We start from the raw sequence: 63,444 nt of genomic DNA, 5'->3' as shown, positions 1-63,444 counted from the left end.
AAAAAGGAATGATTTCACAGCAATTATAAGGTTGTGAGTAATAATCACCATTTTAAGTAACTGTGTATAGATCAGAATGCAGTACTCTGAATATCATTGTTGTGATGTTCCAACAATATTGATATGTGTTCCACTTCTGTAATGTTCCAACAATATTGATATGTGTTCCACTTCTGTAATGTTACAACAATATCGATATGTGTTACACTACCGTGATGTTCCGACAATATCGATATGTGTCACACTACGGTAATGTTACAACAATATTGATATGTGTTACACTACGGTAATGTTCCAACAATATTGATATGTGTCACACTAATGTTCCAACAATATAGATATGTGTTACACTACTGTAATGTTCCAACAATATTGATATGTGTCACACTAATGTTCCAACAATATAGATATGTGTTACACTACTGTAATGTTCCAACAATATTGATATGTGTTACACTAATGTTCCAACAATATTGATATGTGTTCCACTTCTGTAATGTTCCAACAATATTGATATGTGTTCCACTTCTGTAATGTTACAACAATATCGATATGTGTTACACTACCGTGATGTTCCGACAATATCGATATGTGTCACGCTACGGTAATGTTACAACAATATTGATATGTGTTACACTACGGTAATGTTCCAACAATATTGATATGTGTCAAACTAATGTTCCAACAATATAGATATGTGTTACACTACTGTAATGTTCCAACAATATTGATATGTGTCACACTAATGTTCCAACAATATAGATATGTGTTACACTACGGTAATGTTCCAACAATATTGATATGTGTCACACTAATGTTCCAACAATATTGATATGTGTTACACTACTGTGATGTTACAACAATATTGATATGTGTCACACTAATGTTCCAACAATATAGATATGTGTTACACTACTGTAATGTTCCAGCAATATTGATATGTGTCACACTACGGTAATGTTCCAACAATATTGATATGTGTTACACTACTGTAATGTTCCAGCAATATTGATATGTGTCAAACTAATGTTCCAAAAATATCGTTATGTGTTACACTACTGTAATGTTCCAACAATATTGATATGTGTCAAACTAATGTTCCAAAAATATCGTTATGTGTTACACTACTGTAATGTTCCAACAATATTGATATGTGTCACACTAATGTTCCAAAAATATCGTTATGTGTTACACTATTATTCTTAAGCATTAAACATTCGAAAAGCCTAAATTTTGAATCCAATTGTCAGTTTGCTGTTGAATATCTTAAGTATTGACACAGTCTCCTTTTTATCATGACGATCTATTGATTAAGCGTGAGTAAATGTATTTTTTGTGGTGTTGTTGTTGTTGCTGTTGTTGTTGTTGTTGTTGTTGTTGTTGTTGTTGTTGTTGTTTTGTTGTTGTTGTTTTGGATTAAGTCCTATGATGAATAACCCATCCCATTAATAAGAATCTTTGCTCAATGTGTATCACCTGTTCTGCATATTAATCCATTATTGAGCAGTATTGTATCCTATTAACTCATCCGTTTTTTGTACAATGCTACACTAATTTTAAAACTCAATAAGTCAGATGAACTTTGACACTAATTATAACTTTTCGAAAATGACACTTGTTGTACGTAATGGTTTGACAACTGGTGATATGACCTGGTTTTTACATCAAAGAATTATTCCACTAATATAACCAAATATTTCTGTCACATGAAAATTCGAACGACCAAAAATTGAGAATCTAACTTTAAAATCGATGAAACGCGGGCAACAAGTAGGAAATGCGAATTGTACCCGGTGACCCTATTGCATGATCGCAAGATGCAAGTGAACTTTTGAATTTTTAATATTTATTCTTTTTTCCTTTTTTCTTAACATTTTTTTATTGCCCCTGTTGGCCCTTCCTCACTTTTGGCCCTTCAGTTGAGCGTTCACATGATTGTGGAAAACCATGAGTTCTTTCCCCAAGTCCTGGTATATCGCTCAGCATGGAATGGACATGGTATGTGCAGTGGCTGGGTTTCCCCTTGTCAGTATAATGTGATCGGGCGGTGTGGCATGATACCGTGAACAAAGTACGACATTTCATTGGGGGGGGGGGGAGGGCACTATCAAACAGCCCTTTAATGAACCCGATATCCATGCACGCAGTTTAAAAAACAAAGTGACGACGAACCTTTCAAGTGAACTGATCAAAAGCAACACGTCAGCTTTCATATCGCAAAGAAAATAAAACTCTCAAAATCGTACTTCGCAATGCCAGGATCGTAACTATGAAGACAGGTTTGCAACATGGAGACAGATACCATGTCGTTTATCATGCGGCTTAGTAGCATTAACGCTTTAACAAATATCATTGTTAAAGGCTGACGTAAAAAACAAAATTAGCAGTGGTCTTAACTTCATGTGAAAGAATTTATACAAGGCCCGTGGTCAATATATAACTTAAATATTAAAACAAATCCAATAACTCAGATTTCGGACAAAGATTGTCTTCAACCTCGATTTAAAAGAACATGTTTCAATAAGATATATAAAAAGTGGACAAGCTGTGGACCTGCGCAAACAAGTCACTCAGTCCAAAAGGACAGAACAATACATATATATCCTCAGCATGTACCAGCGTGGCCTATTATACAGCTCCAGCATGATTATCAATATGTTTTAAAATAGGTCGTTAGATAATTAGTATAATTTATCACTGTCTGAGTATACGGCTGACTTCGGCTTGTGGATTGGTATGTCAATGTTTGAATTTGTTATTGATCAAAGTGTTGGCCACATTAACACGGAAAACACACAAGAAATTATTTACATTTTACTGTTAAAATGAAGTAGATATTGGACATGATTACGGGGCTATAGATTATCTAAAGGTAGAAATAAAACAGAAATATTAATGACATGCTTTCCAACGTTGGGTGGTCTGACAGCGCAGTTGTGGCTCAATCGCCCTGCACTCAGAATGTGAGCCCGGTTTCCTGTCAGCCATACCACGTGTTCCATTCATACGAACAAGACGGATTACATAAGTTTATATACCGTATTTCGCAATTATTTTGAATTTGAAAAGATTCTATTCATATGTTTGAATTATCAGGTTGATTTACTTATCTAACGGTATTGTTGCTAGTCTCATGATGGGATGAAAATTGTTGATCGTAATTATACACATATTAGAGAACAGTTTGGAATCTCTGTCTTAACCAGTTTGTATACCACAAGAAATTATAAGACATTTTAACAAAAGCTTTCTTTGAAATGTTCAATTACTTGATAACTGCACCCCCACCCCCCCTTCTAAATTTCAACCTACATTTCGACACAATCTGATTCTTCAAACACGTCCATGATGTTTCAACTCTTGTAACCTAACGCCACTGACGAGTTCAAGAAACTTATATTATACAGTTTAATTAAATATCTGGCTCTACTTCATCTAAATATAAGTGTCAATTTGCTACAGTAGGTAGGTTGGTTGGTGTCAGGTTTTCCGTCTCCTTGACTTGTCCTATTTTTAGGCGTTGTCTCACCTACGAACATCAGTGTTCTGAGGACGTAAGGGGGCAAAATGCATTCCCACTATTGGGTGGAGCCTTCTGTCAGGATGTCCGAAAAATTGGGTATTTTTAGAAGACGTTCTTCTGGCCGTAATGACGTCATATCCTGACAGTGGTGTATATTGGTCATTAGACACATGATACCAGTTGACTCTAACTTGTCTGGGCTTGCTACAGTTCATTTACTAGTGTGCCTATTGCACAATCCTTCAAAATCTAGATGTACTTCTACTATTAATAGTTGCTGATAATTTCCAATATTGTTCTCCCTGTCATCACGTATGCCTATGTAAACGTTGGTACTAACACGTACAGACCCCATGAACAAGGAAATTTTCCCAAGTATGCCTGTTCCAGCTAACAAACCATTGTATTTGGCCTTTGACCTTGATCGTATTTCTCACGGTATGTACGAAACAATTGAATGCCGACATTTTTGCCAAGACCCGATTGCGTCACGATAATCTCTTTCCGAGAATAATTTTTTTGTCAATCTATATTTTTTTTCGGATCTGACTCTCTATCTAAAGGTTATAATATATATCGCTTATGATAAAGACATATCCCTGGTTTCAGTAAACTCTATGTCAATCTAGGAAGGAGTTAAAATTGACACCATCGTCCGGTTTTGGGCTTCACTAACCTTCCCAAGCGTGATCCAGTTATGATTTTACTTTTACTCGTTGTTAAAATAACGATTTGTCTGTATGTTATTCTGTATAAATTTACCAGAAGCCTTTTTGAGGTAAATATCATTCCGCGCAATACCATTGTAATGTCAGTAATATGGGTATATAAACGACAACGATTCACCGTCCCGATGATAAACATTGCCAGTACTTTAATTTAAATCATATTATGCAAAAGACAGCAACATCTAGCAGTAGTAGCTGTATCTATTCGAGTAACGTTGCAATACTACCGTTTAGAACGATAATAAATGGTATAAAAGAACAACTCATTTCTTTAGTAGTGTTGAAGACTGTTATACCGTCTTTGATTTTTTCACTAGTATTGTAATACCTCTCCATAACACAATGTACTATCATGCTGAAATAAAGCCAGTTATAAAAAAAAACTACCGTATGAAATAAGACTCCCATTGTGTTTATACCAGTCAATGCCGTCTGGCGAAATTGGATCTACCGGAAAAAGCCGAAGCGCGGACAGCCATTAAAACGCAATCGTCGACAATCGTGTCGATAGGTGAAAATCGATTCAAGGTACTACCGACGTGATATCTTTGTCAAAATATCAGTACCTGCAAAATATGGTTACCAAATTGTCTAAGTGAAAATAAACCCTTCAGATATTACTATTTGCTTGGTTTACCGCAAGTGACATTTTTAAGCAGAACCTTCTAGTTGTAGATGCCGAGTACCTCACTGAACAACATACAGGAGGTGCGTCGGAGTCCTTTGGATGAAGTATCTCGCCCAAGGACAAAATCACAGCACAGCAACTTTCTAAGAAATACAAACCGCTATGTGTAGGCTTTTACGTTCTGGAAATTAATTTTCATTTGGGAGACAGACGATAGACGATATACCACTTCATAAATTTACCCTACACATTTGAACCGGTGTGCTGGAACCCAACTACCTCATAAAAAGTTCGTTATAAATAGCACTACACATGTTTGAATAAATGTTATCTTTTGATAATTACATCAAATTATATGGACAAGTTAACACTATTGTTATGATATAATAGCCATCCGTTATTCAAATTCTGAAATCTGAAACGATGAAATTCAAGTTTATCAGTGGAAGTTGCCTTTACGACAGAATATTATTCATATTGGTGATTTGGAAATTAAAACCAAAACAGAATGGCTACTTACTGTACACACACACGTCACAACAGCAAGCGTCAATAACATATATATATATGCCCGGAAGTAGATGCGTAGAAACCGGAAGATGAACCAGAAATAATATTTCCTCGAACATGCGTCATGAGATTACGACATCAACAAGACAATGTAAACATTACACGCGCAAAATAGCGGTTTTGACATTCTATTCAAGAAACATGCATACAAATGATATTAAATAGGGAAAAATATCAACAAGAAATATCATTTACGAAACACCAACATTTGGACATATACTACCAACAATGCCCCAGGTTTATCATCTGCAACAACTACATGATAGCTATGCAATTAAGATATATGTCAAGACCTTAACCTAGAAACCTACTACCCTAACATAGTACCCCACAACCTTTACAGTAGTCTAAGGCCCCATCATAGTCATTTGAGACTAATTTATCTACATCCGGACCCTGCCTTAGTGACCTATGACACTTGATATCTTAGGGTCCTAACTTAATCATGTAAACCTCTAACTTAGTAACTTCGGATGCCGTTGTTTACATGTAATAGGTTTGGGTCCTAGCTAAAACGTTAAGTCCCAAACAGAGGAATAAAAATTGTATGATCTAAATCGGTCAACATTCATATTTAAAATAATAAATTCCGTGGTATTTTTCAAGGATAGCACAACCTTAAACTTGGCAGGGTTTCGTCAAAATCATATTGAAAACTTATTTAATTGTAATCAATCATGGCAAACTAGAAACGCGTCTTCAAGTTCTCCGGAATGTGATAATCAGATAACGGCTTTTGAACCATAAGACCTTATATTGTTACACAGTGACCATAGGGTATAATTCTTTGATAATGAGTTACGCCAAGAGTTTTGTACGAAAGACACATAAATGAGTAGCACCTTTCAATGTAAGTTTAGAATGGAAACAGTAGAGTTATAAACAGCATCATACAGCTGTGTCGTCCTTTTAGGGCTCTTCAGTGAGAAGTGAAGCTAATTTCTTTTTACACCCCTGAGACGACCGAGGAAATTCCAAAATGATCGAAAGAAACGCAAAAATCTTGAAAGTAAAATGTAAAAACGAATTATATGAATACTATAAGATAGCTTTGCATGCTTTTATATATGAATAAAGAATAGGTAATAAAACAAGAAGATGATTTTTCTGAAAGAGACATAGATTTCCTTACACCTACACGACTTACGGTTGATTAAGATAAACGATAATGCTTACATCTGTCACAGAATCCTCCGCTTGATTTCACCCATAAAGCCCTGCATACGACATCGGCCATATGTTGTCGATAGCTCGTTTATGGACCTCAATTCTAGTTTTATTAAATACCCAATTGCCCAGGAAATGTTGATTGATTGTACAAAAGACGATTGGTAAATTAATATGTCAATACCAAGCTAGTTCCTCATGCTACATTTCCGATTTGCATTAAATTTTATGGTAGGTTATTCCAGAGTGGTCATGTGTATAATTGCTATAGGAATCTGAATCATTGATAAAGATCACCATGGCGACCTAGTGAAGTGGAGATATTACACTGACATAACTATTTAATCATATCAAATTCTACTCTGTCTTTAAGTGTGGATTACACGTTAAGTGTTGGTTCAGACCCTCGACTACCTAACTTCTCAAGTCTTTGACTTTCAGGAGATGAACCATATAAACGAGATCTTCTGGATGTAATGGACTGACCACACCAGTGCCGGAAATCCAACAGTAAGTCACTTAAGTTATTTTCAATGTTTGTCTGTTTAATAATACTGTCAGGAATTGTCTATCTTCAGTGAAATTTGACAGAAAACTTTATGATACCTTCATTTAAATAGGATATTGTGGAAACCATTGTAAACATTCGTGGATGCCATTGATAATTTCCCAAATTAACACAATTTCAAGAAAAAATATGTCAAGTTTTATAATTTTACCACAATCAACAATTTTCTGTCAAATGTCACTTAAACTTAACGGATATTTGTTGTTATTATCATCACAGAAATCATCGAAAACATTTTAATGTATTAAATAGATATAACCACGTATTCCATCTCGAGTGTTAGTACCATTGGCATTGTCTTCAATATTGCTATCGACACTCGACTGTTGTTGTGTTCATGTTGATTTCGTTTTATTCGGGCTATTCCTCAGTTCTGTTACTTTTCCGTGTCTACTTTAGCTAATATAATTCATCATTGACAAAAATGAATTATATTAGCTAGTCAATTTTGCCTTTTTTTCAGTCGTTCTCTAGATTTCAACACTCTAGTATTACTAACAAGTCCTTGGAGGACGAAGCAGATGTATGATGCAGTTTAATTGTCTGACTATCTTGAATCTAATTTTATCGAAAGGTTATGTCTACTTGTGTTTCTTTGTATAATGCCTTGTTCTTTTTTCCCAGTTCAGTTTTTTTAATGATAGCATGACGTTTTACATACATGGTACTTAAATTTGTTTACCGTTTTTATCACTTAAGAGAAAGAAATCTAACCAATGAGTCCCTTTAACACATTTTAATTTAAATACTTAATTTTTATCATTTATACCGTGTAATCTATAGTGGAATGATAACAGTCTTCTAATTGTATAGTATTGATTTTTATATTACTTCCGTGAGTAAGTTTACTCATGATAATACTCTCTGAAAACAATATTCTTATGAAACCAACGTACCGATAATCATCTTCTATTGAAGGTACAGACAGATGTCACAGCTGTAGGGTTTGTAAACACGGGCATCACGAGATATGAATACAAATAATGTGATATGAATCTCTAGATGGGTTATTTGATAGACACAAAATTCTCATCGGCCTTCAATATCTTTATCAAAAACAATCTCTACAGTATCAAGTCTAAATTTGTATTCAAAGGTGCTATTCACATTGTACAATCTCTACAGTATAAAGTCTAAATTTGTATTCAAAGGTACTATTCACGTTGTACAATCTCTACAGTATAAAGTCTTAATTTGTATTCAAAGGTACTATTCACATTGTACAATCTCTACAGTATAAAGTCTTAATTTGTATTCAAAGGTGCTGTTCACTTTGTACAATCTCTACAGTGTCAAGTCTTAATTTGTATTCAAAGGTACTATTCACGTTGTACAATCTCTACAGTATAAAGTCTTAATTTGTATTCAAAGGTTCTATTCACGTTGTACAATCTCTACAGTATAAAGTCTTAATTTGTATTCAAAGGTTCTATTCACTTTGTACAATCTCCGTAGATACTTGTATATCTAGTAAATCTTAGATATGAAGGATTTCCATGTAATCCGTAAATATTTATTTATATAGCTAGTATATGTAAGCAACATTAGTGAATAGATTAATCACCTTATTTTCTTTGATTTGTACATTGTTGTTCATTTGCATAATTCATACACCAAGAACATCTATAATGTTATCTTATAGCAATGATAACATAGCTGTTTTTGTGTAATATATATATATATATAGGACGTGTTGATCAACTGTAGTTCTATATGATATACTGATTTTTGATATTCTTCACATTGGGGAGTTTTTATTAACTTTCTTTAGCTTAGATATGTTGATTTTCTCTGAATTGAGAACAAATGTTTATCAACAGTACTTCTATGTCTCTGAATTTCTAATATCAGTAATATTAAGTATATATCGAGAGTGTTTCTATGTATATGATTTTCTTTTATCGACCTTATTTCTATGTGTCGGATTTTCAGTTATTCTTAACATTGAGGACAAGTGTTCAGCAACGCTATATTTGCAATTTATTTACTTTTAAGCATTGATAACGAGAACAGATTCTTTATTTGTTTGTACATCTTTTACGTTCATCACTTCATTTCTATGTATGTAACTTTTGTATCACGTTTATGATAAAGGTTAATGTTTCTCAACATTATTCCCATACGTCATACCTATTTAGATATCTCAAAGGACTAATGTATAATGAAACTTTGTATAAACACACAGATGAAGGGCACCTTATTTCTTTACTAATTTAATGATATTTACAGTATATGTATAACCAAACAACGTATTAAACCTTACCATACAGTGTTCCTTCTAGGACGCGTAAGTGGTGGTAATGGTCAAAATTATTCCTATCGTGAATTTTCCATTATTCCTTTTTTATATAGTAACATGCTTGATTCCCCTATCTATTGTTCTGTACAAGTCTCACTTGACGTATATTTCAAAGCTTCTCCCCAATGTCACGGTTTCCATAATGGATGTATGGGAAAGTTAATTGATGACCATCGTAATCGCTTTGGCAAATATTCTATTTGCTCACAGCTCGTTAGTATTATTTGATTGCTTCGAGGTTACAAATCTGGTTCTCATTTGAGAATAAATTTGCTTTGGCACACCTAAATTTGTATATTGAATGGTCTCGATGAAGCAGAAAGCACTAACCTTTTAGGAAACACAGTAGTATTTTCTTTAAACCTTTTTACATGGGTCACGTTTGAATCAATCATTTATTTATGTAGTTCAGCCTCGCTATATCGATTTTCCGTCTAATCATCATTTTTTATATATATTTCGGTATTATCCTATTTGCAAATACTGCATCATGATCACATTTTGACGTGTTCGAAATGTTTAACACTCGACGAATACCGAGTGCATTTGTGGTTGCTGGTAACGTTTTTGTAGAAATCTTTTGACAAAAATGTAACGCTTAAGTGCATATAGTCAAGGCTTATATGTGGCATCGTAATATTACAACAAAATTACTGCGCAGTATTCACAAGCAAATCAAACAATTCTTTGTTCGTTATGTTCAAAAAAGAAAATCTATCTCGCTTAACTAGGCGGTAGGGTAGAAGAGCACATGACTTGAGGTATTCTGAATAACGAAAATCTCAAGCGATAAAGAAAATATTGATGCTTATGTTTTATTCAAAAGTAAGTTCTTTACGTTCTCTTTATTTGCTCAGTAAATAACTTCATCATTTATACTGCCACCATGCTTCAATCAGTAAAAACAGTGTGTTGTAGCCATGCGAGGGCAGTTGCTAGCAGTAGCACACTCACATACCATTAATTTGGGACACACATATTTGTGGCTATGAATTTCCTATTCAAACAACAGAAACTAGGACATTTTCACACATTCACAGGGTTTCTGAGAGAAAAAGAAAATATAATGACATACAAACATCAAACAAAGAATGATGGCTATTTCAAGAAATATAAACCTTCATTATTTGGAAAATGTATGAACCAAGGGAATGTGTGACAATCTTAGCATTTTTCTTAATGTATAACCAAGCTTCGTAGAACTACTGGCGTATGTTTTCTGGAAATTGTCTGATGATAGAATGATAGCGGTATACCTTCGGTGTGTTAATGTTTACACTGAACATGTCGTTATGCAGGAAGAAAAATCTACTTTCTGAGTACTGAAGATTTGCTAGCTGTACACGGATACCTGGACTTTGAGGTATGAGTATAAAATTATAACAAAAGTTGAAATTTATTTAAGGTATATTCTGAGCTCCTAGCTTTTGGGTTTAGGCACTTTTATGGCCGCCATAACGATCTCATTTAGAAATATTCTTATTCTTTGTATACCGTGAAGCAGGGCGTACTTGGTACTCGTTAGTTTGCCTTCTGGTTCTGTTGTTGTATACCTAGTTCTCATTTGAGAACATCACATTACTTACTTGGATTGACCAAAGTTTACATGTGTCGTCGATGAAGCAGAAGACACTTACTCTTCTGGAACACCTGGACCTATTCTCCTTGTACGTTTTCAGGAGTCTCTGTGTAAATCTTTCTTTATTTTGCCCTAGTTTTATGGAATTTGAGTTTGAATTATGATTATGTTGCAATGTTGGTGTTTTCATGATTTTTTTCCTTGAAGAGTACAACAAGGACGAAACAGCCGCATGAATTCATTACCTGGCGATACTGTATCTATTTCTAAATAAGTATTGGAGATGTCTGTCACTTGTTAAAATCTGGAATGCCGCTTTAACTGAGACTAATTATCCATTTAATACTTACGGCGAATACAATATTGCTTTGATGATTCGTGACTACGGTTGTATACTAATATGGCGATTTAGTAAATTACTCATTTGATGATCCATGTTTCTGAATGATAAGCGTTTCCTACTTTATCGATGACATCTTCAGCTTGATTTTGGTCAGTCAAAATTATGAGACATTCGCATAATAAAAACCAGAGAATAGAGAAAATGTTTTTTTCACAAGAAAACAAATTATTTTCACGTTGTCTATATAAATTTGCATTTCAAAATACCAGGTTTTGTGTGTTTTTTTGTGTCAGTGTCCCGAAAGTCGTTATTTTATTCTGTAGTCATTACATCTAATATTCTATCGTTCACGGATATGTTAGAATAGAACAGAAATAAATACATACATCAACACCATCAGCTATGAATCTTCCTTTTTAACGTGTTTAAGATCCGGTTATACGGTATACAGGCTAAACAACCAGGATGATACGTCAACTCAGCGGCCATAATCATTTTGCTCTTTGGGTAGAAAAAGGAAATTTTTTATCTATTATCAGCTCGAAACTTCAAAATGATTTATGTATTTTTTTACTTGATTTTTCAAAACTGTGAGAAAGATATATTGATAGAGTAGTTGGTTACCAGTACCAATTGAACGGTGGGTGTCGTGATGGCCGAGTGGTTAAGGCATCACACCGTCTTTCTCAACAGCCCTCCACCTCCCGGTCGAGGCTCACATGGGACAATCGCAAGGTACTGTCCACAGGTCGGAGGTTTCTCTCCGGGAACTCTGCTCCACTCCACCACCAAACCCTGACACGTGACCTGGCACGTTCTTTAATGTCCCCGGTTGCCAGTACGACATAAAGCAATAATAAACTAAACGGTTGCTATATACGTAAACAATATATGTAACACCACTCTTCTGGCGATCGGGTCAATCAAACTATCGGGAAATTGGAAATTAAAGCCAGGCGTTCAGGAAGTGTTAGCGTCTTCTGCTTCATCGACGACACTCGCCATGCAAGTCTTGGTCAAAATTCAAGCAAGTGATGTATATCATGTTCTCAAATGAGAACAAGATAAAATGTCTACTTCATATAATGCGTTACCTAATTGATTTTTGAAAAATGTTATTTTAATTCCCAACGTCAGATAGAAATTCTTCACTTACTTCCTTAAATAGTTGGATATTGATTAAGGCGACAGACTTAGATTTAAAAAAAAAAAACACCGAGTTATTTATCATATCTAAATGTAAGTTGAATAATTTAGAATGTCAAATGATGAATGAAACTATTTAATTGAGAAAGGAAAGATTAAGTAACACTTAACATCGAAAATATTCTCTACTATAATGTTGTTATTCACATGTGTGTCCTTTGTACAATTTGTATATAGTAGGAGTGTATTGACTAGAGTCGCAGGAATTAACAGTTAAATTTCTGATTTCAAATGACGTACACAAACACGTGAACTTAATCAATAATGAGAGAAATACTGACTTAGATAAACTTATGCTTCATTCATAACGATCTCATATCCGGGTACTCATGCTAAATCAAGACCCAATGACGTCATAAGGATGTCGCTCCGTATTGTCCTGAGTAGAAATTAAATCACCTTTTATCATCTCTCAATCTAAAGGCTAACCCTTTGGTATATACATTCAGCATTAATATTGCATGGCTGACATCATTTCAATACAGATTTTAAAATTATGTTAACACATCCGGTTATTTATGAAATATCTGTTTCAGTTTTTATTCAAATAGAAAGAGTAACGCCTCAGATCACATGCTTGTTAGGTTTACGAAGAACTGATAATTATCGTACGTACAAAAACAACACTGAGTCGTGAGCTTTGTAACGTCACTAGTGTCATGATTCCATCTTCCTTACATCCTTAAAGATCATTTCTTTTGTCTTTGCTAATATTTCTCATGTGTTGCGTTAATCGAAAAGTTCCTATACGACATTCACAAACATATTCTTCAATGCATCTAAGGTCTCGGAGTCTCCTCGGTCATTTCTGTAATAGTATTGGGTTGGAGTAGATAGATACATTTCTGTAAAAGTATTGAGTAACAGAAGAGAAAAACAAACGCTGTACAAGTATAGGTCCAGAGTAGAGAAATGTAGATATTGTACGAGTAAAGGGGCGTAACAGAGAGATACAGATATTGTACGAGTAAAGGGGCGTAACAGAGACATACAGATAGTGTACGGGTATAGGGCTGTAGTAGAGATATACAGATATTGTACGGGTATAGGGCTGTAGTAGAGAGATACAGATATTGTACGAGTATAGGGCTGTAGTAGATATATACAGATATTGTACGGGTATAGGGCTGTAGTAGAGAGATACAGATATTGTACAAGTATAGGGCTATAGTAGAGAGATACAGATATTGTACGAGTATAGGGCTGTAGTAGAGAGAAACAGATATTGTACTAGTATAGGGCCGTAGTAGAGAGATACAGATATTGTACGAGTATAGGGCCGTAGTAGAGAGATACAGATATTGTACGAGTATAGGGCCGTAGTAGAGAGATACAGATATTGTACGAGTATATGGCCGTAGTAGAGAGGTACAGATATTGTACGAGTATATGGCCGTAGTAGAGAGGTACAGATATTGTACTAGTATAGGGCCGTAGTAGAGAGATACAGATATTGTACGAGTATATGGCCGTAGTAGAGAGATAAAGATATTGTACGAGTATAGTGCCGTAGTAGAGACATACAGATATTGTACGAGTATATGGCCGTAGTAGAGAGGTACAGATATTGTACTAGTATAGGGCCGTAGTAGAGAGATACAGATATTGTACAAGTATAGGGCTATAGTAGAGAGATACAGATATTGTACGAGTATAGTGCCGTAGTAGAGACATACAGATATTGTACGAGTATAGGGCCGTAGTAGAGAGATACAGTTGTACGAGTATAGTGCCGTAGTAGAGACATACAGATATTGTACGAGTATAGGGCCGTAGTAGAGAGATAGAGATATTGTACGAGTATAGTGCCGTAGTAGAGAGATACAGATATTGTACTAGTATAGGGCCGCAGTAGAGAGATAGAGATATTGTACGAGTATAGGGCTGTAGTAGAGAGATACAGATATTGTACGAGTATAGGGCCGCAGTAGAGAGATAAAGATATTGTACGAGTATAGGGCCGTAGTAGAGAGATACAGTTGTACGAGTATAGGGCCGTAGTAGAGAGATACAGTTGTACGAGTATAGTGCCGTAGTAGAGAGATACAGTTGTACGAGTATAGTGCCGTAGTAGAGAGATAGAGATATTGTACGAGTATAGGGCCGTAGTAGAGAGATACAGTTGTACGAGTATAGGGCCGTAGTAGAGAGATACAGTTGTACGAGTATAGTGCCGTAGTAGAGAGATACAGTTGTACGAGTATAGTGCCGTAGTAGAGAGATAGAGATATTGTACGAGTATAGGGCCGTAGTAGAGAGATACAGTTGTACGAGTATAGGGCTGTAGTAGAGAGATACAGATATTGTACGGGTATAGGGCTGTAGTAGAGAGATACAGATATTGTACGAGTATAGGGCCGTAGTAGAGACATACAGATATTGTACGAGTATAGGGCTGTAGTAGAGACATACAGATATTGTACGAGTATAGGGCCGTAGTAGAGAGATACAGTTGTACGAATATAGGGCCGTAGTAGAGAGATACAGTTGTACGAGTATAGGGCCGTAGTAGAGAGATACAGTTGTACGAGTATAGGGCCGTAGTAGAGAGATAGAGATATTGTACGAGTATAGGGCCGTAGTAGAGAGATACAGATATTGTACGAGTATAGGGCCGTAGTAGAGAGATACAGTTGTACGAGTATAGGGCCGTAGTAGAGAGATACAGTTGTACGAGTATAGGGCTGTAGTAGAGAGATACAGATATTGTACGAGTATAGGGCCGTAGTAGAGAGATACAGTTGTACGAGTATAGGGCCGTAGTAGAGACATACAGATATTGTACGAGTATAGGGCCGTAGTAGAGAGGTACAGATATTGTACGAGTATAGGGCCGTAGTAGAGACATACATATATTGTACGAGTATAGGGCTGTAGTAGAGACATACAGATATTGTACGAGTATAGGGCCGTAGTAGAGAGATAGAGATATTGTACGAGTATAGGGCCGTAGTAGAGAGATAGAGATATTGTACGAGTATAGGGCCGTAGTAGAGAGATACAGTTGTACGAGTATAGGGCCGTAGTAGAGAGATACAGTTGTACGAGTATAGTGCCGTAGTAGAGACATACATATATTGTACGAGTATAGGGCTGTAGTAGAGACATACAGATATTGTACGAGTATAGGGCCGTAGTAGAGAGATAGAGATATTGTACGAGTATAGGGCCGTAGTAGAGAGATAGAGATATTGTACGAGTATAGGGCCGTAGTAGAGAGATAGAGATATTGTACGAGTATAGGGCCGTAGTAGAGAGATAGAGATATTGTACGAGTATAGGGCCGTAGTAGAGAGATAGAGATATTGTACGAGTATAGGGCCGTAGTAGAGAGATAGAGATATTGTACGAGTATAGGGCCGTAGTAGAGAGATACAGTTGTACGAGTATAGGGCCGTAGTAGAGAGATAGAGATATTGTACGAGTATAGGGCCGTAGTAGAGAGATAGAGATATTGTACGAGTATAGGGCCGTAGTAGAGAGGTACAGATATTGTACGAGGTTTGGGCCGTAGTAGAGAGATAGAGATATTGTACGAGTATAGGGCCGTAGTAGAGAGATACAGATATTGTACGAGTATAGGGCCGTAGTAGAGAGATACAGTTGTACGAGTATAGGGCCGTAGTAGAGAGATACAGTTGTACGAGTAAAGGGCCGTAGTAGAGACATAGAGATATCATTGAAAGATGATTGAATCGACGTTGAGATAGAGTCATTTTGTGAGAATATTGGGTCAGGGTATAGAGAGTTTTTGGCGAAATTTTCGGGTCGGGATAGAGAAGGTCATTTCTGAGATATAGGATAGGGGTTTTGACATATGATAAATTTGTAGGAGTTTTGGGTCGGGGTAGGGAGATAAAAAGTATTATAACAGTATTGGTGTGGGTATAGAAATATTATTGTAAAGGTATTGTGTCCCATTATAATGTGAAAGAATCTTAATTTTTTTTACTTTTTGTGCTTGTCAAATTTACAGGTATATAGTACAAAACCATTCAAAAAGTTAACTTCCACTCCTGTTTAACATTGTGTAAAACTTGTAATGATGTTCGTGTGTGACTTAAGCTTGAATGAAAAAAGTTTTTTTCTCATTAGATAGAAAATTAAAAACAAAACATAATAAGTTTTAAATACTTGTCGCGACACCCACGGTACAAACAAGTATTGTAAAATCATTTTGTAACCTGATAGAATTTTTCCACACTGGATCTTTATTTTTGAAAGAAAACACCAATTATTGATTTTAAATACAATTTATAGTTTTATTTACGTTTCGTTGATTTTCTACAAACACTAGAACAGCACTTATAAAGATATGCATTCACGGAATAAGATATCAATTACGTCAAAAAATAGCATGATGAAACAGGTAACGATTATAACATCCTCCTCAGTACAAACATCCATCAGAATCGGTAGAACGCCTACAACCCCACTATATAAGGGAGAGAAGGGAAGCATATCTTACAGTTCACAGAACGGACCTACCTAAAGGTTACTTTACAACCCTTGCTGAAGTGTGATATAATACAGAGGTAATGTTTACATACGTTATAACAATGATGTTCTCTTCTTCACACAGAAAGATAAACAACTATTAGCTTACATTGCTAAATCGACTGATTTTTAAATTTTATTTTTTTTTCTCAATAGAAATGAAGAAAATAGTTTCATAGTAGTATTAACTTACTTAGAAAAAAAAACATTTGTCTTAAATTTGATATTCAGCTTTTGAATTTAATAGGAATATGTACTGTATATTATAGCACGTCTTTGATACCAACACTATATCGTTTATAATTAGTTCAATGTATCTGTTCAGTTGTAAGAAGCGTGTGTGGTTCGTCATATTATTTATCTTAACCATTTCCGTTATTTTAAGATGATATTACGAATGAGATACACCAGATAGGTGTTACGCATGGTTTATAAATAGCTTGTATGGGTGTACCTATCTACAGCACTGATCAGCCTAGTACTGGTGTTAGGCGGTCAGTCGAACCTACTACAGAAAATATCTCTACAGTATCAGAAGATCTGATACTCATTTGTCGGGTGAAAGAGATTTTTTATCCCAGATAAAATTTTCAAATTATGTCTAATTTTTTCCCGAAAATTGATAAAATGGGTATCTGATAAAGTACATTAACCTGACACATATAATTCATAATTCAACGAGACACTCAGGTTTTACTACGTCTTCTTGGTCGTGGTTACTACTACACAAACCTAAGTGTGAGTACTGAAGCTTCTAGTACCGAATAATTACGTTTATATGTTACCCTTAATAACTCTACCACTAAGGCTTCACAAGATATAGGTTAAAGCTTCGGGTATTGTTCATGTTCAGGACTGGGAACAATATTAGATATTCTACATTTCACTACTGTTGCCAATCCCGTGTCTGTTTTACCGTGAGAAGATATTACTTCCGCTGAATGGGAGGTACACCTTCCACATGTGTTACTACTACTATGTGCGCGTAGGTTCACTGGTGTAGTAGTCCTCACTTCCGGTTTAATTTTATTGGGTATTAGTCTAGGTAATTGTATATATAACGTAATTCATTATGAGCAGTCCTTCTTTGAATTACATGTTTACTCCGAAACGTGCATTGCAACATGTTTTTATACCGCTAACCGCCCATAAAAGTAACCCTTCGTAGACTTTATACATTAATTGGAAACACTTTAAGTTTGTGGACAGACAAAATATTTCTTTTTTTCATTGTGGATACATATCGGATATTCTGTGGCAAGGTATGTATTTATCCTTTATAAATTTTACCACAGCAGTGAAACAGTCAATTCAATTATCAGCTATTCTTTGTTTTCAGTTTAGATAATATTTTCATCACCTGATAGTCACCTCACTATCAACCTCTGACAACTTCGTATTATTTAAATATATTATTTAACGTATAAAACATTCTCCCTTCGTAATTTGACGTACCTAAAACAATATTTACCTTAAGATTTAGCTAGGATGTTTAACTACTGTCGCCTTACTAAAACCACGACAAATATCAACAATGCTATTTCTTGGTTGTTAATGTTCCTTCCCTCACCGAAATTCTAGTATCGTTGCTGATTCAGATTATTTGCTAATCAAAATTCTGTTTTAAATGCCATATATTAATGCACTGATGTGACATACTAATGGTAAATTACTAGGAATGTACGATACATTCATCAGAAAATTGAAATTTTTTTTTGTATAAAATACCGAAATTGACTTGAAACGTCATTCTCCTACCTATGAGGATGGAACTAAAGAGAATTTCTTCAGCACAAAGAATACACATTTTGTAAATTCCAACGTTTTGATAAATAGCAATGTCCTTTAATGACAGGAAAAGAAGCCTTTGTAATTAGATTTTAAATTTACTTTCAAAGAGCATTTACAATTTAATTACAACCAATGACTGTGATAACGTTAATTACTATAATTGATTAAGATACAACGTTATTTACTATAGTTAATTAAATTTATCTAAGCACGTTCGTCGTGACTACTTCATAAACTCCATTCATTACGTGTGTGGTACAAATAACATAGATAGGAACTTTGGTTCTCAGAGGAGACAGAGAAAGGACAGTAGCTAAGCTGACATTTCGCCCGGTCAATTGAAGGTGAACCCTTCACCTAGAGTTCATCTTACGTGTCGTGATAAATAGCTGATTTCTAAGTAACGACATGTATCAAAATATATATTTGACACGACCTAGAACCTCGTCATGGTATTCATAGTACTCTTACATCAAGTTGAACATGCATTGAAGTTTCTACTTTAGAAGATGATTACAGCTGCTGTGGAAAATGCTACATTAATTTAATTGATATTAAATTGCTGTCCAGGGTGTGAGAACAGACATCGCCAGTGACCCGGAAAACGTTACCTACTTAAAGTTTTAAGGGTGCTCTCTGTTTGTGTTAATGTCTTTTTACAGCAAACATTGATGTTTAGTGGCAAGTGATTTTGGATTTTTCACTGGAGTTTGAACAGTGTAATATTCCACTCTGAAGTATAAATTTGTACATATTACATCAAAGTATAAAGAAAAATGGTGAGAGAAATGGACGAAGGGGAGACGGATGGAACCTTTCAGAGTTGAAGCAATTTAAATAATTTAAATAAATATACAATTGTACATTATTGCTGACGGGGTGATACATGTTCAATGTTAAATAATCAGAGAGATTACAAAATCATGTAAAAACTTGTTTAGATGTATTTCACTCAATAAATAAATACCAGACAGCACAAATATCGATACTTGGTGTGATTGATATTGTTCTACTCATATCAATAGCCATAGTTATTTTAGGATGGCCTCCCGATGAATTCGAGCTGAGTGTAAGTCTTGCGTGTGTGTTATTTTGGGAGACTGTGATATATTCGTTTTCGCCTCCTTGTGATAGTACGGAAGTGAAGCCGACTTTGTCGCCTCTTACGATTTTTCAATGTTGGCAGCACGTACAGTTGTTACACCCTACCTGCAGAGCCTCAATTATCGATACGTCAGAAAAACAGCATAAAAGATATAGTTTTTATTTAAGTTCAGTTTGATCTGTAAATGAAAAAAAATCGTTAGGCAAAGACTGACATTTCCTCATTTAATGATTTTTCGACTTAAACTTATAACTTTAAAATCACGCACAAGGAAGGATAGAATATAAAATGAATCATCCTTACTAATTAAACATTGATTGTAACAAAAGTAACACAATATGTTCCAAACCCCTGCAGTCATTATACATATATTTTTATTTTCTAACATCATGTAATTTAAGTTGATTTAAAGCAATATGTCACACGTTTTGTGAAGTTGGAGTGTGTAATATAGACTACCGTCAATAATTCTTTTGCTTCCGGTTTATCAAGTTGCATTTGTGTCAGTTGTATGAGTGATACATACTTTAAAATCTTCAGATATATTGTACATTGTGTGCAGCATATTTGGTGATATCTTAAAGTTTATTTATTATTAAATACAACAGCAAGGCACACAAGCACGTAGAGAGTGAAGATCAGATGTGACCAACATTCCATAGCTAGTATATTTTCGAGCAGAGAGCACTGTAACTGTCAATTACCATGTACACAGAAGCCTTACACTTCTAGTGTTAAATGTCCGGCATGCGTTTTATATATGTTCTATATCTGATTTTAAATCACATAATTATTCTAATTATAGAAACCAGAACACAATGGATTCGTGTGAATTCCGGAAAAAAGGGAAGGAGATGGTTGATTATATCGCTGATTATATGGAGAACATACACAACCGCAGGGTGATACCGGAAGTCGAGCCTGGTTATCTAAAACAGCTCTTACCGGATACAGCACCGGAAATGAGTGAGAGTTTCGACGACATCATGAAGGACGTAGAGAGAACAATTATGCCAGGGGTTAGTACCCAATGAACCCACTATATATTCCTCGTTCTCACATACCCAGCTCAAGGGGTCAAGGGGTATGCATTGAATTTTTTTTTAAAGGCGCAGACTAATGAAGATTATGGGGAAGTTTTTTTGGCGATCTCAATGGCAAATATTGTATATCATTGTGCAGTATAATGTTGGTCGTGTAAAAAATACACACAAATGAATAATACATTATATTGCATTAATAATTAGAGACAGTAGAGCCAAACATTAAAATGTATCATACAGCTTTTTCGTCATTCGAGGACAAAAAATTCACCAACATGCCGTGTTTAAATCCATTTGGATGGTGACACGCTTCAGAATATAACCATAGCTTGAAGCTATTTTATAATCGTCCAATATTGAAAATGTATTGAATTGTGAGTTCATTGTGATTCCTCAGAAATCTATGACAATTATGTTTGGACTATCGTGATCGCCTTTAGTTAAAAAAGCTGCGTGTTACAGTATAATTCATGACTTTGATGTATCATATATATATATCTGACCTTGATTGTCTTTTATTGAAATCCTTTAAACAGCATAACGAGTATAAAGTGAAGGCATTGATATGTGGAAACAGATTATAACTTATAAATCTATAGCAAAATAGAGGAAAGTACGACTAAATCCGTCCATTCTGTTAGAAATGACATCGGCTGCAACAAGCAGTTTTCTTAGCGTTAATTGGTATTACTCAGCCTTTCGAAATACACATGAAAACACCCGTGTAAAGACTTATTGAATAATTCCACTAAACTACCTTTTATGTGAAACGTTGGTGACATTAGGAAAAGATTGTCATCTCATAAGATAAAATGTTTATTTAATGTCCTTTGAATGCAGATAAATGCAACCGCGATGGTTCCGATATCGCTTTCAAGATAAAACATCCTTTGTATTGTTTCATGTTGAAATAATCATTATTCACAGTCAATAATTAACGGACACTGCGAGTGTTCTCAGGAATGACCCGAGGACACGAAAAATTGTAGGAATCAAACGAACCATTTGAAAAAAAAAATATAAAATAACCCTTAGTGGACTATCATTGCATTCGGAATATCTCATTCTTATCCTCCTTTTTACCATTTGTCTCATTTCTCTTCCTTCTTCCTTTATGTCCGTACTGTCCAATAAATCTATAGAGGACTCGTTATATCTTTTGTCATCACGTGACATTTGTATTGGTTGTATATTGCGTTGTCGGGAGAGGGCCTAACAAGTTGCTAGAACTTGTTTTTGAATATTTATCAAAGATAAGCATGGTGTATACTTATTAACGTTAGATACGCACGGACACATTGTCAGGCAGATTTCACTGTTTATATCATCAACTATGTGAACACGTCAATTTTCAAATTCGATGCTCAATGAAATGAAGTTAGGATAACCAAATGATCGCAACAAAACTACACATAAATAAATAAATAAATAAATAATGAATAAATAAAATTAAATTAAAAAAAACAATATATGAATCAATCAATGAATAACAAAAGAAAAAAAACTGTTTTAGCAATCGTTCAAGATATTTGCCTTTTCTTGCAGCTAATACTAAACTGCAGCGTGAAAACACTTCCGCCTCGGGAAGAAATCACTTATCTCATCCTTGTCTGTGTTAAGTGTGTAACATTAGCGTGTGTGAATTGTGACTTATGTAGCACGTATTACTTTGTACAGAATTATATATTACGTTTTCGCGTGCCAATGTCACAACCACATCTAAAGTAAAAGTTGTCCATCTAAACACATAAGATTCCAACCGACTTACATCATAACTTGACCTGCTTGAAATCTGAAACTCACTGAGCAATCAAAATCTTGTTCGAGTATACCATGTAATTATTTGACTTCGATACCACTACGTTTTATCGAATAGATTTTACGTCCAATTACGGCCTTCCGGTCTTTCAGTGGATGGAGTTATATACATCCTCGATATTCCAGGGGTTACGATCACTTCCGCTCTCTGTACTCCTTGAACGATGTCATGGCAAAATTGAAGACACGAGCAAAGTTATTTGATTGGTTCCAGGAGAAAACAAAAACTGACCAATGACAGGTTAATACAATCCTTTTGAAGATTACAAAGGAGCGACATCCAACTTCAAAGCCATTACAATGAAGCATTATGCGCCCTCGATATTCATTTGATGCACACGAAAGGATCAAACTAGTTTTTTCATTTCGTTCACAAAGTGTCGCACAAGGATCCTTCAATTAAATCATGGCGTGTTCCAGGGGTGTAAACAGCGAAAGTGACCGTAACCCATGGAGTATCGTGGATTGGCTATATACCACGTGACTACAAATTATTTATAAACATTTTAGTTATCTTGATGTCTATATCATATGTTACTGAAATCGTCCCTGTGTGATATGACAGTACAATACACATAGGCCATGCCTTTATAAGATCTTATAACCTGTTTCAGATAACTCATTGGCAGCATCCACACTTCCATGCTTATTTCCCGTCTGGAAATTCCTACCCGTCAATTCTAGGGGATATGTTGTCAGACGCTATTGGCTGTATTGGTTTTTCATGGGTAAGATGATCAATTAACAAACATATTTTAATTGCAAACCTCGCCTAATTACGCCATGTGTAATCAATATTACGTCATGTGTAATCAATATTACGTCATGTGTAATCAAGATTACGTCATGTGTAATCAATATTACGTCATGTGTAATCAATATTACGCCATGTGTAATCGATATTACGTCATGTGTAATCAATATTACGTCATGTGTAATCAATATTAGGTCATGTGTAATCAATATTACGTCATGTGTAATCAATATTTCGCCATGTGTAATCAATATTACGTCATGTGTAATCAATATTACGTCATGTGTAATCAATATTACGTCATGTGTAATCAATATTAGGTCATGTGTAATCAATATTAGGTCATGTGTAATCAAGATTACGTCATGTGTAATCAATATTACGTCATGTGTAATCAATATTACGTCATGTGTAATCAATATTACGTCATGTGTAATCAATATTACTACTTTATTATTCCGGGTTCTTCAAACATTCATCAGATTGATTTTAGAGTGGTATCTAACAAATATGTAATGTGGCAGTGTCTCACGTATTTAATTGATTTTGCTCATAAAATATGTTTGCTATGAAAATTACACATTTGTTTTAAATCAAGCGGACACACGTCAGATCAGTTCATGTATCCTTCCGCGCATTTAAGTGTTATCTACGTATTAGATATAGACGTGTATAAGATCCTTATATATGGCATGTACGGACAAGTGACAATCCACCCTTTATCAAGACACAAAAGACCAAATATTATATAAATTATATATATATATGAATATATAAACAATGCTATTATGTTGCTGTTAAGTGAAAGAAATTGCTTTAACGTGACGCTATCCAAAATGATACCAGTTTCCAATGGTTTATCTTAATATTTCGTTTGCCGAGGATCAATTCCCAAATGTTTGTTTTATTTTGATAACGGGTGACCAAGAACTTCATCTCCGTGTGTTGGTTGAACTTTAAGACCGCGTTTGTTTATCAATAGAACGGTAAAAATAATATGTCGTCATTTCCGGTATCAAACAAGGTGAGCGTACCCAAATTAACAGACATTACAACAGTTAATTCTGTCGAAAGTCATGGTTTCAAAAACTAATGAGACGTACCTCATATCCACACAGAGATATTCAAAAAGTGAACTTTTATTGATATATTAGGAAGATTTCAGTAGAAGACATGATACATTCTACATAACGTATATTTGCATCTACTGTGTATTAGCCTATTGTATTAGGGGTGATTGTCAATACGAAAAAAGGTGAAAAATTACTTCATAATTGGTTACAGATATGAATTTGTAGCTTAGCAAAAGCAGCTCTCATGCCATGAAGACACGAAATCACTGTTGTTATTTTTACACATTCAGTGAAAATTCCTACATATTTCATTCGCGATGTTTGACGAACACTTTTTCAGTAAAAGGTATCAACTTGGGTATGTTATCGATTTGGGTAGCATAACGTTAATATAAGTCTTTATCTTGATGTTTATGAATACAATGATTTACAGGCTTCAAGTCCCGCCTGTACAGAGCTTGAGGCCATCACAATGGACTGGCTTGGTAAGAATAAATACAATCTGAAACGTTTTAATGGGCGAAAAATACCAAAATGTCGATAAAATAAGCTCAAACTAACAAAAGTTTAATCTAATAAATGTTAAAGTATTGAAATTCAAATTTCTATCGTGTTCTCACATGAACTTGGGTGGTTGTGACCTCAACCTGCTTGTGCAATCAATTTGTTTTTGTCAGTGATAAAGCAGAAATAAATTCACTTCATTAAAATATTTCTTTACAGGAAAAATGATGGGTCTACCCAAAATATTTCTCCATGGATCTGGGGAGGGTGGCGGTGTAATACAGGTAAGCCAAAGATATATAGAGAAAGTGCAATTATATTGGTTGATTTGTCTGCACCAATGTCGTCCTACAATGACATATTGTATGCATAGTTACGTGTGTCTGCTACATTTGACAAACTACTACAGCACTGATATGATTAAGGCTAGGTATTGGAGGCACGAATTTGTGGTGGCTGGATTAACGAGATTGGGTATATTAACGGCGGTTGGATTAACAAGGCTAAGTATATATAATATATATTGGGACAATGGGATTGGTGGTGGCTGGATTAACGAGGCTGGGTATGTATAATATATACTTGGACAATCGGTTCAGTGTTGGTCGGATTAACGAGGCTGGGTTATGGGACAGTCAGGGTAGTGGTGGTGGGATTGACTAGGCTGGGTTATGAGACAATCAGGGTAGTGGTGGTGGGATTGACTAGGCTGGGTTATGGGACAATCAGGGTAATGGTGGTGGGATTGACGAGGCTGTGTAATGGGACAGTCAGGGCATTGGTGGTGGGATTGACGAGGCTGTGTAATGGGACAGTCAGGGCATTGGTGGTGGGATTGACGAGGCTGGGTAATGGGACAGTCAGGCTAGTGGTGGTGGGATTGACGAGGGTGGGTAATGGGACAGTCAGGGTAGTGGTGGTGGTGGGATTGACGAGGCTGGGTAATGGGACAGTCGGGGTAGTGGTGGTGGGATTGACGAGGCTGTGTAATGGGACAGTCAGGGTAGTGGTGGTGGGATTGACGAGGCTGGTTAATGGGACAGTCAGGGTAGTGGTGGTGGGATTGACGAGGCTGGGTAATGGGACAGTCAGGGTAGTGGTGGTGGGATTGACGAGGCTGTGTAATGGGACAGTCAGGGTAGTGGTGGTGGGATTGACGAGGCTGGGTAATGGGACAGTCAGGGTAGTGGTGGTGGGATTGACGAGGCTGGGTAATGGGACAGTCAGGGTAGTGGTGGTGAGACTGACGAGGCTGGTTAATGGGACAGTCAGGGTAGTGGTGGTGGGACTGACGAGGCTGGGTAATGGGACAGGGTAGTGGTGGTGGGATTGACGAGGCTGGGTAATAGGACAGTCAGGGTAGTGGTGGTGGGATTGACGAGGCTGGGTAATGGGACAGTCGGGGTAGTCGTGGTGGGATTGACGAGGCTGGGTAATGGGACAGTCTGTGTAGTGGTGGTGGGATTGACGAGGCTGGGTAATGGGACAGTCAGGGTAGTGGTGGTGGGATTGACGAGGCTGGGTAATGGGACAGTCAGGGTAGTGGTGGTGGTGGGATTGACGAGGCTGGGTAATGGGACAGTCGGGGTAGTGGTGGTGGGATTGACGAGGCTGTGTAATAGGACAGTCAGGGTAGTGGTGGTGGGATTGACGAGGCTGTGTAATGGGAACAGTCAGGGTAGTGGTGGTGGAACTGACGAGGCTGGGTAATGGGACAGTCAGGGTAGTGGTGGTGGGATTGACGAGGCTGGGTAATGGGACAGTCAGGGTAGTGGTGGTGGTATTGACGAGGCTGGGTAATGGGACAGTCAGGGTAGTGGTGGTGGTATTGACGAGGCTGGGTAATGGGACAGTCAGGGTAGTGGTGGTGGGATTGACGAGTCTGGGTAACGGGACAGTCAGGGTAGTGGTGGTGGGATTGACGAGGCAGGGTAATGGGGACAGTCAGGGTATTGGTGGTGGGATTGACGAGGCTGGTTAATGGGACAGTCAGGGTAGTGGTGGTGGGATTGACGAAGCCGATGAGTAGTAATAGCACTCTGTTCGAGCATATTTACTAAAATGAAAATAATTTATTTTATTATCTTACAGGGCATGCTTAATGATTTTACATAATAAAATGTCTACTTCATAGATATATGAACCAAACTTGAATTACATATTAGTTCACATCTAAAAATCTGCTCCACTGAGATCTACCTTTGAAGATATGATTTTCCGCGTTATCTCTCACCGTCTATTGCCTTAACAAAGGTATAACCTGCATCCTCGTTCAAATCACAGGTGCGATGGGGTTCCCAGAATATCTGTATCACAAATTATCGATGTAAACATGTGTTTTATGTGAATCTGATACAAGGATGGGTTCAGTTTTTATAGTTATGATGTAACACCTCACCTTTCTAGTGCTGGTGTATCAAGCTTATCGGCAAGCGAGCGTAACATCTCTCCTTCTCCGCCAAATCCCTTACAAACATGTGCAAGGAGAATTGGTACACTCGGAAATAACTCGTTTAATGATAGATAGTGTACGGAGTTTACCAGAATAAGAATAAAACTTCTTTCATGAAACTATTTTGGATTGTTTACATAAAGTAGATGTGTCGAGAAAAGTTATCGTAGATTTCGGTTTGTATTGGAACCAATGAGTTTAATTTGTTTGATAGTTTACCCTGATGTTATTTTGTAAACGAAAAAAGAGATCACTTATTTTGAAATTGATTACCATATTGATATTGATTACCTTCTTTATTGAGTAAGCTAAGAAAATGAGAGATATATGGAATCATTCACTAAATTGTGTTTTTTTTTTCTCCTTTAGGGATCAGCCAGTGAGTGTATACTAGTGACATTACTAGCGGCCCGACACCACGCTCTACAGGAAAGGGAGAGCATGTCCCCTCTCATCCGAAATGATACTAACTTACCCAAGCTGGTGGCGTACTGCTCCAAACTTGTACGTACATATGTGTTATTTAATTCCTAAATGACTCTAACCTTCATAATTTTGCAGATTTGTTTTTCATTTACAGAAAATCTAATGATTTCTTGGTGGATTTTAGGCCCCGTGGTATACCTTATATATGTCGGCCAAGTTAAACATGCAGTGGGTAATGACACGATTTAGAGTATAAACATGTTCATTATCCTATGTATTGCAAAACAAACCTGCTTGGAATCAGCTGACTCCTTGTTTTACCCCCACAGCGTCAGCTATGTGAAAACGAATTTCTATCAAGTAGGAGCGATAAAAATTCCCAATGAATGATCCTTGATTTACCACGTGACGTAAGTGGAAACACTCCCGTTTCTTTTGAAGTTATCGCACCTTTTTATCCATGCATTCACTCAAGGATACAGCTACGTTACAGTAGACAAAGGGATGACTGTAAGAGGGATACGTAGTACGCTTTCCCTTTCATTTCAGATATTATACAAATTCAATACATATTTTGTACGTAACACTGTGTATGTCAGGTTTTCTGATTAAAGTTGTCAATATTAAAACAATTTTGTATGACGTGTATTTTTCACCAAAGTCTTGAATTCCTATTATCGATTTTAGTTTTGCGATATCATTCCATCTTCGCAAATAAGTAAATTAAAAAGACTTATAAAAGAATTCAGCCGACACTAACGAGGAACAATACAAACAACATTTTTTTCGAAATAGCAATGTTTGGTGTGTTGATGTATATTTTAATTGTTTTATTATATTGTATCTATTTGTCGTCGGTATAATATTATTGTTTTATTATATTGTATCTATTTATCGTCGGTATAATATTATTGTTTTATTATATTGTATCTATTTATCGTCGGTATAATATTATTGTTTTATTATATTGTATCTATTTATCGTCGGTATAATATTATTGTTTTATTATATTGTAATATTTATCGTCGGTATAATATTATTGTTTTATTATATTGTAATATTTATCGTCGTCTATTATGTTGTATTTATTTATTGTCGGTATAATATTATTGTTTTATTAAATTGTGTTTATTTATTGTCGGTATAATTTTGTAGTCGCATTCCTGTGTAGAGAAGGCTGGGATGCTAGGATTTGTACACCTAAGACAGCTAGACGTGGACGATAACTTGTCTCTCAGAGGCAATGTGTTGGAGGCGGCGATACAAGTAAGTATACTCGGTTAGCAATGTTCTGCTATACAGGTAAGGTTAACCAAGTAAGCAACATTTCGGAACATTTTCTTCAGGTTTGTAATGTCAGTAGAATAGAAGTTCTTATAAACACAACCAGGAGAAGATTTAAGTGATCGAAACGTCGTATTTAAATCTAAGTTCAAGTGTTGTAGCCGAACTAATAACAATATATTGTCACTATCTTGTATTTTTTGGTCCATAATCTGTTACCCATCTCGTCACACTATTTTCGGCCTTAGTGATTATAGGATCATAGGGCAACCGAAGAGTTGTCCGATTCCTACCCATCTCGTACACTACGTATATCTGTGCTTGTACGCTACACACACTGGTCATTTGTCTGATGAAGGTGACCGTGTAGTCATCGAAACGTCACACTAAAATCTTGTATTGGTTGTGTTATAAGATGAAGGTGACCGTGTAGTCATCGAAACGTCACACTAAAATCTTGTATTGGTTGTGTTATAAGATGAAGGTGACCGTGTTGTCATCGAAACGTCACACTAAAATCTTGTATTGATTGTGTTATAAGAACGTTTATTCTTCTAGTTAGCATTGTCATGAAACTGAGGGTTAGCCAGTTCTTGAGGGTAGCAGTACAAATATATGTTAATCCGATTAGCAATTTCCAGGGGTTACTAAATCGGTTATGTTTCATGGTTGTAGTTATATGTGTAAGGTAAACCGGGTCAGTAATGGTCTAGTTGCGTCTATACTGGTCAGCAATGGTCTGATGAGATTATACATCAGTATAACCAAATTATTGTTCTAGAGGCGGCTATAGAAGAACGTTAATGTTTGATTAGTAACCTTTTTGTAATGATGCTGTTATTCATGACTATAACAAATACATTTAATTGAACTGATTGAGAGAAAAGTCTTTATTTGATATGAACTACAAAATATTTCCTAATGTTTATTTCTCTATGAGTTGTGATTAGTGTTGTGACACGAAAAAAAAAGTACTGACATGTTAATAAAATATCAATCTGAATTAAAATACCATGAACGAAGGATAGGAACCTGGTTACTTAGAAGGAATCAACTGTTAGATTTGACACCATAGTGTGTTACTATCCAGGAAGTCGAAGTCATCAAGCTTATACAGCGATAGGTGGGCTGATTCGGACTGGCATAAATAATGGACATAGTGAATGAATATCTTGTTTTTCATAATAATGATATCATCAATATATCTAAACGTGAAACAGAATTACTAGACTGTGTATTTTCTTCCTACTTTGATGAGTATTTCTATAGCCTCAAATGAAAACTAAATTAAATCTGGCACGCGATGAGAACCGCTAGGGAAATAGCCTGTTTGAAGATCGTACCATGAAACGCAAAAAAGATTTTATCAATCAGAAACCGAATTACTGTTATACTTTCATTAGACGCCCATTTTACGACGTACGTTCCAGTATAACTCACAGCTACATAGTACACTTATAGCACCATTGAAAATTAATCTCACAACAAAAGCATTAAGGCTTCATTTTAATCTAAAATAATGTTTTGGCAGTATATCAGTGTATATTTGATGTTGTTAATCAAGACACAAACTGATAGCGATTTTGTTTTATCAAACAGGAGGACAAAAAACTAGGATTCATTCCGTTCTACGTAAGTTATCAATTCTTGTAATGTGTTCTGATTACATAAATCCTCATCTGCCTTCAGCGAGTTCAGCAGCGGCCTGTTCAGATTTAGATTGCAGTTATGTTGAATGTAACTGAAGTGATATTAAGTAAGAGCTCATTAAATCAACTGATCTGCAATTATGTTAAATTTGGTAGTTTAGAAATGTTCTTTAAATTTAATGTGTCCAGTTTCTATCATTGGAACTATGATGTTTTTTACTTTTGGCAGTTTTTTATTACGTTGTATCATTTTTCTGAAAATTTGACGATTCAGATCTGTGATAACGTACTATATTATAGGTGTGCGCCACGTTGGGAACGACTGCTTGCTGTTCTTTTGACAACGTGGCCGAGCTGGGAGAAGTTTGTGTCCGAGAGAAGATATGGCTTCACGTAGATGCAGCGTACGCTGGGAACGCCCTCATCTGTCCGGAGTTCCAGCACCTTATCAAGGGAGCAGAGGTGGGAAGCACGTTTAATAAATGTTTACGATTGCTATACATATGTACTTGATGTTCTCCTAAAACTTTAGGAAAGTAACAAAATCTACTTATTTGTGGGGCTTATGCACTTCCCCATTTAGATTTGTCATTTCTTTCGATCACAAAAGATTTTTCTCAGTCGCGTCTAAGGTTTAACATTTAGGCCATTAGCCTCACAGACAAAACAATTGAAAAATCTTATAATGAAATAGGCAATTCTTTTGTAGAAGTTGATTTCTGGTACCGTGCTTTTATCAACCTTATTTTTATTTCAGAACTTGACATCATTCAGCTGTAACCCAAATAAGTGGATGCTTGTAAACTTCGACTGTTCTCTGTTGTGGTAAATATTTGTTGATGAATAACACGCACATGTCAACATATATATTATGTATTATAAGTAGCAGAACCATTGATTTACAGTTAGCAAATGTTAAAGAAAACCACTAAATCAGGCTGTGGACGAGAGACATTGTGTATAGTTTGTCGACAAGAGTTACCTCCTCTTAATCGAAATTTTGTACTCTTTAGGGTTCGCGATAAATTGCTGCTTACCTCATCAATGACAGTGGATCCCCTCTACTTGCAACACAAACACGAAGGTATGTATGATATTTATATACACGAATACCTATATGGAAAAAATTGAGATCATTCTATTTGTATGGAGTCTTTGAGGTCTTTAAATATTCATCTAAACTCGGAACACTCGAGCTCATAAAATATTTAGACACTTTTTATAGAGGTAGGAAAGATATCGAGTTCACATCAATTCCACACTCTTCCCTATAAGACTAAAACAAAAGGTGGACTTAAGTTAAATGCTATACCTACATACATTATATAGGACGTACCCTAAACTACTGCTCGTGTGACAACTATGCACTCTTAATATTTCAACAGCCTCTATATAAACTTAATAAGCTTTGTTTATTTCCAATGACTGTAAAACCAGGTTATTTTATTTTAAATTGATCACTCTTGTTGGCTCGGATGGAATCCTGTGGGTACCTTTGCACCAACCTCTATCATTCTGTATTAATTTTATTGTGATAATTTTATCATAATATCTGATAAATATACTTTATTATATATCTTTATTATTATTTTTACTTTTACAGATCAGACGATCGATCTAAGGGTACGTATTGAACATTTTTATGTTTTATTTATCGTTTTTTTAAATAGATAATGTTTGAATTGAGTCTTTTTTACCCATGCTATGATATAGTTTCGCCATAAGATAATATAACAGTGATTTTGGCTGTTTACAATAGTAGTAGTACATCCTTTTACTTCTGAGAATGAATTAACCTGTTAAATATCATAATAGAATTTCTTGTTACCGCAGTAAACAACAAATATGGAACTTTGTAAAAGCGACGATTATCTAGTAAAAACAATAAAAACAAACTCTTTATCGTTTTTTAGTCATTAGAAGGTGATTAGTAGTCTATGACATCATTACAAGGTAAAGCACTCTTGTGGATACCATGCAAATATATACAGAAAACAAAAACAATGAAAAAACCTGCAAGTTATTCCTTATTTTAAATTATCTGCTACATTTTACGAAATCATGGGACCACTGCAACCCTCTAGCCTCCCCTCCAGATTTTGACTTTTCCTTAGATCACAATTTAGGCCCTTAGCATCACTGATGAGTCCAAGAAGGACGAACTTTGTTTGGCTCTACTTTATCAAACTGCAAATTTATGTATCTTTTGTATAATTTTCTGTATAGGGTCATTTATGTTACAGCACTGGGGAATCCCGTTAAGTAGACGATTCAGAGCTCTCAAGCTTTGGTTTGTGATTCGATCTTACGGTGTGGCAGGGCTTCAGGCGTATATCAGGAAAGTATGTCCAGCGAAACGATGATTATTAATATGCAATGTTATTATTGTATATTTCATCACAAAGTTCCATTTACGTAAAATTGTGATGGCCACAGAATTGAAAAGCTAACATGATGTTATGTTTTAAATATGAGAGAGAAGCATTTCTATTTTGAAACAGATTTTTTGATATTTGATTTCTTTTGCAGCACATCAAGCTTGCCAAATTGTTTGAGACATATGTGAAGAATGACGCCAGATTTGAAGTGTCGGCACCTGTTCACATGGGACTTGTATGTTTCCGCCTTAAGGTCAGAACATTGTCATACCCACTTTATATCAGATTTTATTTTTTGAATCGATTCGTCACATTTATTTTCAAAAGCTGAATGCAGATGTTGTCGTTGTTGTTACTGCAATGGCGTACATGAAATATAATTGCACCAAACTGAATACCTGCTGTACTTTAAATTGTTTCTTTTGTTCATACTTTAAACTTATTTGATCCGATTTATTTTTAAATTATGATACAGTTAACATGTTGGTTTCTTCTTTGATATTATTTAAAATGTTGATTTCTCTATAGTTCGAAATTTCAACGATTTTACAGAAAGTTGAAAACGAAAAGAAAGATTGTTTCGTTGGAGTTCCTTTATGACTTGATCTTTTTTTCTGAACTTTATTTTTCTTGTTTCCATATCGTGATCTATTTATTTAAGAAAAATAATCACAAATAGAGCCAATCGAAAGTAGCATGTTTTTACCATATGTAAGCAGTCTTTTTTTATTGTGATTTATTGGTTTCAGGGGTCCAATTCACTCACAAAGAAATTAAATAGACTTATCAATGAATCTGGACAGCTGCACATGGTACCTGCCTTGATCAACAAAAACTACGTCATTCGGTTCGCTCTGTGTGCGGAGAAAGCTAACGAAAACGACATTGAGTTTGCTTGGAAAACTATTTCAGCCATAGCTTCAACACTTTTAGCGAGGCCATCAGTCGAGAAATCGGTAAGTGAATTGAGGACGTCGGAATCAGACGAAGAGGAAAAGTCGGAGGAAATTTCAGAGGAGGACGAAGAGGGAGATAATGCCTTCATGGAATTTGACAACGACATTATTTTCGATGAGTCAAGCACCAGGATGAGAAGTGTAATGTTCCGACGGAGTACGTTTCAGCGGATGATATCCGATCCTAAATGTTATGACCCAAAGGCACGCGGTTTCTCGAGAGGCAGTCGACGACGGTACATGAGCGAGTCCTGTAGTAAGCGGAATCCACTCTCGTTTGATGAGCCTATATTTAATTTCTGATTTTATTTGTAAATTTTAGTTTGTGTAGTTGATGTACGTGGACGCTGGAGGAAGTGTCAAGATTGATATGACTGTCACTCCATTTCAGCTTTATATTACTTAACGTTGGAGAGAGATTATAATACAATGTGCAATAATGACAATAGTACATACGCAATGTAAATAGAAGGTGAAAAAAATCAGTGACATCTGCTACTTCTTAATGTATATATACATCGCTAGATCTGTTGTCAATGATATACCCATGTTTCATGAAAGATAGCATGATATTCATTTCAATTTACCAAAGGTCAGCCTGCTAACGACCTTGCCACAAATAAGTCATTTTAATTTGATAGCTTATACCAAAGTCTGCTTAATAGTCTAATGGAAACCTGATTAATTTGTGCTGTTACCGTGACATCGGTACCAACAAAGGCTAGAATAGACAGAATACCTAGAGTGCTAAGAAATTTTACTTTATATCTCACATGAATATTTGAAAATGAAAGTTTTGCTCTTGTGATAAAGATGTTTTTGTTTTATCATATCAGTGCTGGAGCGGATGAATGGATTTTTCGTCGGCAGTGCCGATATACAGATACACTGCCCAGAATTTACATTTATGCCATCAAGCTTTCGTCGGCAGGGCCGATATACAGATACATTGCCCAGAATTTACTTTTATGCCACCAGGCTTTCGTCGGCAGTGCCGATATACAGATACACTGCCCAGAATTTACATTTATGCCATCAAGCTTTCGTCGGCAGGGCCGATATACAGATAAATTGCCCAGAATTTACTTTTATGCCATCAAGCGTTCAATTGCTGCAGACAATATCTGATAACTATTTGGTATATGTGTATGTTCTCTGTATTATATTGTTTAATTATCCATTTTGTTTTGATTTCAAAATGTTTGCTAAAGTATACATGTCACGACTATTTTGATAAAACATCCTTCCATCAGCCCTGGACCAGATATCAGCCCTCAATCAGGTATCCAAGTGTCCCTCGAGTGGATATTTTGGCATAGGACTCACGAAGGGTGTGATATCAAAACGGTTGTTATAGTAGTATTAAGTTCTCAATGTTTTCAGTCGGAGAACCAAAGGATATCGGCCCGAATCTATAAAAATTGCTAGAAATCAAATGCTTACTTCGCTTGTGATTGCTGAATGGTTGTTGGGAATGACGTCACGTAATAGCCACCAAGATCTATGTTGCATCAGTGAGTGGCTATCATTCAGATATCCATAATTCTAAAATTCAGATAAATTAATATTCGAACATAATTGGGATCACCATGGAGACTCCATGAATGTTTGAAAAGGGTTGCACTGGTTTCAAAATCCTAATGATGTATGATTTAGATCATATATATAGATATTACGTGATGGTGTAAATATGATAAATATAAGTATACATGTATATATAGTGAGATTAAGATGTATTTAGGGAATATGCTTCATTACTATCATTAGCTTATGTCATGTGAGCACTACAACCACAAAATTTCTTTTCAGATTTTATAATACATACGGGATAATTTTATGGCTCTGACTTCATTTTGTATATTTGAGATGTTGAAGGTGTCTTCTTCTTCGTTTTTATAATTGTTTATGCCATTGAAGAAATTTTGGAAGTTTGTTCATATGCTTACTCTTCCGAAACATCTGGTTTTATTCTCCGTGCATTCTTTCAAAAGCCTCCATGCAAACTCTTTTGTACATATTTGCCCTAGTTTTATTGAATATGAGATTGTGACTATGATCGTATATAGGTATTTTCTTGTAAAAGTGATGTGACTTCGATTCATACGAAGTTATTAACAGATAAAATGACATATAACACAGAATTATCGTGAACATGGAAAAAGATTCAAAATCTCACCTTAAAGGTTTATTGTTAAGTTGTGTGGTAGGAAGTTACACGTGTTTGGTACCCGATAGTATGCTATGTGGTTGCGTTGGTATATAAGTAGTATATTTGAATATATGACTGATGTCAAGCAATAACTGCTGGCACTTCAGGAACACATAGACTAATACGTTTTCAAGGGTCTCCTTGTAAACTTTTCATTTGATATTTTGTCACTGTTCGATTATGATTTTGTTGAAATTTTTGTGTTCTTTTCTTGTTATTGTTGATATTCTATATAAAAAAGTCGATTCACATAAGACATAACAGAAATTCATCGGTCATGTATAGTAACTACAGTTCAGTGTTATTTTGTGATACACATATGACATGATTAAGTGTATAAAATTGTCAATGTTCTCCTATTGCTTTTGATTTGGTTTTCGTCAAGAATTATTTAGAAAGAAAATTATTTTTGAAAGCTGGAGACACAAGGATATTGATCTAGACCATGCATTTTAATCTTCTTATTTATTTGTTTTTATTTGTTTTTTTGTTGTTTTTTTTTTTTTTGTTTTTTGTTTTTTGTTGTTTTTTTTGTGCGGGGGTTTGTTTGTTTGTTTTTTTGTGAATTATTGTTTGTAGATCAATCCTACCTTAAACTCTAATTCAGATTGTTGTTGCTTGACGTGTTTTTCCGTTCCTTTTGAGTCCATGTATCAACTTCTCAGCAAGTAACATTGCTGATAGATACCAGAATACGTGACACGAGAAAGGTCAATTTTGGCAGAACCAATTCATTATTTGGCATTTTCTCGCCTAATTTCAGAGAAATTCCCTAAATTCCTGATGATATTTTTGATACTTTCTCATTTATAACCGACACTATTTTGTTCATTTCGTTTTTGTTTTCTTCTGTTGTAAGCCGAAAACATGATTTAGATGCTTTCAACGTATTTTTTCTGTCGATGCGATAATATCAAAATGTTTAAAATCAGTCTAGTATGTTAAAATCAAGATTTGATCAGAAAGGAAGATTGTTGCTGTCTTTTATGTTAAACACATTTTGATTTAATTATTAAAGCACGATTATATCTTTATTACATAAAATCATATTTATCATAAAGCCAGTGTCCTCAAGCGTTATTACAAGTATTATATCGTTGTCATAAAACAGTTAATCCTCTATATTATTGTATGTCCTATCGTTCCCATAAACACATTTAGCGTTAGATAGAGTCAATTAATTAATTAAAACTCATCATACAGCTGTGTCGTGCTTCTAGGACACGTCAGTGATGCTGAGAGGAAAATAAAAAATGATCGGGGGAAAAATGTCAAAATCTAGATGATCTTGCTCCCGTATTTGTATAATTTTTGTAGTTAAGCCGCATGTAATATCGTTCTCGTAAATTACTTAATCTAGATAATATCCTATGTTATATTGTTCTCGTAAAATATTTTATCCTAGATAATATCATGTCATATTGTTCTCGTAAAATAGTGTGTTGTAGATAAGATAGTGTGTCGTTTAGTTTTCAAAATATCTCATCCTTAATAGATGAAAATTTACAATCTATTTTATATAGTGGAAATCATGTTAGTTAATCCATAAGATTTCCACTGAAGGTAACAAAAAAACAGAATTCCAGTGAACTATCACGTCACAAAATAACGAGTCACCGAAACTTTACCTTGTTTTGTTAAGAAACAAAAACGTTCCTCAAAATGTTCTAAAACATCAATAAGCATTGATTTGATTGGATATGTCAACCCGCCGGTTAGACACCCTTTATAAAGTTTGATGCAGTGTTCATTATTGATGTGTTTTTCATCCGGTTAATCCTAAATCTAGTTCAATGATAATTAACTCGCTATTGCCTACCCTTCTATCAATATTTTGTATTCTGAGACACAAATAAAAACTAATAATTCGTTTCCATGCAGTAATACCGGGTAAATATATAATTCCATATAATTTTTCACTGCATATTACCGCGTACTATCCCATGTGTTCCTCATCCTTTACTGGTAATACTCACTTTCATTCTTGTTGTTGTATCAGAAAAAAAAATGTCGTTATAAATTGTTATGAGTCTATTTGGACAAATAATTTCCTTAGTTTGCTAAATTCCCTTCATACACTTGAATCATCATTGTTCATTCATAGTACCTTTGGTTGTAATTTAATATTTTTTCTATGCGTTATGTTATTACTGATAATCGATGAGGATATGAACACATACACCCCTACCCTTACCCTCAAACGCATACACATCCTCAGAATCTTAGAATGTTGTTATGTTGAGATCATTTGTTATTTGATACAAGAATCCTGCCATGATCAGGGTGATCCATTAAGCTTGTAGAGTACATACGCTTAACCGGTGCTGATTTCATGTTCCGTGTACATATCAGTAATTTTATGCAGAAGCGCTTTCGTACTAGTTCTCACTGCATTTGTAGTACATATGCCTCTAAGACAGGTATCAAATATGATTTTTCTGGGTTTTCTAACACCATTTTTTTTAAAAGGGTAATTTCATTTTTCAAATGTGTTTTTTAATCTATGATTTGATTTCTTTATTAACGAATATACATACACTTGGAAAAATTTACTGGTAATCTGATATCATTTTGTACATAACATTGATGTACTTTCAGATTTATTGGCGGAGGTCGGATAAGCTCCATTGATGACATATAAGTGTCCTAGTCCTCAAGACGAAGATATTTCTTTATGTTATGCATTGCTTAACATGTGTTCAACATGTGTGCTTGATACAGAAAACAATATTCTTTAGAATATTTTCTTCAAAATATTATTGCTTTTTGTAAATATGCATTGTCAACACCTAAATAATAAAGCAAACATATTTGTCAAACAGTGCTTCGAAAATCAAATTTTATACGTCAAAAAATTAAGAGGAGGATGTGTCTAGCTATTCAATGACGCTAAAGTAATATTTCGTCAAAAGAAATGTAAAGTTTAGAGTATTATCTAACAGTATTTTTAAAATGTTTGAAGAATTCAATGTAACTATATTGCTCTGTTACCTACATGGCCTTAAATGCTGTAATTTTATCTTCAGAAACATGCCATGACTGTTTGCACGGCAATACATGAATTAATGATAAGGAGTGATATTGTAATAACGTAATGATAATCAAAATAAATTCTTTGTCATTTGATCAAAACCATATGGCATATATGAATTTCCATTTATTATCAATGATGTTAAAGAGAACTCAACAAATCTTGACTGTTTAGAGAGTGTGTTAACTTTTATGTATTTGAATGTTGTTATAATGATTTAGAATTAAAAACTATTCAACTTAAATTGACGTTTCATTTATATATTGTAAGATACTGTATTTATGTTCCTCAAAGTTTTATTTTCGTTCCAACATTGTGATTGGTCGAAATACTCTCATAGTTCCCAATATATTGTGATATTACGCCGAAGCAGGCATTCGAATTAACTACGTCTGCAGGTGAATTTAACAATCTAGTAACCTATCTTGCAATTTTGAACCAAACAGAAACGCAGATTGTCGTCGTATGATAAAACAGCTATTGACCCGTTATCAGGTGGATAAGGGGATGTATTATCCCTCGAAGGTTATCATGTAATATAATATGAACTTACAATATAAAGCCGCTAGACTGACGCTGTAAATAGTATACATTTGTTGCTAATGTGGTATCAGGCGGTTATTCTCTATACAGAACTGTTGTATTGAAGTTGGATTTGTATACAACAGTATTAGTATAAAACTTCACATAGTATACGATGGTGAGTTGCACAAAAAATAAATTGTTTTCAAGGGTGTTTAAAGTTCTTGCATCAGCAACGGTCGAGAGTTACATATTGTCCATGTGATTGTGTTGTATAAGTCTAATGTACTGTCGAAATAATTAATGTAAGACGGCCATGTAGGCGATATCACTAGTATAAAACAGCTATATCATCTATATAACTGTAATATAATTGGGGTATGGTGTGTACAGAGTGAAAAAATCAGGTGTCCTCACAGAATGTTTTTTTTTCAGAAGAGAGCATTGAAGATTGTCAAAAGCTTTTTGGAGTTCTTCAAAATCCACATACTATTTATCCCATTCCTTGAGTGAACAGTATTTCAATAAGACCCAGTTTTGATAGAAGGCTTGATTAAACAGGAAGACGAACCAGCTATAAAAACGTTGTTTATATGGTTTCTTGTGAAGTTCACGGATCCAGTATAAACGTGGAAGGTCTTTATCCTTATCATTAATGGGCATTCGAAATGATTGTAATAACGAAACATGATTAGCTAATATTTTGTCTTTTTAAAGATTGCATAATGTATAAGGGGGTTTCCAAGAAAGGCAATATATTTTCGTATACAGAAAATATAATAATGTTTGCAGACAGGGATTATGTTATTGGACGCCTTACTTGCAGGCACAGTAACAAACCGGTCATGTAAATCTCGAAGTGTGGATTTAAAATCAGGATCGAAGAAAGCTGACTTGTGTTTTGTTTTCATTTTCCATTTCAAGCTGCAAATTCCTTTACGAACGATGGACCGAATGGACGTAACCCACTCACAAAGTGAATCTCGTTTCGCCCATTCGCTGGCATAGTTTTCAACACAATCCATAAGTGACTTGAAATTCATATTCCAATTAATGGACGGGTTTCACGATATGTAGGACCTTCATGAAAGCTCACCAATCATTATGTGCCCAGTTGACGTCGGACTATTACTAAGGTCAGGTCATCTACATTCAGATGCTGTAGGAAATTACAGTGGTGGAATATTAGCCTGTAAAGTATTGCTGATGTTTGTAAAAGTTATTTGAAGAATTGAACAATTCGAAAATTGATCGCAAATTCATTTCTGTTACCAGTTAAATAGAATTGTCTTCGTTATGAAGATGTTGTTGATGTTTCGTTGATGCTGTTCGTGGTCGTGTTAACATAAATATCTGTGTGCCTTTATGCGTTCCCGTATTTCTTGTGTTCTTCGTTAATTTTGGTGTGCTTTTGTTTGTTTGTGATTTCTGTGTTTGTTACTGAATACATCTTTGTTTCTTATGATTTTTTTATTATTTATATATATGTGTTTATTCTGTCAATTTCGATTTCATTAAGTCGCCTCCTAGATTTCCCTTCAATAGGCTCCATGGTAAGTCATAGAAGAATGGAACAGCTATAAAATGCAGTTTTTATAAACTATATAATTACATCCCGTACCTAAAATTAACGTTCTGTTAGTTGGATAACCCATAGGTAATTCTATTCAAGAAAAACTCAAACAAATAAACAATTAATCGTTATTTATTTTGTATGAACATCGGTATGAAATAAAAGTATTTATTTCACGTTTATCTGTTTATAGAGTAAAGTGAGTTAACCCATATATTGTGTACACCATTTGCATGTTTGAATTATCATGGTACCATTGAGCCACATGTTAAACTAAAGGTTTAAGGCATCCAGTATATTGATGAAACAAATTTACGGCAGAATTGGTGAACATGTGTCTTCAGGTGTTCCTAATGAGTGTTTCCGTCTTCTGTTACAATGACACTGAAAAGATGAAAACAACAAAACATTATCGCTGTGTAAAGTAAAAATGTAAAAAAGCAAATACCAGCAGAATCAAACTCAAATTCCTTGAAACTATGGCAAAATATGAACGAAATAATGAGACAAAGGTTAGCGTCCTATGCTTCGTCGGCGATACCCACCATGTTAAGCATGGAAAATCTAAGAAAGTAATTTCACGTCCTCATTTGCGAACAAGGTAAACAACAATAGCGCCTTCAGACCTAATAAAGGCATCAAATACCTCTAATTTCATATCATAGAAGCAGAATATTTCCTAACAACACAATGATGATGATATACTCTATTGAGGCTAAACGGCTGTATCAATAATAAATAAATGTGGAATAAACATCACTTTTTATCATAGTGTTGTTAGCAACGCTCTTACCATAACATTTATGCAAATCGAAACTAACTTACGAATTACGTGTAATAAAACAGAATCTGTGATAAGGTTTTACAATCATTAATCATTCATACAAGGAGCATAAACAAATTTCGTCTTGGAAATGACCTGATTTTGTTAGTATTACACAAATGTAAACATATATCTAAATGCATACAGCAATTAGCAATTTCCACGACACTAAATAAGACGATACATGTACCTGAGGTATGAACGATGACTATGGCCTCTGGTAACAACACACGCCCCCTGTTCTACCGCAACTGAAGTAGTCAAAATCAAAACTCCTACAGTTCTGACGGATGTAATGCATCGGGTGAGCAACCATCCTTCGTGGAGGTGCTGGTGTGGCCGGGGGAGGGTTCGCGCCAGGTCTGCCTGGGGTTTTTCCTCTCCCGTGGGCTCCAGGGGCTCCATGGCCTCCATGGCCTCCAGCTGGCTGATGAGGTTGAGCAGTTGGTGCTCCTCCTTCCATTTCGACTTCCGGTGGCTCTCCTCCAGCACCTCCTTGTGATGCTGGAGGTGGGTACATATCTAAACAATAACCTCCGTCTGTTTGGCAACCATATCTCTGCTCTGTAATCACACAAATAGACAAATATGGTAAGTTGTGAGTACCAAAACAATATATGGAAATATGTTTATATAATCATCTCCTCTTTTGCTTAGTCAAGAGTTTGGAGTGACTTCACAATGTTTGAAAAGTACCACTAACGATACGCGGTGTCTTTGAAGACTTGAGCGAAGGCTATGCCAGTGTCTCATATGGAATGAATACTGAATTCGGGACATTATTGATCCCAGACGTGGCTCCTACCAAAAATCAATGAAAAAAAAACAAAACAAAACAAAATCAATCACAATGTATAAGACATTGACACAGCCGTCTTTATAGCCATCAAATGCATACTGTACCGTTTCTTGTTCTTTTTCAAACAATGCGTTGTTACCCCAATATGGACTTGTTGTAATGTATGATTTCACATTTGTCTATCACCCACGACATGTATTTTTATTATCATTATTACACATTTCTTATCCATTGTCGTGTTTATTGTATACATGAAATGTTAGAAACGTCATTAAGTATGATAGGATAACAGTGTTCTGATTATACCTTGTCACTAAATGTGTTCATAACACCGACCTCAACTTTTTTAACTTCTAACTATAGGACTGCTGCACCTCCCTGTCTATATTTTTACTTTTCGTTTAATCATTTTGGATTCGTCGCCTACTAGGCTTCAAAGTTTAGGCATCCCTGACGAGTTCTGGAACGACAGCTGTATAATGCAGGTTAATTCATTGTTTGGCTTTACCGTATCTGACACTTAATTATGAAAAAGTGTTATTCCCATGTGTGTCGTTTTTACAATCTTTAAATTTTGTTCAAAAATATTTTGCCATTAGAATCAAACAGACAGCATAAGCATTAATGTAAATTCATAAAAAGTTCATTAAATGCATAAAAACTTTAATCTGCAGAAATTAAAATAAAACCATTTAGCCTATGGATATGAAAACAATGAAAAACAGGGAGAAAAAGTCAATATCTTATCAAATGTTCCCACTGGTATATCAGCTAATGTTTATAATACTCACATACGCCCTCGTTCATACATATTGTTTACATATTTATAATACCTATTAAATAAAGGTTGCGTGAACAGCCTTTATAAACATAATCATCAGAACAACACACAAACTAAATTCGGTATATTTTTTCTATTATGAAGTTTTTTTTTTCAGTTGCTGACAGAGTACATACCAAAAAGAACAAATGATTTAGGGTTATAACAATGTTTAAGTATACGTATATAACCACAACTAAAACATTTAAGAATATGTCTCGTCCGGTCACTAACGACTCATATTACCGTAGCCATAACATTCCAGGCTATATTTTTAGCTAGTGATTTATATTACCACGTTTTTACATACAAACGTATATAACATCTGGATTTCTAACAACGTTATTACTATGACATTAACATTAAAGAATATTTTTTCACCTGACGACATAAAACCATATACTATGCACTTAAATTTGTATTCAGAAACATACATATTTGATCAAATTTTACAAACGACACACAATAATAACCCGATTCAAATTTAAAATTGGATTTAGTAAAGCCAGATAATTGATAAAACTTTATCACTCAGTTATTTTATTTTTCTAGTACTCTTCTTTTATGCTTAGTACCTGAATTGTTGAAACTTGCGGGGCAACTGGAGAAAATAAAATGTCAAAATCCAGATGAAGACATATCAACGGTTAACATCTGAGATGGGAACAACTGTCTTTCCTAATTCACACACCTCTGATGTCCATCACCTATGTTCGTTTTAGGTTCTAATGGCCGACATTATATCGCTCGACATAAGAAATATATTAATGTCATAATTTCACGAGTGATTCATGGTCACTTTCTGTGGTGAATTATTTATTTGCTTACCAAGACTGATAGCGGAACAGTTAAACTAATGTTATAACCTAATAATTTGTAATTTCACTTATCTTATGTAGACTCTTGTGATGTTACATTATCTTACGTAGAAAATTATAGTATTACATTATTTTACGTAGGAACTGGTGATATTACAGTACCTTACGTAGAAACTAGTGATGTTACAATATCTTATGTAGAAAATGATGGTATTACATTATTTTACGTAGAAACTGGTGATATTATAATATGTTACGCAGAAAATGGTGATATTACAATACCTTACATAGAAAATGGTGATATTACAATACCTTACATAGAACATGGTGATATTACAATATTTTACGTAGGAACTGGTGATATTACAATACCCTACATAGAAACTGGTGATATTACAATACCTTACATAGAAAATGGTGATATTACAATATGTTACGCAGAAAATGGTGATATTACAATACCTTACATAGAAAACGGTGATATTATATTATCTTACATAGAATAAGATGATGTTACATTATTTTACGTAGAATGAGGTGATGTTACATTATCTTTCGTAGAAACTAGTGACATTACATTGTATTACTATTGCGCCACCCGATAACCGATATGTTTATACGATAAAAAAACACGACTGTTATCATGATATACATGTAACCAATATCAATACAAAAAATAATAATGTCATATTCAATCGCATCTTATCTCTGATTTTGTCAATTAATTCCACGTCTATAATATTTTTATGATTATCTCTCGTTGCCAATATCATCCCTGATATTATAGCCCCTTTTTATCTCCCTTGTTATTATCACCCCTATATCACATCAACTGTTTATCATTTGTATTGTAATTATCACTCACGTTAACATATCATTTTTTCTACCTTAGTCCTCCCCTTCTATCGTAACCTTATTATCACACCCTTTGTTTATTATCTCCCTTGTTTTTCACTCCTTTTATAACATTGTCTGATAAATAATTCTTCTATTTTTATTTTTGTTAGTTGTTACCCATATATTTTCGAATTATTAACCTCTTTGTTTCCTGTATGAATGTAAATTGAATATTTATTTTTTAAAACCCATTTAGTCGATTAAAGTTGTCTTTGTTTTTCTGATTGTTATTTCTTTACCATTAATATCATTTTTAGATACAAGTTATAGGCTTCACGAATACTTAAACTGATAAACATCATAATATTTTAAAACATGGAAAATTCGTGATGTAAAATTCTGTTTATAAATCTAATATTCGGTAACAAACCTAACACTGCATGGATGTTTACATATCACTTCGCGACCTGAGTCGTCTCGAAAACAAACTGTTAAATTAAGAAATAGAAGCAAGAATAAAAATTCTCATTATTGTATTGATATCATATGTCACTTCATTATGTAGATTTACACACAATATAGAGATACCTCAAAAATGATCTTTTTCTTTATTGACACATTACCTTTCTTTTAAGAGATATAATTGACTTTTTAGTTATTTGATATAAAACAAATGCAACATAATATAATACACAATAAAAACACGATGTTTGTGAACGGTAAAAATAGACTTCTGGAAAACATCTAATAAAATCCTTGCCATCAAGTGGTATTACGGACTTTAAAAAGTCTTAATCAGGTAAAGGATCCTTTTACAATTGTATTGCATTGCTCAGATGGACGATGAAACCTTACCAAAGTCAGTTGTGTATTACCAGCTCATGAACTGCCAACAGTGTCTGAATTTTGTAAGTAATATAAGCAAACTGAAGTTGTCTTCCTTTACGATAAAATGAAAATTGAAAACGGTCAATATATGTATTAAAGTGTTTTCAGTTGGCATTCATGTGTTATGAATACCTTAAGATAGATAATTCAATATGAAACACAAACGTAGATTCGTTGAATTTGCCTTGATCCTGTCACCGTCATATATGTCCATGAATCAGTATAATTTCAACTAAAGCATTGACCTACCTTGGAAACCATCGTACATGTCAAAGAAATCGAAAAATCCGAGACATGGTGATGCCAATATCAGTACAATACAGAATGAAATCAGTCCGAAAGATGACATCGTTAGTGAAGATTCTGAATGTTTCAGTGGACAAACGCCGTTTACTGATAACTTCGCTCACACCCCTCCTTATAGGTCAAGCAATGTGTGGTCATCTTAATAAATCATTCATTCCGACACAGCATCATAGGTTGGAATTAATGGACTGTTATCTTTATGCCTAGTCAACGCTATAAACAACAGCAGGAAGGTAAGCCGAAAAAAATATGAAATTAAAATATTTTTTTTTAAATTAACTTTTAAAATATTACATTTTTCATTTTTTATTTACTTTGCTTTTATCAAATGCCTTTAATCATTTATTTGTATATACTCATAATGAAACTAATGATAAAACATGACGATTCAGGCCAATATCCCTATGGCTACCTCTTGAAATCCGCACCCTTTCTTTAGCAGCGTAGCAGTACATCATGTCGTATGTACAAGGTTGACAAAAGCTATGATTTATTAAAACAAAAGCGTTGTGTAGCTACCTGGTGCAGAGAAGAATAGATTTCTAAGTACTGTCATCATGATTATAAATTGTTAGTTTTCACATCAAAGGACAACAAGGTTACCTCTGAATCAAAATCAACTAATGGAGAAAGCCTAGCAAATATTTTTTTGTTTTTACGACATGATATCCGTTTCTATTCAACAAAGGAGTTTAGTAACATGAAAATAGAAAATGTACAATATGTACATTAAATTTGTGATATGTTTACAAAACAAAACATAAATAATCTCAAATACCGAAGTTTACAGTACATTTAACAAATTTATTTATCACCTAATGACCTAAGGTATGTGATAGACCTGCAAAAATATTTTCATTTCATAAATGAAAATAGACTCTAAACTGTAGAAGAGTGTTGTTATCACTTCATAACCTGTAGCCTACATTACTCTATACAAAACTTCATTTTTCACAATTTTTAAAATTACTGTATTTATAACATCATGTGGACTATAGAAACACAATTTCTCGGACAATGTCCGTAGTGTTTGGTATCAGAGTATCAAGGATACTGGACACTGCCATTACCTCAGCTTGACCTCCACAATAAGGTACTGTGGTCATATGAGCATGACCATAACATCAAAAGTCGACACTGTTATTCATCTGACAACTGCTTGGCGGATAGGAAATATGGGTTTCATCTAAACTGACCACAAAACCTCATGTCATCGGTCAAGCGACAATCAGTCATAAAATAAGTCAGCAGGGACTCTAAACGAACCACCGATAGTACATAGTGTTATCTCATCCCCAGTGTGCTGTGTGTGGTACAATGTGTTATATAATTACTAGTGTACTGTGTGTGGTTTACGGTGTTATTTCATCATCTGCATATTGTGTGGTATATTGTGATATTGTGATTAGTTTGTGTCCTGTTCATACTGTTCTATCCTAGAGCATCAATTAATCAATTAAATTTTCTCCAGAATTGTACACTTTACTAACTAAATCATTTCATTTAGTGAACTTCATATCAACAGAAAACAAAATGTACATGTCCTTTGTTGAGTTAAATTATGTAATGCCAGAGACGTCGCTTTATTTTGAACAATAAAACAGTTCTCTTTTACAAACTAACCAGTCATTTTAAGTCAACGTGTGAACATATAAGTCTTCAAACATACGTTAAGTCATTAATCTTGTCAGGAGAAGAATTTCTGGACATAGTTTATCAAGCAAAACCCGTCAGATAAGTCAAATGTCGTGTCCCATAAAATGCACAATCTAAAAATATAATATTTCTGTAATGCACTACTAGAAACCCAGAGTAGAATCAAACAGACATGGGAATAGCTAATTCGTTTCCCTCTGTCGCCCCCTAAGTTTCAAAGTTGGTTGACTTAAAGATTGATGCTGCCCTAGTTATATTTACATTGAGTATGGGTAATGATTATTTTGACATGTTCGTATTTTCTTGTTTTTTTAACACTCATAAATTTGAACGTTAGCTTTTGTATTGTTTTCATGCGAAGTAGAACATATCATGTTATGATTTTCCATTTCCATTTGAATCCGTGTCCTACATACCGAAAGCCAAAGATTAATAAAGATTAAGGAACGGTTACAGATAGGAGTAGAATTTAAGAAAGAACCCAGAGAAGCAGATCATACCGAAAGCCAAGTGTGAAGAGTTAAGATTAATAAAGAATAAGAAACGGTTACAGATAGGAATAGAAGCTAAGAAATAACCGCAGAAAAGCAGTTCAGACTAAAAATTTGACGTATTTTATTGTTTGTTTATATTTATCTGGTTTTAACGCCATCGTTATCGCAAATGAATTTTCAATGACAAAAGACTTTCTCCATATCTAGTAACTGTAATATACTATTAACTTGCAACTTAGTCCATTACGGAAGCGCTTGTGTTGAGGGACATCAGTGATATCATTACGAAAATCAAAGATAACTCTTTTCACTGGGGCATATGTCATAATTCAGTTCAGTATCATACTTTTGACCTATAAGCCATAAGCAAAATTCCATTAAAGTTATCAGAAACATAAACTGATCCTCTGCGTTGGAAAAATTCCATGTGTAAATTTATCCTAATCCTTTCAAACTTACGAAAGCCTGCTAATGCCAATGAATTTTTAAGTGATGGCCGCAACATAAAGTATTTTGGAAAAAGTGTATTGGAAATATCGAAAAAAACATATCCATTTTCCTACGAATTTCCTTGAAAATATCATTTCCATCATTTTACTTCCCCTTTAAAAAGTATAACTTTCAATGTTGATATCCGAGGGAATATTTATTTGTTACTTGACTTGCTTAAAAAATGTCAAAAATGCATATAAAAAGGTCAGAATCATGATGATATCCTTTAAAGGAGGGACGTTACTGACATGGACCTTAACATTGGGGCACCTGTTGTCTAGACGGCACTTTGCTTGGGCTTAATGCACCAGACCGTAAAAATATGATACGACGTAGTTGAGTACAAAAATGTACCAAGTATGAAAGAAATGTTTCATTTTAATCTTTTCTCGTGTTTCATGTAGCGTTCGATACAGCATTGAGTCCATGCTAAAATCAGTGTTAAAATTATTTACTTTAAAACATTGTAAGATATTCTGCCACTATATTTCTCTTATACCTTGCATAAGTGAAATAATGTGAAATAATAAAATAGGCATTCTGACTTAAATATACAGCTTATTCGAAACAGTCTCGGTTTGAGACTATTGTCAGAGGGAAGTAAACATTCCGTTTTCAGCTTATATTGTCTGTTATCTACGCTACCTACACGATTTTGCACAAAAGACGATAACCAGTCATTTACGTAAGCCAGGTGTTTCAAACACAAAACAAAAACAAACATTTATCACAGTATCAAATCGCAAATGCTATATCAAAGCATGAGCATGGAACACAGTATCAATACCCAATAGCTAAATTACAGCATAAAGCATGCTTTGACAAAAACACTGCAGTGTCGTCGAGAACCCTACACGAGTCTCGGTGTTAAAGAATAACATTTAGCTCCTGGTGCTGTTTTTATGCAATCAGTAAGCGTTTGTACCCTTTAACCAATCTGTTATTATGACATTTAACAACCACGTCTGTGACAACGAGGTTACTGGCTACGACAAGGAGTTTCCAGACAAAGAGGCAACTGGCTACGAAACGGGGTTTCTAGACAAAGAGGTTACTTGCTGCGACAGGGAAAGTTTATAGACAACGGGGCTACTGGCTACGACAGGGAGAGTTTCAAAGACAAAAAGCTACTGGCTACGACAGGGAAAGTTTCTAAGACAAAGAAGCTACTGGCTACGACAGGGAGAGTTTCAAAGACAAAGAAGCTACTGGCTACGACAGGGAAAGTTTCTAAGACAAAGAAGCTACTGGCTACGACAGGGAGAGTTTCAAAGACAAAGAAGCTACTGGCTACGACAGGGAGAGTTTCAAAGACAAAGAAGCTACTGGCTACGACAGGGAAAGTTTCTAAGACAAAGAGGCTACTGGCTACGACAGGGAAAGTTTCTAAGACAAAGAGGCTACTGGCTGCGACAGGAAGAGTTTCTAGATAAAGAATTTACTGGCCACGACAGATTTTCTAAGACAAAGAAGTTACTGGCTACAACAGTGAGTTTCTAAGACAAAGAGGCAACTGGCTACAGCAGGGAGCTCAATAGTAATGATAATTATACTACAGTGTATTAACAAACACAAGACTGTATTGATGTGGTAATGATAACTTGTTGTATATAAAAGGTTATGCAATCCTAAAAAGGTAAAGATACATTATCATGAATTACATTTTGTTGACTGAAGTTGATGAGATTACCATGGCAATGTGTGAACAAAATTTTAATATAAACTCAAAATTATTAAAATGATGAAAAAGTCCATCAAAAGAAACATTCACACGGAGTCCCATTGAAGATTGTGCAAACAATTTTAAAAACATCTTTAATCTAGTTCTGAAAAGTCACAAACTGTTCATCTCGTAAGCACGTCCTGGAGAATTTATGGTCAAGGGTTAAGGTGTTAAAACAAGGCTAACGTGATGACTCTGTTTAATACGCATTAATTACTTAATTATACAAGTTAATGGTTGTCAACACCTCGTAAACGTTACATTTATATCATACAAACAGTTAGCGCATAATAGTACAAAGTATAAAAACATTAATATTCTCGTGACATGTTTTGCAGACAAAGACAAAGTATAGTGCTTAACAAAAATAATAGATAACTTGGCACTCCCGACATGATAAGTATAACACGTCACATAATCTGACTACTTTATATAAACATCCAACATATGTCAAAAATTATTAATAAAATCAAATTGTCAAAGAAGCTGGATACGATTGTGGATAGGCTGCTTTTCGTCCTCGTCAGATGTTCAGATGTTCCGGCTCCGACAAGCCTGTTAAACTACTAATATCGATATGAGAACGGAACGCGTTGTTTTTAAATATTTCTTTATTTCATTATTTTGTTTTGAGATATCTCAAAAATCCATAAACAAATTACCTCTAAAACAATAGTTTCTTACATAGATAAAATATTTGCTTACTATTAAAGAAAAGTCGCGTTTTATTTTCGAGTTCTAAGGTATATGTGTTTCATACTTAGATGCAGATTCCTGACCCTATCTCAGACATTCAACGAATATCCTTAAATTTCTTTTTGAACAACAGATGTTTTAGGTAGAGGACTATTTTTAGGTTTTTACACTAGTTTCCATTTCAATCGAGACTGATAAAACATTTTAGTTTTCCGTGGTTGAAATATCAGATAAACGTAGCAACACTGTGGTATCATATCTCTTTATGAATTTAAAGATTTAAAGTGCATTGAATGAATATTAAGAATTTGGTCATAATCAGGTGTTTGCAGGGACAGATAGGAAGTTATGTCCCTGCTGTGTAAGGTCATTTTAATGTGTTTTAGAGAGGAGGGATACGGTGTCTATGTACCTAGTGTGTAAGGATAAGAGATTAACCTACTCTAAGGATCAGAGATTAGCTGACAGTACTGATTACAGACTTGCTTGCTGTAAGGATAAGAGATTAACTTGCTATACGGGTTAGAGACTAACCTACTCTAAAGATCACAGATTAGCTGACAGTACGGATTACAGATTAACTTACTGTAAGGATAAGAGATTAACCTACTGTACGGGTTAGAGATTAACTTACTGTACGGGTTAGAGATTAACCTACTGCACGGGTTAGAGATTAACTTACTGTACGGGTTAGAGATTAACTTACTGTAAGGATTAGAGATAAACTTACTGTAGGAATTAGAGATAAACTTACTGTAAGGATCAGAGATAAACTTACTGTAAGGATTAGAGATAAACTTACTGTAAGAATTAGAGATAAACTTACTGTAAGGATCAGAGATTAACCTACTGTAAGGATCAGAGATTAGCGGACAGTACGGAATACAGACTAGGTTACTGTAAGGATTAGAGATTAACCTGCTCTAAGGATTATTAGAGAATAACTGATAGCACAGATTACAAACTAGCTTTCTGTAAGGATTGGAGACCAGCTCACTTTTAAGAGCAGAAACTTCCTCATTACAATTATTCTAGATAAATTGATTTTAATGTGAAATTAACAATCGGGATCGTGTTGATAGTACTGACAACAACAATATTCCGTAAGCTTGTGCATTTCCTACCGTACTAGGTGCATTTTTTAAAATTGTTTTATCATTGTTTAATTGTGATATAACATATTCATCGTCTTTTTCCTACTATCATAACCTGTAAAATAGCACTTTTTATGGTATCGGTACATCTCCACACATGTATGTAGATTTTTTTCAGTATTTCTCCCTTCTCAGAGCTGTATTCATTATTTGACTCTACTGCAGTTAATTCTAAATATGCATTGAAACCAGTTATTTCCTTGTTCTTTTGTATAATCCTGATAATTTGTTGAAGGTTACATATCGTCGACAAGTTACACCACTAAGTGATACAAACAACCACGAGTGTTTGATGTCTCAAGTTCTACAAATAATGACCTAGGTAGTATTTCATCGTTTATCTCAGCGATCGCTTCCTGATAATCGTCTTAATTATTTCTCAAATTTATTTTTTGATTTTTTTTTTTTTTTTTTCATTTTTATTTTTTGATCTTCCTTGTCGCTTAAGACATTGAACATTGTAATGATATTAGACGAATGTTTTCTATTTTACTGTTATTTTTGTGTCCTCTAGAGATATTTACGAAGGTTACATTGCATTCTCAAAGCTAATAATTAATAACTTTATACATGCAAGAGAACAAAAAGATTACAAATGACGTCAAAGTCACTTATTGATATATAGGGGAAATGTTAGTTTATATAGAGATATTGATTTGAAGTTTTCATTTTTAACTTTATTAACAAAAAAATCATGACTTACCCATCATGGAATTATAATTGTCAGCTCCTCCCATAGCCATCATCTGAAACATTCCTCCTCCTCCCATTCCTCCCATTCCTCCTCCTCCCATCCCCCCACCCATGCCTCCTCCTGCTCCGAACAAATCTCCAAACAAAAATCCATGGCAGACACCGAACAGAATGGTAGAACAGAGCCAGGTCACAGTGATAACAGAAGAGTACATCTTGGTTCTATAACAACACACTGTATACCTGTTCTGTATTGAAAGTTTTCTGTGGGTCTGCAGTGTACATCATTTACCAGAAACTTATATACCTGCATAGGGACATCACTCCATAACAGGTAACTAAGGATCTTGCCTGTTTTTCATTGGAGGAAGAGAACGTAGTTTTAACGTAATGTCTGACAGATAATTAATAGAAAAATAAATATATGAGACAAGAAATGTGTCTAGAGAACAACCGTTAAGATCTGTTTGATACTGGCACGACAACAAGAGTGGTTTAGTTTTATTGTTTTGAAATATTTAAACAAAAGCTATAAAACAAACAAAAACGTTTTATTTCCAAATCGCGTTACAATAAACACAATAATATGTAAAAATATTAATAAAGAAATTTGGTTTACGCGTGATTGTATGAATTTGTGCAAAAATAAAAAAATATGTAAAATTTAAAATTTCCGTCACCGTTCCTACGAATGTTTTCCTATTTCTCTATAATGTATGTATTTTCTTGTTTTCCATCTCCGTCAGCACGTTAATTTTTAATTTCATATCGACTATATATTTTAATTTCACAAACTGCTGAGTACGATAAAAAAACATATTAACGAAAAATGCCTACATGCGAACAGAATCATAATCGAAACTCAAATTCAATTAATCTATGGAAAAGTATTAACAAAGGGAGGATTTACACGCCCAAGTTCTAAAAAGGTGTTCAGGAAGAGTAAGCGTCTTTTGCTTCATCAACGACACCCGTGTTGTCAAGCATCAATCAAAAAACCATTGAACAATCAGGCACACACACGATTATCAAATACATCTACCCCACCATGTAATTATTTTACCAGTAAAAGTCAGAAGTGGCATAGTAAATGTTGAATAAAATACCTGTTATTATCCATTTTAAATTATACTCTGTATTGAAAACATAATTACACAAAGTTTTATTGCTAAGCAACACTGACTTTTTCTTAAATAAAAAGAAATTACCTGTAAAAATATGGCAAAATAAAATTCATCAGACTATCACAATCTGCAAAGTATTATTATATAAGCTTTCTTATACTTAAATTCTCAGAAGCTTTCAAGCTTACATGTTGCACTACTTACGGTATTTAACACGTTTACTATAGGTTCTATAAACAAATAAGGACAATTCTGATTATTGTGAAATGTACCTAGAAATGTCAAGACAGACCTCGTAACACTTGTCAAAGCCAAAGTAAAACCAGATCACATGGTCAGTCATCTCATCCGAAAAAATCCAAATCATGTAAGAATCATAACGTATAGTAAGACTTGTAAATTTAACATGTGTTGGTTTCAGATGCAACATTTTGCCGGGGTGTGTTGATTTAGATGCGTTTTTTGACCGGAGTAAGTTTATTGTTGATTTAGATGCGTTCTTTGACCAGGGTGAGTTGAATTGTGTTGAATTAAGATGCGTTTTTTTTTTTACCAGGTTGTGTTGGTTTTAGATGCGAGTTTTTGACGCGTGTGTTGGTTTCAGAAGCAGTTTTTTCCGAGGTATGTTGGTTTTAGATGCGAGGTTTTCACGGGGTGTATTTGTTTAAGAAGTAGTATTTTTTTTTTTTGGGGGGGGGGGGGGGGGGGGGGGGAAGCAGTTTTTTGTCGGGGTGTGTTGGTTTAAGAAGCAGTTTTTTGCCGGGGTGTGTTGGTTTTAGAAGCAGTTTTTTGTCGGGGTGAGTTGGTTTAAGAAGCAGTTTTTTGTCGGGGTGAGTTGGTTTAAGAAGCAGTTTTTTGTCGGGGTGAGTTGGTTTTAGAAGCAGTTTTTTGTCGGGGTGAGTTGGTTTAAGAAGCAGTTTTTTGTAGGGGTGTGTTGGTTTAAGAAGCAGTTTTTTGTCTGTTTGAAGCAGTTTTTTGCCGGGTTTGTTTTTTTGTGTGTTGTGGTTTAAGAAGCAGTTTTTTGTCGGGGTGAGTTGGTTTAAGAAGCAGTTTTTTGCCGGGGTGAGTTGGTTTAAGAAGCAGTTTTTTGTCGGGGTGTGTTGGTTTTAGAAGCAGTTTTTTGTCGGGGTGTGTTGGTTTTAGAAGCAGTTTTTTGTCGGGATGTGTTGGTTTTAGAAGCAGTTTTTTGTCGGTATGATTTTTCCACTCTTCTGTGACACTGTGGAAATCTTTTTATCGCTAGATTAATCATAATTCTGTCACGGAACTGTTTTTCGGTATAAATGTTGATTTTTTTTAAAATATTGAACCAATCACATGTATCGATATGTTAGAGGATGCATCAACTTTTAGTTATCCTTCGCTGAGATTCATAATCATGACATATCCGATTTCATTAGCTGATGAGCTCCAAGTACCGTGCAAACATAAAAGTTATGTTCATGGTCGACACAATAATCCTTTTCTATTCCAAAGATACTTGCAACAACGAACAGCGAAGAGGGAGTGGTATTTTGCTGACAAGATTAGGTGAAGCTGCCTAGATAATCTGTGTCACTAGAACAGCAGAACATGGCTGTTCCCTCCCATGTACGTAACAGTTCTACTATATGATTTGTGATAAATCGTGTTTACATATTTTCCGACTGTGTGTCATTCATCACAATGCTTGCATGGACCTTTTGTATTAAGAGTACACCCTCAATTACAGCAGACATGGCCGAATACATGTAAGGCTGCATACCTGTCCTGAGGTGGACATGAAAGGTCAAGCTGGCGATTTGTACTGTCAACTAATGGTGCCCAGGCGAGTTAAATGATATGTCAGAATAGTATTTGTTTACCGGCAAGACATAGATTATAAGCAGTCTCTCGGGACACAGTTGACCTCTGTTGACGATAAGTGTCACGTGCATTATTTATAGGTTACTATACAGTGTATTTAGATAAATCGTATGGGCTATGAATGTTTCTTAACCATAATTCATTTTTACAGGAGAAATTGTTTTAGCAAGCTGACCGACTTCACCATGTGTATACTACTTCCTGAAATAAATCCGCAATAGTGTCGTCTATTGTTGCTGTAGGAATTTCTTAGTAAATACGTCGAATCTTCACTAAAACAGTAAACAAATTGATTCTAAGGCATTTAACAAAAAACAATTTTATAAAAACAGGGGTCACTCATTTTAAACATTTAAGGATTGTACAAAAGACACACAAGTGAATAACATCTTTTAATACAAATTTAGAATTAAATACAATAGAGTCAAACAATCAAACTGCACTATACAGCTGTTTCGTCCTTCTAGGACTTCACAGTGATGATAAGGGCCTATCTTCAGAAGCCTAGGAGGCAACTGATGAAAATCAAAGGTGATCGAAAGAAAAGTGAAAAATCAAGACGGGAAGGTGCACAAGCCCCATAATTAAATAAATTGGGTTCTTTTCATATATCAGATAATATTAGAACAACGTGAAAATAAGATAAGATTTACAATTAATGCTTTATAAGACATTTAAATGTTTGATATTGGCATATAGCATTAACATGGAATAAATGGTAAATGGCGTAATTGATTTCCCGGGTGTATGCTATCGGGCTGTATTTATTCTATACCATTTACTGACAAGCTTCAAACTTATTTTATTTCGTTTTCTCGTTTTTCGTTATATCGAATTATCAATTCGTTTTAACGAAATGGTATTTCGTTTTTTTCGAAATGATATTTTGTTTTAAAAAATCGTATTACGTTTTCTCGAAATATTTCTTCTTAACGAAATATTATCTCGAAAAAAAAAATAAGTATGAAGCATGTCAGTAAACGAGTTCCGCAGTATATCACAAATATGACAGAATATTTTTTATTCTTTTTCAATTGCAAAAAACAGGTGCAAAAACAAAATATAGATATATTGTCATACGAGAAACCATTACTTTTCATTTCGTTATATTAATTGCCGGTCCAAACATAAAACAAAGTGATGATCAAGAAGTCAATATCAGTTTCTTTGACGTCGGATTGTTTGACGTTACGATTGAAAACCAGAAAACGCCATGTTGATTTGGCCGCAGTTTAAGTGGTATTCTACCGTTTTTATGCTGTTATCTTGTAAGAATCGCGTACAGAACAGTTTAATTCACTAACTTAGGGAAAACCAGAAATGCTTTAAAGGAAAACCAATTAATTCAACTTCCCCTTCGTTTGCGTCTGAAGAAGAAAAAAGGGCGAATTTCAATGCAGGGATCAGAAACCTGGACTGCAAATTTCATCACTAGTGATAACAATACTGATCAATTCCTTTACAGTGTATTTCATCGGTAAAAATGTAATTAGTAGATGTTGATCCGTGATAACATGGACAACTTACAAATCATTGAAGATGGTATTCAAGGGAGGTAACCTTTGTAGACTTCAAACAAATAACTATGAATTTATCGTTTATATGTCTATTGCGTAATAATGGGTTGAAACTGACTTAAATTTATGTATGTATTCATAGAATCCTTGATTTAAACACATTTTATTTTCTGTAGCTGATGAATGGATCAGAGACAAGTTCTAACAACTTATGAACTCTTCTCAATAAATAAAATTACAAATAATTAATATACTGCACGTGACACATACTTATACTATAAACATGGAAATATGTAATTCATTGACGTACAATTGTAAGTTTAAATCGTTTATCTTCATTTTTCATGAACTATGACATAAAATGACATCGGAGATTATATCCGGCCTACCATTGCCGAGATATAAGATATACTAGCTGTTGGTCTCGAGAGATCACTGTTAATACTAATTGTCTAAAATCAATGGAACGAATGGATACTTCCGTATGCACATACGTCAGCTCCAGATCTGTGGGGAAAATATTAACATTCATTCTTACAGCTTATACGCATATAAGTAACGTAAATATATGTATATTAAGACATATCTAATATGAAACTGAGCTTTAAAAATACCACAAGATATCAAATATTATTTAAAATGGTCAAGTTTAAAGTTTGATATAGTTCCCTTTGTATTTTGTTTTGTCATGTATTCTTTCACACGAAATTCATATGATATATTTTCTACATCATGAAATGTGTACCATAACTCATTCCTTACTACGTTATTCGCGGCAAATACATGTATATCAATCCTGTGGAGAACGCCTACAATTATGAAATGATATTATAGACTGTGTACAGAACCGGCGCTTCTGAATAACTGAATAAAATAATAAAAGTCCATGTTAAGATAACGATATCCGTGTGTGTTAAGAGTTTCCGTGACATCTAGATATAACGTACAAAATGAAGTACAGTTATAAAATTTCCAGTGATATGTTTACCAGAGTTGTTTACCCTGCCGGTGTGAACCAATATTTAGTAACTCAAACACTTAAACAACCTCTTGAAAAAAATCCATATACTGTTTGTCAAACAGACACATTCAAAACAGCGATAAACGTACCACAGGGAAAACGTTATTGCCGTATTGAAAACTTATCGAATTTCACGATATGCAGTGAAATGAAAATTTAAAAAGGGGGTGAGGCGAGCACATCATATGCTATTTCCACGAAATTGGTCAATAACATGTGCTTGTCATTAATATTTTACCATCCCCAATACATGGAGTATCATCACGTGATTTACATACAACAGGATGTCATAAAATTTAAGGTAAACATTAAGAGTGTGAATGACCCGGACAGTGAAAGGCAGGAAGAATTTTCCTGAAATCTGTGAACACTGATAATCAGTCTGACGGTCTATTTCACTGAATTAATGTATCGCAGGTATGTAAACTGTTACCATATCAAAGTGGAAATTACTGTTAAATTCGTTAGATTCTTTTTGTTATTCTAACTGACTGTATGTACCAGTGTTCGGGATCACACTGGCCAAAACATTAACTTACTGTCCAATAGTTTTTATGTACTGATATTTTATTTTAGACTTATTTTGAACTTCTTTGTTAAATTTTAAAATTATGCAATTAAGCTGAAAAACGTTTGGAGGAAACGTTATGTTTGCATCCTTTTGCACTGGTAATTTCTGAGAGATCAACTGAGTACATGTTGCGTCCGTGGGTCACTATGATCGTGTCTATCTGTAATATGTAACTGACAGATCTAGTTCGAACTCGACAGTGTCTGCTCATAAACATCCTTATGGAGTACAGGACATACGAAAAATACAGGTAGACATCATAAAAGTGTGACATCGTAGTTTAAAAATAGCATTACAAGGCCACCAGCATGTAACTGAAATTAATACCAACAAGAAGATACAGGTGAGTAGAGAAAACCTTAATTGAATTAAAAAACAAATGAAACGGGGACAAAGTATGCACAAAAATAGAGATTTGTTCAGAGACCATTGAAAATGTCCCAGGAAATAAGACCAGGTGTGCTGCGAAGGTATAAAAAAGTTTCTGCTTAGCTAAGTCAAATTAAAGTTAAAGGCACATTGTTAAAATCGCAGTCTTCATCACTTTCGGATTCATGAAAAAGTAGAAATCTACGGTTTTGTGTTAGATGTGACTTAACACGTGAACATCATGTGATATGAATTATTACAATGAAATACAATATTCACAAGGAAACTGAAACAACCAGCTGATATAACTAAGACGATTTGCTACACGCATTGCAAGTTGTAAACATGGTCTATACATTTACATATATCTATATGTCACTATGTATTGTCAGGTGACCTTACTACGGGGTTATCAAACATGACCAGACGGATATCAATCAGTTATCTTTTTATATCTTACTAGACTAGAATCGCCCAGTAGACCGAACCAATGTTTCATGTCAATTCAAAAATTTGAGGGTAGTAAAGGTTATCTCATATGCAGTGTTTGTATTGAGATTTTATATAATACCATGATTTCCTCCATTATATATAAAAAAACTTCTGTTTTATAAGTTTTCCCGTGTGTTATAGCTGTGCTAGTATCACACAAGATCTAATCTCCTGAATTAGGTACGGTTTTTCGTCATTCATATTTTTTCTGGATTGCGGATTTTTTGTGAAATTGTTCTAAAAAGCTTAATAATATAGTGCTTTCGTACAAGTATACTTTTGATTTAGTCTACAGTCACGGATATTTCACTCATTATTTAACTCCAACGTCTGAACTTTTAGCTCAGTCCTTCTGATCTTAAAGGCTAGCTTTATTTTGAATTTTCAAAAAAGGAACTTAAAGTTTTTTGTATATTCGTTTGTAACAGGCAGTAATATATTCATAGCTTAATTTGAGTTTCTACAATGAATGACAACCGTATTTCTGACGTATTCTAAATGGGATATAGTTTACGAAATGCAATCTTTATGTGAAATACATATGTATCTTGGACATCAACGAATTTCGTGGTCATATACGTGTTACAGTTATTGGTTTTCCAATCGTAACTCAAGACCCTGGGTGGATTCTCTAGGCATTTTATTGCATGTAGGAAGATAACAAGAAGAACCCCTACAAACGTGGTGCAGAGGTTCCCAATTCATGTTAAATGCGGAACAGAATGTATGTGCGGGCGTGGTCCGTGTATACATGTACACTTGTAATGAATATATCTCTGTGTGACCGGCAGTCTGTGCGTCTCGGGTGAAAGTGCCCGGGTATCGAAACCGATAGAACAGGTCTTGTCTGAGGTCACAACCTACACCAGTCATTGGTCACTCTTCAGTCAGGTGTCAAAACATGCATACTTAATTGACATGACGTAATACACAACACTAAAATATATGATACATCCATATATACGTACACTGTACATTAGTTTAAACTTTATTTCTTTCTTATTACATAACATATTACAGAGTACTTAGGTATACAAAAGAAAAGGATTCAGAAACAAGTGATGAACACTTATATAAATCTGTCTCCTTGATGTGATTCTACTTAACAGCACTGTAAGCATTTATTAATGTTTAAAGAAATAACGTCATATGGATATCGAAAAACAAGAGAAATCATGTTATCAGTTCAGAGTAGAGGGGTAGAGAGAGTAGGAGATCAAGGAAAGGAGTTAGTAAGTAGACGTATGTCGGATGGATATTCAACCAGCTGGTGACGCGCCGATACTGATACTATATGTATATAAATATTTAATTATCATACAAAAATAATGTAACAATCATTCAAATCTTTTAGTGCGTAAAATGTAATTTTGAACACTTTGAAATACTATTTCGTTGGTATTTCTCGGTAAGTTAGTGTTTCCATAAACTAAAGTATCCAAGGTTATTTGTAAAGGTAAAGTAGCAAAACAGTCTTGTCTAATGTTACTATATTTGGTACAATATAAAGGATAATGTTCGACGGTTTCATTTGATAACCTACAACTACACAACGGAGATTCAACAATTTTTTTCTTAAATAAATGGTCATTTAGGGAACTACATTCCATACGCAATCTAGCATGGTAGATTTGTCCAAGTCTAGTTCCAGCAAAATAATATGTTGGCACTGAAGTAGCATTGGCACTTAAATACAATTTTAATTTTGAAAGAGAGGGAATATTTTTAATAGCAGCAGGGAGATCATTCCAAAGGTGGATTGTTGAAGGTAAGAAGGACTTTTTATATGTATTTGTTCTGCAGCGAATTGGAAGAAAGTTATTGGCTTCTCTAGTATTGTGACCGTGTATATTGGAGTGTCTCTGAGGAAGTATATCTTGTAAATATGGCGGTGTTTTGCTATGGACCATTTTATGGAGCTGGATAATTTTATGATAGTTTCTTCTAGTTTTAAGTGGATCCCATCCTGTCTCATTGTAAAGTTTTAAAATGCTGGTAAGTTTGGTTGCACCCGTCACAATGCGTGCTGCTTCTAATTGGATGTTTTCAATGACTTGTTCTTGGGCAATAGACATATTGTCCCAAATAACGTCTCCGTATTCCAAGATTGGACGGATGAAAGAAAAATACATTTGTTGGAGGGATGAACGATCAATTTTAAATTTAAAGGCACGCAATAGATTAAGTTTTCGTCTTCAGTCAGGTGTCAAAACATGCATACTTAATTGACATGACGTAATACACAACACTAAAATATATGATACATCCATACTGTATATTAAGGTGGCTTGACCCCTAAAATATAAACTGAATATACATTTAAACATTAATAAGCCCCCCTTTACATATTATATAGTATATATGATAAGCTATTAGAATCTAGGTAATAGTATATACAGATTATCAACTTATACATAAAATGTAGCTTATGAGGCCTTTATGCGCATTTCATTCTCGCTATCATAAACTTAGCTTATGTATATGCTTTTTACTTCCCCCACGCCCCCAGAGTGCAACGATAAAACTAAAAACTTATGCAGTTCCGTACTACAAGTACATCAATTATCAATAAATTTCAAAGAAATCTGTTTTCACGTTAATATACATGAATAAACAGAATAAAGGACGTA

At 34.7% G+C, this 63,444-nt stretch overlaps 2 protein-coding genes across 2 annotated transcripts; one reads left to right on the top strand and one right to left on the bottom strand.

Moving 5' to 3' along the window:
* Nucleotides 1-18,328: 18,328 nt before the first annotated feature.
* LOC132553543 (aromatic-L-amino-acid decarboxylase-like) lies at nt 18,329-34,644 on the top strand. The gene is made up of 15 exons (XM_060217796.1): nt 18,329-18,370; nt 20,810-21,023; nt 23,480-23,593; nt 25,126-25,177; nt 25,416-25,480; nt 28,018-28,152; nt 29,230-29,340; nt 30,958-30,990; nt 31,308-31,469; nt 31,765-31,832; nt 32,021-32,091; nt 32,611-32,630; nt 33,251-33,349; nt 33,537-33,638; nt 34,135-34,644. The coding sequence occupies exons 2-15, from the start codon at nt 20,823-20,825 to the stop codon at nt 34,642-34,644; spliced, it is 1,743 nt and encodes a 580-aa protein (XP_060073779.1). The 5' UTR covers nt 18,329-18,370; nt 20,810-20,822.
* Nucleotides 34,645-42,707: 8,063 nt separating this feature from the next.
* LOC132553487 (ESX-1 secretion-associated protein EspB-like) lies at nt 42,708-54,163 on the bottom strand. The gene is given in 3 exon segments (XM_060217734.1): nt 42,708-43,063; nt 53,886-54,117; nt 54,119-54,163. Coding segments are annotated over 3 exon segments (633 nt in total).
* Nucleotides 54,164-63,444: the final 9,281 nt, after the last annotated feature.

This window comes from Ylistrum balloti, unplaced genomic scaffold (genome assembly GCF_031769215.1).
Source record: "Ylistrum balloti isolate Yb309-2 unplaced genomic scaffold, AGI_CSIRO_Ybal_v1 Utg370332, whole genome shotgun sequence".
Lineage (NCBI taxonomy): Eukaryota > Metazoa > Mollusca > Bivalvia > Pectinida > Pectinidae > Ylistrum > Ylistrum balloti.
This window is presented reverse-complemented; position numbering and strand designations above follow the sequence as displayed.

Excerpts from the sequence above, each read along its gene's own strand:
- LOC132553543 (XM_060217796.1), top strand. The coding sequence starts at position 20,823 with ATGGATTCGTGTGAATTCCGGAAAAAAGGGAAGGAGATGGTTGATTAT. Across the intron at positions 31,833-32,020 it reads TTCGACTGTTCTCTGTTGTG|GGTTCGCGATAAATTGCTGC; the intron begins GTAAATATTTGT and ends TGTACTCTTTAG. Across the intron at positions 33,350-33,536 it reads TTCAGGCGTATATCAGGAAA|CACATCAAGCTTGCCAAATT; the intron begins GTATGTCCAGCG and ends TTTCTTTTGCAG.